Here is a 65,873-nt window from a genome sequence, read left to right on the forward strand (position 1 = left end):
ATTTCCTGCTATGGTTGCGTGAAATCCCCTCAGATCAGACCAATGTAAGTAGTTCCATCTGATTCCTCTGTGTTGCCGAGAAATGTTAAAGAGCCCATCTTATTTGACCATATTTTTAATTTTTTTTGGCCCATTGGCTTCAAGAGGTGAAGAGCGTTGAGAGACATTCAGCAAATATAACGAGGACAAAGCTATGTTTCACCGTTAAGCACCAACTCCATTTCTCATTTCCATGTGAGCTGAAGAGCGTGGAAAGGATTTCCAATGCAACACAGAGGAATCGCATGGCGCCACATTTCGCGAGCCAAGCTGCCAATTTACTGCGACTTTGTGAGAAAATTCATCATGTTTCAGAGACCGACGACAAGAGGTACAACATTGAGAACAAAAATATATATCTACACACCGTCCTACCAACGACACAGGAGGAAACCCAGGGCACTGGACTAGGCTGCTTGGCTATTTCCTTGTTTCAAATGAAGCCCATGATGTTGAAACTTTCCACTTAAGAGTTATTGCTTTGCTGGAGCTTACTGAAATCTGCACCAAAATCTACACTATAGCTTGAAATAGTTTTTGATGGTTTTGAATTCTTAAAGATACTGTTCTGTCAAGGGCTCAACATGTGAGGGAGTAAGCAGTTGTTTGGCAGGAGAGTCATCTGTATATAAGTGTGTTCATCTACTTGATTTGCTATTTACAATGTCAATACATACAGTACATCCACAAATCTCCATGGTTCAGTTGCGATCCCTGCCACACACGGAACAAGCGTGAAGGGGGAGGATGAAGGGGAAAGAAAACATGGGCATCGTGTGATTTTGAAGAGGATGCAACGGAAAGAAATGCTTGTAAGCAAGTTACAATTAAAGTTCAGTTTCTGATGAATAAATTGGATTATCAGTGATTTTTTTTGTGCTTCATTTCAGCAGCAATATAGATAAACTAGGCCTTTACAAATGGATGTTTCTACGAGTATGAAAGAAAGTTATGAGAGACAGTTTCTGCATGCAAATTTGTTGGGATCTTTGCACCTGGTCGTGTCCTCTTCAAAATCTTGCCCAAAAGTGTTACTAAGGGTTTGGAATATAGTGCCTACAGTGTTCCTTTAGCTTCAGACATTCTTGCCAGTTTCACTAATGACCACAAAAACTCACATCACATCACCCCATGCATACACCTAGAAAAGTCTCAGCTAATGACACACGAAAACAAATGATTAACACCCCAATCTTGAGTTTGAGCCCTGGTTCACAACATTAGCAGAGTTAGATGGTAGTTATTGCTATCACTGGATAAGAGTATTATCCACAGTGGGTGGAGGGATGACTGGGAGGACGAGATACAGAACAGCCCATTCTCCTTGTTCCTTGAACTGTAGTGACTGTCTGGAAAACAAATAGTTTCTATTACTGTACACTAATTTGACCTCACTTGTAACGTAAGGATTTTCTGTGTCCCAGCCAGTCAGTGGCCCTTTGATTCATTCTATTTTTGGTCCTCCTACCGTGCCCTCGTGAGGAGCTACGTCTGTAACCATGGATGGCAGCTATAACTGCTAATGCGCAGTAGGAAAAGGAAGTAATTTATTACATAGCTACTTGTGTACAAATAAGTGTGTTCTATTGCCAGGTGTCTGTTGATGCATTCATCGGTCAAGCACACCATGATGACCAGCTGCCTTTTATATGAGGTTATTATTGTCCAGCTCCGTACAAAACAAGCAGCAGAGCACTGTGCATTCGGACTCATATCTTTTAAAACAAGCAATAGTTGTAGTTCATTCTGTTAGTATAAGTGGTCATAATGTTGTGCCTGATAAGTACAGTATACAGTATCTCACCTACCAGCATAAGCAGCATCTAATCAACACAATTTTAGCTTGAATAATGTTTCTTTAAAGAGGGAAAAAACACAGAAAAGCCAACGCATCAGGTGCTAAACATTTGTACACACACGCACACGCTAACTCACGAAGCCGGAGAGGACAGGAGAAGAGAGACAACTAACTTTTCTCGACCAGACTGTTACACTTTTAGATTAGCGAAATTGATTTCCGACAACAAAAGGAAACACTTCAATAGAGCCTGACGAGAAAAAACAAAAAGAAGTAAACTTAAAAAAAAAATCACGAGTTTGAAATGCAACACTGCGGAGATACAATCTGAAAATGAAACACTCACAGATAAAACTACAGACAAAACCTTTTAAAAAACCCTGTTATATATATTTATATATAGCATATACTTTAATACAGTTATCCCCAGTATATACACCATTGGAATATCCATGTCAGAAATAAAACCTAATTTTTGATATTTCATTATTTGTGATGCTACTGCAGGCCTTCACTTGGACAGATGAAAAATATAAATAAAATAAATAAATAATAATAATAATAAAGATAATGAGAGGGGGAAATAATTATCTTTGAGACAGGGTTTTACAAGGTCCAGAATTCCTGAAAACCAGATGATCTCAGTTAGACGAGGGTTTGGGCTGTACCACTGCACGCTGCCTGAACCGAAGGACGTGAATCCGCTGGTGTCTGGGTGGACTTGTCTGCAAAACAACCACATTTAGACACTCACAGTTTGGTGACTGGAACTGTAAGATCAAAAAGCAAACAATAAGATTCGCATTTTTAGTACCGTATTTTCCGGACTATAAGTCACACTTATTTTCGTAGTTTGGCTGGGGGTGCCTTATACTCAGGTGCGATTTATATATCAAAATATAGAATTTCACATGTTTGTTATTTTCACAGCCACTAAAGGGCGCTCTAAGCTTGTGTACCAGTATCTGCTATTCCTGTACCGCTAAAGATAAAAAAAAAAAAAAAGAAAAGGTAATCGAGCCACAGAAAGAAAGTTTGGAGTGAGCGAGAAACTAGTGAGGTACTGGCGAAAAGTGGAGGTTACTCTTACTGCAATGAAGAAAACAAAAAAAGCTAATCGTGGGCTAAAAGCTATATGACTACAGCTCGAGGAGCGAGTTCGCAAATGGGAGCTTGAACAACGTGCTGCCGGGAGAGGCTCGTCAATGGTGCAGTTACACCTCCATATTCAGGTAGTTGCCAAGGCTGGTGCAACATATATCTTTTTTTCTTCTTCATTATGCATTTTTTTGCTGGTGCAACTTATAGTCCAGAAAAGACATTATATATTATATATTATACATTTTTTATATACAGTACCGGTCAAAAGTTTACTAACACTTCTTATGTATCGGCTTTTAAATTTTAACACTACTTACTTACTACATTGTTAGACTTTCATTGAAGAAATTTAACTATGAATGAACACATGAGATTATGTAGGAAACAAAAAAGGGTGAAATAACTCAAATTCTGTTTTGTATTTCAAAATATTCAAAATCGCCACCCTTTATGTCATGTTATGCCTTTATGGCATTTTCTCAAAGAGCTTTATAAGGTCATCATCTGACATGGTTTTCAACAGCCTGTGAGGTCAATAAACATTATTCAAAAAGAATAAACAAAACATGCAAAATAGAAAAATGTTCATATTGCTCATGATAAATGACTGCAATACATCTCCACACTTTTAACATACTGTATATTAAAATAATCCTTATTTATTATTGTAATGTACCTGATGAGCAGCAGCATTCACAGATGAACACGACCTCAGTCCTCTAGCGCCACCATGCCTTTCACTGGGTCTTTAACTCTCATCTGCACCAAACAAATAAAGATGTTCTAAATTTGACTCATTCACATAAACGTCTCCTTGCAGATCAGACAAACCTCGTCTAGCTCCTTGCGTGTGTCCTCCTCCATGCGCCGGATGTCCTCCATTGTCAACTCGATCCAGCTGTCGATCCAGCAGAACAGCTGACGGTGGAAGTTAGTGAACAAGCGCTTCTCTTGCTACATGGGAATAAAATGGAGAACATGTAAATCACTGAATCAAGAACTACATCAGGCCCAAAACAGAAGAAGTCCTAGAAATGATCCAATAGAACACAAAAAGTGGAGTCACAAATACTGTATCTCTTCCAATAGCTTTAACATAACTCACTCATGCATTATATTTGTGTCCACTAGAGGCTGGTGAAACCCAAATGGTTCAGAAGCACTTTCTCTGTTCATTGATCTAGTGCTCTTAAGGGCTTTATGTCTCCTGCCTTGACGTTTTGTTTTGATAAATAGTACAACCACGTGACAATTCAGCTGTTTACAAACCTTTTGAATAAAGTTTTCCACTTTATTTTGCAGGCCCCACCATTTAAATTTGACAGTGACCAGTTTGTAGGCACACATGTGTGGGCAGTCTTTCACGTTGGGAAGCTCCTTCTGCAATGAACATTGGGGGGAATAAAAACATAACATTTGTGCACCATTGTATGTTATTGATTGAAACTCCCTCTTTACCCTCCAGTTGGGGCCTAGAGGACCTCTTCCTGTCTTTGCTGATTTGAACCTGCAGGGATCTTCTTCTGGCTTGTAATCCTGGAGGAAGACGCATGGTATCATGTACATATTCAGAGTAAATCAACGAGTGAACATATTATAAATACCTTAGGCTCTACTTGGCTTCTGTCTGCAATATCAATATAGACTACGTCCACCTTTTTCCAGGTTTCAGGATCGAGCCCATGTACCTTAAGACAAAGAGGCAAAGGTATGTTATTAAATGTACAATACCTCATTGTTAACTAAGGACTGTCACCACTGCCATAACTATAAAGCATAATACAGATATTCTATCTAATGAATGACGAAAAGTTCTCAAAATGGCGCCCATAACAGGGAAAAGTTATTTTATTGAAACCCATCTGTTCAAGTAGCTATTGCTGAATCTTATTTTTAGCAGATTTCTATTATTTGAGACCATGCACTTACATTGTCTTGGCGCCCCAAGTCCGGTTTATGCCACGTCTCAATCTTGATCAGGAAGTTATCTTTCATATACTCATTCTGTTGGGAGAGGACAAAGCAGTGAGATAACACTTTCAATGATGCCGTTCAGGAAACATAACAACACTCAGTCACAGTGTGTTCGCAGGCTGGTCTGTCTTTGATGCTTCATTCAAATGCCAGATCAAATTTCGCTCTTGTTTGTTTGCCTGACTGTGACCAGTGAGTTTTATGGTGAACATTAGCATGTATTAAATTAGAGAGAGAACAGTAAACTTACAGTGATGACTGGAGAAAGATGTCGTTGCATGAAAAGAAGAGAGATAAGACACATTTTAAAATGACACTTTAAATTACATTTACAATTCCTAACAGCAGCCTACGACATCTTGAAGTGGCTGATTTAAATGAATTGTGATAAGTGGTCAATAGTGTGTGTTAGAGACGAGGTAATGTATTCTTTGTGTGTTAAATAAGTATTTGGCAGCTGATTCCGGGGTGAAGTCTCGAGTCATGCATGGCTCTTCTCCCTGGACTAAATTATTCAAACCTTCCTTCAAGGTGACAGTGAGAGAGAAAGAGAGGAAAGGAAAAGGAGGGAGAGAGAGTGAGTACATGATGGGGTCGGAGTGGAGCAAAGGCACTCCAGAGAGGAGAAACTTGTGATTAAACTTTATGCCTTGTTATAGTTTGTAATATAATACAGAATGATACTACATAATTTAGGTATGGGCAAACTATTTGATGCAAGGGCCACATTGTTTTTTTTAAACTTGCCAGGGGGGCATGGCCAGTCATGGTTTGTAGCATTTTGAAGAACAACTCTCAAAATGACGCACAAAAAGCAACATAATACCTGCAGTTTTGTATTACCTTTTGTTATGTGAGTGAAAATATCGGTTTGGTCATGTTTGCAGGCCAGGTGGAAGGGACCCTGGGCCTTAGTTTGCCCACTTCTGGTATAGTTAGTCAATAAATAAAAATATGATAAATGATTAACACTGTAGTATTATACATATTTCATAATAATTGCCACAGATAATGTACTGAAAGAGAAAACCAACATGACATTTTCAGCATAATCTCAATTTTGTGTCTACTAAAGGCAACGACTGAAATAATTGAATGTCTAGCTAATGTGTAAAAGCAAAACAGTGAATAATGGAGCTGCATTACCTGTGCGACAATAGGGATATGCGTTCCATGCTTTCTCGTGGATGTTGAGAGCCGAAGAGGGGGCCAACATTCGCACAAAAGACGGCACTTTACTGCACAAGAAAGAGGTATGCGCACATTAACTTTGTTCCTACTTCCTCAAATTTGATACAGATAAATGGTGTAATGTTTTGATTCCTATTGCTTTGGACAGTTTCCTCACAGTCACACTAAAAACACTCAAAAATAGGGCCGCACAATATGACAAAAAGAAATAGTTATATTCTATATCAACACAGTAAGTTCCATTAACAAAACTGGTAAGCAATTTGTTGATGTTGAGATGCAAACATATACTGGGGTAAACAGCACAAAAATGTGATAGAAAGGCACATACCTCTGCAAATGGTATATTTTGTGCGTGTACTGGCCCTTCTCTCCATCTTTCTCATAGGGTTCATTTTTCAACACCTCCACTCCTTCTCCTCCACCGGTCTCATTCTTACTGGCCTCAGCCACAGAGTACAGCTGGCCCACCTGATACTGCAACACAAAGTAGAAGCGATGAGGACAAATACTAAAAAAACCTGACCCCTGAAAAATTCTGACCAAGTGGCTACGTCAAAATGAGAAGACGTTTTAGTGCCATTGTTGGATTGTTGATTGTTTGGAAAGACGGACATAAAAGAAATTGATAACAACATTCATCCGCTATAAAATAAGATAAATCAAAATAAAAAAAATTGAATCAATGGGGGATGCGCTGAGTAGTGTCAAATGATCGGGTTCATTATGTAGAAATAATGTTACTTTTAAGATTTTTTAGATATGAAAATTGTTAAAACATTGTCTTTAGTCTACCCTTAGCTTTGAGAAGAAAAAAAACAACAGCAACTGCATCTGTATAGTGGTTACATTTACAGTGAATGTTGCTGGACAGTGCAGCAGAGACCATCCAAGTCACAGGGTTTAGACACAGGCCCTGAAAACATATGACATTTTGCCTTTTATCCTCAATTTAAAAGGTTATATATATATATCAACCCCTGCGGATGGTGTGAAATATAGCAACATGATAATGGAAGGGCAAACATAGCTTTTGAAGGATACTGCATGAGATAAAGCAAAGTGCAAATCTTTAAAAGTGTAATACAAAAATAAAAAAAACAAGGGCAAGAAAAGGTAAGAAAAGCTTGTCTTCTACAAACAGCAATATCTCCTTGGAGTTTTCTGTGTAAAAACCTGTTGCTTTGACCGACATGTTCTGAAATAAATGAGATTCTTATAAATTCGTATAAATTTAGCATATCATTACGGGTAGGCAGGTTTTCTTGGTGGCGGGACGGATATTCTTATGTATTTTTAACATCTTAAATGATGGAGGTCCACACTTTCCTTTGTTGGCACATATTCCAGCTGAGTTGTCTACAAACAGGCCTACAAGTGTTAATCATTGTAGAGATTCAACTGGGGGATCTGGGGCTCATCCTCAAGGACATTTTTAAAGGAATTTACTTCATTTTCTGTATTCTGGTTATATTCCCTACCAAAACATACGATCTTCTCTCTTCGTTAATGCTTAAAATACACACTGTGGACTGAATTAAGATTTTGAACAAACATAGAATACACAAATACAGTGGTCAGGGTTGTTGTAAATAAGTGGAGGTAATGCCCCTACCACAGCTTGGAAAACCTTCGTTCTTATACAATGCCAAGGCTCCATATATAGTTGTACTTCGTGAGCACAGAGACATCAGCTCTGGAGGGTCGTGATTTCAAGGGCAGAGGAGACTGTGTACTTTCACTGAGAGCCACCATTACTCAACTGTCTGCAGGCCTTTTCACTGGGTCACATCAGAGTCCATCTCCAGTGCTAATGTTTTACATCTTACAATGACATGGACTCCGGCTATCAACACTATATGACTACATTGAAACAAGCAACTACTAGTATACACGTTTTACCATGTAATTCCAGTGTATTCAAATGGGGAAAACGTGATTAGCTCGTGAAAGCATATACTTTTTAATGCATATATAACCACATGCCACAGTGTATGCAATGGTATTGATTCAAGTTTGATTTACCCATATATTAATTATATGAACTAAAAAGTGCAAACCAATAATTTGAACAGCATGACAGAAAATTACCACAACCAACAGAGGGAGGGAGTGAGGCAGTAAGGAGGTATTCCAGGTCATTATTTTGCGATGCTGTACAACAGTGCTTCCCAACCAGGGGTACGGGGACCCCTTGGGGTACGCGAGGAGTTAGTAGGGGGTACTTGGGACTATTTTAGATTTAAAAAGAAAGTGAAACTGCACAGTCATTTTGAAGGAAAAGCTACATTTTTTTGCAGTAAAATATATAGTTTTGGGAGGGTTTAGATTTATTTTGAACACAACAATGTCTTTTTACTTACAAATAGTCCCTTTAAGTGACTACTTTCTCAATGAGCTGCAACAGCTCTTGAGGGTGGGGGCCCACAGAGTACCACTAAAGGGTCCAAGGGATCCGTAAGACAGAAAAGGTCGGGAACCACTGCGGTACCACATTGCAAAAAAGCCATGTTTTTGGAAGAAGAATGAGGAAATGAGGAAAAGCATTTCCTGGATATGTCGAACCTCAGGGGGGAGCTAAGAATAGCCACCGACAAAGATGAAAAGATTACTGAAAGATGCGCAAGTGGCTTGAAACACAACTCCAGAGAACAACATTGTTACATGGTAAAAAGTTCTAATTAATTAAAAAAAACACAATAAAGCACATGTAACTTACCTCTTCCACAGAGATGGGAAGAATCACTCGACTGGAAGAGAATAAAAAAGCAAGTTACTCTACTACTAGTGATATAAATTAGAGGTAACACTTTACAATACAGCCTGGTAAGTCTGTGTAGTTACTGAAGTACATCCTAGACATCTACAGTGGTACATCTATGGTACCTATCGTGGTACTCCATAAAACTAACTGTGAAGTACCATTTTAGGTACCATGATAGCTACCATAGATGTGCCACTGTATATGTCGAGGATGTACTTCAGTAACTACATACACTTACCGGGCTGGATTGTAAAGTGATACCAAATTACAAAAAACATAAATTGCATGAGGCGCTTTCAAAAATTAAATTAGGCTTTTTCAGAATGGTTAAGAAACACTGCTTTTATCACATAAGGTATAATATTCTCACTCATAAACATCCTTTGTGCAGCACGATACTAACATTCACATAATCCTTCCCCTCCCACACACAGCTCTGATCTGAGCTCCTCTTCAGGCCAGGCAGGATATTGTATTGAAGTGCAGACTATAAATCTCAGTCAGAAACATACTGTATCCTAACAGGAGGGATTCATGTCTTTCAATTGCTTTGCTTCCTCACCTCTGCTTTGCTTCGCTGCTCTTTCATGTTAACCCTTTGTGGATTCCCTCACATCTATGGACACCTGTGTTCCCTAATACTCATCAAATGTCAACCCAGCACATGCACCCGCAGACAAGGAGTGATTCTAGGTCAACTGTTTGGATAAAGAGTGGGCTCATTCCTTTCTGTGTTTTATTCTACATTGTGCATTTTTTAAAATCTTGATTGTACTTTAATGTTATTGTAATATTGATTTGCATCTTGCTTGACTTCTAAAATGTGTTCTCTGCATTTGACCCATCCTTAATGCCGGAGCAGTGGGCAACAGCGTAGGCCGGCACTCGGAGATCCACCTCCAGATGTGAAGCCAGGCACAGGTCATAAACACCTGACTGGAGGGTAAACTTATTGTACATGTTTTTAGGCTTTGTAAAAGCAGTCACAGTTGTCACTGAATGGGTTCACAAATAGGGAAAAATAAGGACGCATATACTTTCTAAATTTGCACTTTTACGTTTTCATCACAGTTTTCTTTCTTGATTATTTGTACCCACACTTAAAGTGTAGGTCAGATGACCCATTTCACTCGCATACAGTAGTTAACAAATGCAATTACATTCAAGATTTTGCGGAGGATTTTACCCACTTTTCCCATTTTTGAGGTTGTGATCGCTGGTAGTCTACTTCCTTATTGGAAATGTTTACAGGATGAGACATAAAAAGAGGTAAACCTGTTTGTGTGCAGCCACTGTAAGGGCAGTTCTTAACTTGGAGATAATCTCAGTTCAGCTCATCCCCATGGACACAAGTTAGTCCAGTTTTTTTTTTTTTTTTCTTTTTCTTTTTTTTTGAACTTTACTTCAACTATGAAGTTCATGAGGTAAAACTGTGATGACTTAACACTGGAATAAATAATGACTAGAAAGATATGAAAACTTGTCATATCCTACTCATCAGTAGTATGAATATAAAGTATGGCACTTATCCTTTCAAATAGTGGGCACTTTCTGTTGTATGTAACCAAACATTAAATCATGGTTAGTGTAATTACTGCATGCAGACCGCTGCAGACTCATAATCACTCAGGTCTTTGGCCGTGCATTCACCCTGATCCTGGGCCATTTATTGATTAAATCACGTTGGGGGAATCCAGCTGATACATGCATTCAAGAGCAGAGGCTATTTTTAGATGCTGGTATTTATAGGCAAACTCAGAGAGCCAAAAAGGAAAGCTATGCTTTGATATTGTTAATGAAATACCTTTGTATAGTTGTCAACTTTACATCACAGTCACTGATTTATGACTGATTAATTGTCCAGCCTTAATTCAAACACATTTTAGTTTAGTTAGTGGTTTAGTCAGAAATGTATCAGTGTAATACACCCTGATGATGATTACATTAATGTAAATGGTTACAATCAACAGGCCTAAAAGGTTACATAGAAATTGAAATATAGACTAGACTTAATTATGATTATGAGTTTTGTAGATTTTAGAATTTGTTAGAATAAATATTAAAAATTACTTGGTGTGGTCCACTCATCGTTAAAGAACAGTGGGCCTAATCCCTCATACTCTACTATAAACTCTTCATCCTCCAGTAGCATCAGCTGATGTGGACTAGGCCACCTCACCAGGCCTGGAGCTAACTAACCCAACAGCTAGCTATCGAATAGTCAACCTACATTCAACATGCATTTAGGCTATCTGGTGATCACCGGGCATCACCAAATTATTCACTGAAACACCGATCCATTCAATGTGCCATTTTGCAGTTTTGGTGCCTGTTTTACATCCCCTTTAAAACGGACACCCTCCAATTCATTCATCTCAAGTGCGTCCGTCCACCTTGACCGCGTCCGTGGCTAAACCTAGCTCCATTCCTCCGGAGTTGGATGCCATGAGCGCACCACCAGTCATTTCACCTTCACCGCGCATCAATAACATGGACACAGAAGCCGCTATGGCCGCAACCAGATGGGCTGTGGCTTTAACACCTGCTATTTCCTCTGCATCGCACCACCATCTTTCAATTTGCATCCAGTGACATAACTTCTCCACATACCGCCTCTATTTGACTTCCTAGCGGTGTATTGTGTGAAGGGCACAGCCAGTCATGCTATCCGGCTGCTGCGGATGCAACTCGAGCCCGCCTCTCCTCACGGATGCGCGGGGATGAGCTGTCGTTGGAATAAAATAATGACGGGCGTGTATGCAGTGGATAAGACTCAGCACTGCCCCGGCGCTGTGGATAGCAACTCTTGTAATGCCATCACCAGATACTGGCCACAATGTCAGCGATAAACGGCTTCACGTCACTCTCACACACGCTCAGGCACACACACAGGGCTACTTACAATTCCTTTATGAGCATTTTTGGCGGTGTAGGATCCCGGTTAGATTGCCTATCGCCCAGGTGAGGGAACCGCCGATAGGTCCCCGAAGCAGACACTGTCCCCGGTTATCTCTTCTTCTCTCCGCTTGACGCTCTCCCACCTCTCCCCTCTATGTCATTCTACCTCCACACGGTCCCGTATTTTCTTCAAATTCACTTCCTGATCGGGGCCGCGGCGAGGCGTTGCTGTTGCGCACAGAGGGGAGCGAGCCCTGTGTGGAGGAAGCAAGGACGCACAGCTCATGCGACGTGCCCACTCCTCTTTCTATTGAAATGTCTTTTTGCAGCCTAATTCAATGCGATAAACATTTTGCAGCATACATAAATAATGATAAATAATAATTGGTGGCCTATCTAATCATTGCAAAAGTCTATTGTCACACACATGTATCCAATATGGAACAGGGTATAGGCACATGGATTGGAAAACATGTAACAAACATAAAAGATAGGCTACGTACGTGTAATAAGACCCTTGTCACCCTTGTGGGAATAGCTCAAGTCTGAGAGGTGGGTGCTTTTGCGTCATCCAAATCGCGATGACGAAGGAGCGCGTTATTCTCTGAGCATGGCAGTATCTATGGGAATGAAGCGGGGACCACCACTCGTGGCACAGACGCACTCTACGTCATCATCTCATTTAAGACCTTTCGCCTCTACCCCTCATCGCCTCTCGACAATCACAGGAAGTCGATGATGCCTCCAAAAAACGAGAGCTATTACGCGCGCTCGCTTCATTGTGATGAACAATGACCAAAGCATCGGTAAAATAACGACACGCTCCCCGGAATCTGAGACGCACGTGATGTGATGACGAGTTGAGTATCTAGGTCCTAATCCAACCTCAGCAGCATCCCGGAGATTGGGAATAGACCGTGCACGCGGTGCGTGATCCTGTCTGGAATTATGTAATGGCGCGCTGTTGCTGTATTTTTAGAGCATCTGTATCTGCCTGCCAGCTTTTGCTTATCCTATCCCCATGTCACACAGTGTGCGTCTTCTTTGCCCCACATACATTTAGTCGTTTATTGATTTGTTATTGAGATGAACACAAAAAAAAAGCAAGCTATAGTTATTTTGTGATGTTTCATTTATCTGACAGAGAAGACTGATGTGTCAATTCTCTATATCAGGGGTTTAACTAGATATTTTATTTAAAACAGTAGACCCATGTTAGTGAAAGTAAGCCAAATATCAAAATACAGTATCCAAAGTAAAGCAGTTTTAAATGTTGCGCACCTGAATGTATAGTCATCATGTTTTACAGTGGGGGGTGGTGAGTTTTAAGTCTTCGCCTGAAAAGTTTAGGAACTCCTACTCTCTATCATAAGAGAGATCATCCATCCATCCATCCATCCATCCTCCTGATTTCGGTCTCTAGTGGCTGGTGTCTCGGCACACGCACCGATGATCCCCCACCATTGTGCTGCAGGTTCTTTGGACCTGGTAGCCGAGCCGTTCAGTACAAGGCCCATTATCCACTGCGCACCGAACCCTCTCTTTTTCTTCGTCGTCTCTCTGGTGACGAGTGGCAGAGTGTCAAGTGATAGCCATCTGTGAGAGTCAAGTATCAGATACACGAGCAGACTGTTTAACCAAATGTGGGGAGGGAAGAAGACTCACATAAATGAAGTGATGGTTAACATACATAGCCTATTTGATGTTTGTCATCTTCAGAGAAATAGTAAGGATTTGAGAATAACCACTTATCTGGTCTCCTCAATAGGGACCACATGTTTATGCACACCAGTTTGTAAAAACATAATTTAACATTTAAGCATGGAGCAGCGTTTATATGGTTGCATTTTATATTAGGGTACATACATACATCTAATTGTGAATGAGGCAAACATTTTCAGTTTTTAGCGACCTCTGCTGACAATACTGGGTAAAGCTTAGATTTTTGATCTGTGATTAATTGAATTGCTTTCTCCATGTAATACACTGTAGGTTGTATTAAATCAATTAAACACATTTTTCTAACACTGTAGGTCAATGCATTTACAACAAGTCAGTATGAAAAACATGACGGACGTATTTTTATTTAGCACCATATCACAAACAGTTAAAAGGTAAAAACTAGCAATAGCATATTCAAATTCAGTAAATTATCATTTGTTTGGCTAATGTTTGAAATGTGTGTAAAGTGCATTATCTCTGGTTGAAACTGCAGGTGGAGTCAAATGAATTGTCTAAATCTATATGGCTTACAGTATCTTATGAATAAAAGGCCCATTTGGCACAACTTTCAGCGTAGTATGTAATGAAGAGTGTATTATAACGTATGGGGTAATAAATACTATAAACTAAATAAATCACACATTAACATTTGTATGTTCTGCATCAATATAACAGTGTTTGTTCCCCCAGGTGCACCATGTAAATAAATGGCACATGTTCTCAAATGTTAAAGATAAATTATTTAATAAAAAACAGTTAAGGCACTACAGCTGAAGAAATGAGGCGTGAGAGGTTTTGGGGGGATACAGAGGTCATACCTCCACCTTTCACAGTCTTTTCTCCCACTGCCTCTTCTCTTGCTCTTCCTCCTTCTCTGTCATGGTCCAACAGATTAGATGTGTAGATGAGCACCCATCATTTATATAATATAATGTATCTTTTAGATCTCCTAAAAGTGTCCTTTGGGTGTGTGATTGTTTTGCTTGTGCTGTTGACGTCTTCACCGCTCCCTAAACAAAGGCCTCAGGGATGTCAGAGCCATTGATTTTGATGTAGACCTTGGCGTTTTCCTCTCTTTCCATTTGTGCCTTGTTGAGCTGTCGTCGGTAGTAAATCAGGTAGAGTGGCAGCAGGAATCCCAGCATACTAACGGCCAGCAGTCCGATGTTGACCTGCAGGATGAAGCCAAATGTAATCCTGCTGTACAGACATAAGAGTTGATATCTGTGTGATTCTAAACCTACCCAGAATGGATCTCCCTGTAGTGGTCCCATCATCGCCAAAAACAGAGGCTGCTGCAGTAGAGAAAACACTGCACTGACCAGAGACTGCATTCCAGTCAGACTGCCGAACTGGGACGAGGGGTATCTGTACAACACCGGGCACTGACATAAGTATGTGTTCATGATTACAAGTTCGTGCTTACAGCAGGGTCTGTATGGACTCTTATGACCTCACAATTTTAAAGCCCCACTGTGCAACGGTTCCCCCTGTAAATTGAATTTGTGTTTTGAGTTTGTCTGACGTAACAGCATGCAGCGTGACCTGAAGTGTTCTGCAGTGTGGCTTTAAGCGTAATTCATGAAAAGAGGAAGATTGTCAAAACAGAAGCTTGCTTTTGGATATTTCAGTATTATTCCATTATGCAAAAAATAAATAACCCCCCAATTATGTTTAATACTAATATACTAATAAAATGGGCTTTTATGATTGTACTTACACAGCAGCGTAGAGGCCTCCCACAGCAGAGTGAATGAACCCTCTGACCACAGTGTGTAAAACAAATGAGACGATCTGCACAAACCCGAGAACAAAGGTTAATGCTTCAGATACGAACAGTTCAGACCTGACTGTATACACTGTGTCGTAGTGACGCTGTTGATTCTGTCTAAATGTTCCTGCTGTAAAAGGGAATCAGTAACTAACGACTCCACTGGACCACTTACCTGCAGATGCAAATTAGGGATAATGCATGTAATTCCAAATCCCACCAGCAGGAGGTTTGTGAGCATAAAGGCCCTCAAGGCGTTGGTCACTTTCTGTGTCTTCTTGTCCCTGCGTTTTTTCTTTTCTCCTCTGTAGAGCAACACATAACAATGGGATGAAGTTAGACATATATTTAGAGATAAAGTGTTAAAAACAATTAAAGACTCACGTGCTGGTGAGCTGTGTCTCCGCTTCTCCATCGTCACACTCCTTCAACTTCCAGTCCATGATCTGACCAATCACTGGAGTCGTCATCAGACAGAGCAGCTGCAGCACGCCAAAGATGGACGTATACAGACCCACTGTATTAAAACAGAAATTGGATGTTAAGCATTATGTGTAAAGACTAGCATTTGGTTAATAACTACAATGCCAGTTAATGATTAGCTGGTGTCTTACAGGGAGACGGCATGGATCAAGAGGTGGCTGTTTGCTCGAAGGTCATAGGGACAACATAATTACAGTTTGCTCCAAGCGGGGTTATTGCACTCATGAGATTCTCTCAAGTAAAATGACTGCACCCCAAAATACTGTTTCATTACGATTGCTCAAATTCGAAGAAAATGTGCTGAGAAATAAATTGATTATAAAAAAATATACAACTACTTCTACTTTTCATGACCTGCGGGAACACGTGCTATACAGGACTATCTTTGGTGGAGTATTCATTTACTGTTATTTACTATCGTACGGACCTAAAAGGCTACTCCCGAGTGAAATGAGTGTTGGTTAATAAGTAGAGAAATGTTAATGATGTGGACTATGCCTAAATGGAGCTGTGATGACTTCAGTGCCAAAGGTTATAAGTGAAAGTAATCTACAGATAATCTTACCGACTTCCATTCTCTCAACTGAAAAGTCAATAACATTAAGTTCAGCAATTTTGTTGAAAAAAAATAATCAAATGTATTGATTAGAGGTCATTGAAAACAGAAATAGTGAATGAACATTGAAAGAGAAGATTAAAATGGTTTGTTGGGGGTAGTTACAGACCTGTGTTGAGGTCTCCATCAGTGAGTGACTCCAGCACACTGTTCATGGCACCCATGTAGAAGAGGAGCCGCAGCTGAGTGACCGACATGGTGACCAGACTGAGCAAGAGGATGGGGGTCATGAGGCTCTTCAGGAAAGACTGAGCTGCACAAGACAAACACTGTATTACAAAGCTATACAGATAATACAGGATCGCAGCATAATGAGCAATTTAGAGATGCAATTTAGAGACAGAGAGTCCGGGAGGAATGAGAGCTTGTATGTGTTGCTCTTGAAACTGCATGCTCTGTACCATCTGCCTGATGGTAGAATTTCATATTCACCATTCAGAAAATGTGACGGATTCTCAAGGATTTTCTGAGATTGGATGGGGACAGAGCTTTCAAAAATATCTTTCATGGATATATAAACAACAGCTTTCCATTGGCTTTATTCCCAGTATTTTGTCACTTTGTTAGCTAATTTCATACCACTCTTTTAGCTTACTTTGATGACTTGTGAGCTTAATGACATACATAGAAAGAGTCATCAAACTCAGAGACTTACTTTCTTCCTGGGCCTTCGAGTCCATCTCCAGGTCCATGGTGGACAGACAGAGCTTGCTCTCTTTGGTGGGCAGATCGTCTGTCTTCAGGCTGGTGCCCACACTAAGACGTCGCCCTACTGTGGTCACTTGGCGATAAAACTGCTTCCCAGTGATTTTGTGGTCAAAGCCCATCCAGCTGAACTTAATCTTCACACTGGAAGATTGGGACAAACAGACATAACCAGGACGTCTAAACAACACATTTATTAGGTAATATCTTTAATACTCTATTTATAATGAAAACAATCTTCAAGTGGGAAGTTGGAGCGGCTTTTCTTCATCAATGAGCTATGTCCAATGCCTTTTCTAAAACAAGCTCAACTTTGCTTTTGAACTATAGAGACTGTTTTCTAGTCGAATACTTTTACACATATGTAGTACTCACGAGTAGTCCATGTCCTCTGGTCCAGGGAAAGGCTCAAGGGGCCAATTGAGGAAACAGTTCAGGAACACCAGAGCAGCGCAGGCCGCCCATACAACCAAGATGCTGATGAAAGATATGTCAAAATCGTAGATCACCTGCGGGAAAAACAATTGTCATGAAATATGTATTTATCAATGTATTTAATTAAAAGGGACTATGTACACTCAGGATTCAATATGAATGTACCAGAATGAGCAAATAGGCTGTTTCATTCACTGTCCCTGGAAACTAAATTCATGTGCATTAATTACACAATGAACAAATACAATAAAATCAAGATAAAGAGGATGCATGTTGGCAGGTTTGATTTGTTTAAGGGTCAATTTGTTTAGTGTGTTTTAAGTGTATTAGTGGCCAAGTCCCTTAGATACAGATACTACGTCCTCCTCAAACTGCAAATGATGATTGTCCAAAGGTGGTTCTTCTTAGTGGTGCAACACAGTCGTCCCTTGTGTTGTGAATAGCAGCAGATCTTACATTTACAATTGTTCCAGTGGACGGAGGACAACCCAAGCCAACATAAAAACCTATGTTTTTGTAGGATCGCACAGAGCCGGTAACGCAGTGGCCTTTTTTTCCAGAACCATTAGTAATAGTTGTACTAGTTAATTGTTAATACCTTGACTCCAGGGAAGGTGACAGCTGAGGAGGCATATGAACCAATCATGAGGGCGATGAATGTGGACCGAAGATCCCCAAACATGTTAGGCAACTGGAAGAAAATGATTTATAGTTTAAATTACAACAATCAAATACAAGAAATGATGCTGAGATGATGAGAACAGGTATGACGGAAATGCAGCATAAAAATGAAAAATAAGAACAAGGACTGTGGGCTTAATATTGATTCAAAGTGGTAAAATATAACAAAATATATACATTTCCTTTCAAATTCAACTGTTTTCAGTGCACTTGTTTGGAGACGAGCTTTTAGGGTCCCCTTGCAAAAGTTAGTAGCATATACGTAAGATTCTCATGAAGGACATTACATTAATAGGGAGCCATGGTGAGCTGAGATTTCATTTATAACCTTGGCTGAAAGTAAATGGCCTGAAGAAAGTCACGCTGAAGGAGACTGGCCTGGCTAATGATTAACACAAGCACCAAGATGCTGGTCCAGAGGCAAGGAGGAAAACATGTTTATATATAGACACTTAGTGGACCCCTTGAGTTAAAACTTCCATTAAATCAGGACAGACTCACTAAAGCTGCGGGGGCTGGTGGCGATTAAGGGTAGGAATAACTCAATGATTTGGGTAACATCAAGCTAGAAGTGGTTTAGAAGAAAGACATTTTATTGGAAGATTGAAGTCTCTGGGCCCTTTCTAGGAATGGCATTGCCATGGAGCAGCGCTGGACTCCTATTAAAAAGCTTTCTGTAAACTTTACGGCTGATTCCAGAGTGATATTGTTTGGAGGGACCATAGCAGACATAGCAGCACAGCAGAGAATGAAATAGTATAGACCATTCTCAGTCATATGACTTTTGGTTGGCAAACAGCTGTTTTGAACATTGCCTATTTAAATAAAAATTCAAATGGGACCTCAAATGAACCTAAATGAATGAGCAGGAGTCTCCACTACTTTCCATGTGGGACTCCAAGGGCTTTCCACATTTCTAACTAAGCTTGATGAGTCAACTTCTACTACTGTTTTGGAAAATAAATAATATATGCATTTTCTGCATCGAACAATGAACACATTCTGGTCAAGTAAAGTACAACATGAAAAGTAAATATAGATATTTTTGTGTTAAAAGATCACCTTGGCTAATGACTGTCCAGGGTTTATTAGACCTAAGTCCCATAGTTATGTAACTATCCACAAGTAGCTTTCAACCACTTCTAATTCATAAAAGTACCCCCCCGCCCACCCGTATTTTACATGCAAACTTATGATGTTTACCATATTCAGTTTTGTTGCTGATATTTGGGTCTCGGCGTACTAATTGAGGACAATACAAACTCTGCTTCAATGCATTACAGTTAATACGCTTCCTATCTGGCCCCTTTCTGAGAGATACACAGCGCTTTGTGTTGTCAAAGCAAAACACAAGCCAAGAGACAGTCAGGAATGCCCAACCAAAAGGGGGAAGGGGGCACCCGGGCTATTGCACACAAACTATAATGAATCAACAGGGCCACTCTTGTGATAATGGGAAGCTTACATCTGGACAAACAAACTTACTGTGAGAGAGGTGAAGGTCATACACATGCCCCCAAAGCCGTTGAATGTGAGGGCGATGAAGATGAGGACAGAGAGTTCTGCGCAGGACACAAAGAAAGTTTAGACAAAACAAAACTACATGTTTTTAAACAAAAAGGGAAAATACAGAAAAGATAGAGGGCAGAGTTGAGATTGGTCACAGGGAAGAACTGTGTGGACTTACCATTTGGATTATACGCTCCATATGCAATCATAAGACAGGACAGTCCAAAGCAGGTGCTGCAACAAGATATGGTTGGAAACATGTTGAACATGTATGTATATTCTTAATGTTTAATTATACATTTGTTCATTCTAATTTCCTTTTCAGTGAATAGCAAATATGCTGTCATTTGCATGCTGCTGTGCCAGATGCTCTGGGATCGGCACAAAAACTATTTGTTTTTTGTTTTGTGGCTAGATTGTTTTAACTATAAATCTGTCAAGTCAGCCAGTATAGATTTTGTGTTCGTTTTTTTGTCATTACCTTCCTAGAAGTCGGAGATTGCGTGGCCCATATTTGTCCATGACAATTCCCAGCGGCAGTGTGATGGCTGAGAGCAGGAAGGAGCCCACAGTGAAGGCCAGGTTGAGCATCTCATCCTGCTCTTTACAGATGAGCCAGCCGTTCATCCTCAGAGGTCCGTCATGGGGTATCAGAGGCTTCATTTCCACTCCGTCCCCCAACCCTACCACCCCCAACTCACTCTCATAGTAGTCTGCGTACTCATCGGAAGAGGGAGTTGGCAGCGACAGGTTAGTGCTGCTGTTGTAGTTACCTGTGTTTCCCATCAAAAACAACAACAGTAATTATTACAATACATTGTAGTAAGATAAGGTAAGACATTGTGTGCTGTAAGTATAGTTTGAGTGACTTTTCTTTTTGCTTTTTGACTACACTTGGCACCAGTAATAGTTGTGAAGCATTGTTTTTTTTCTTTCATCTATATTTTTGTTGTCAAGCTTATCAGATCACTTTGTCCTTTTGTATTAGACACAAATGCATGTGTGTGAAATTTCATTTCATTTTGTTCTGTATGACTGACCACAAGCTGCTGAGATTATTCAGCACAAACTGCTGCTCTAAGCATTATGGGAAAACATGCAACACGGAAACCTTGTTGACTATGACAAATTTCTGCTGAGTTCACACAGAAGTTTCTCTTTGACTTCATTGTTACTTGTCTGTTTTCTAGTTTTGCTGTCACTTACTATCACTTCCTATCAATCCAGTGGACTTTCAACATCCTTAACAGCAGTAATAAAGCAGCTGTCGATGCTTGTGCCTCATGTCACATGCAGAAAGCTGAGCTGGTGCTTCCACAATCTTATGTATATCATCAACCAGATAAGATTGACTCAGAAGGGGAAAGGTGCTTCACTTAACCGGTAGTTTGATTTGTGCAAACGATCCCAATGTTTCTGATACAAAGAAAAAATCTTCTTGTTGCCATGTTCTTTGAGATGTGTCTTATTTATTGCTGTATTGTGAATTGCAAACACAATGTGCAATAATGTTTCATGCATCAAAATTATATTCTGCATTATTTCGGAGTTAGGGAAAGAAAAGAACAATAGAAAAAAAGAAGTTGAAAAAAGAATTTCAACATATACAGAGATACCTTATTGTGTGTTAACGCAAAAAACAATATTATACATGTTCATTCAATTAATTCATGTGATCTTCCAGTAATTCACAGGTTATAAGAATAACTAAATGTAGAATGTTAACATTTAGTAGAAGCCACTTACCCTCTTCACTGCAGAGATACGAATAAAAGCCTTCAGACTTGAGCATGATGAGCAGGGAGCCCCATCCCAGCAGCACCGCAGAGAAGAACAGATTTTCAATGATAGCACTCACAGCCATCCACCAGCGCCTGGCGAACGCTGTGGTCAAAGTGGGAGCCATGGTGTAACCCCCAGAACGGTCAGAAACACTGTCAAAGAAGAGGCTTGGGTGTTGCCACAGAGCAAGCCTCCCCTGGTGACGCTGGTGTGGTCACTTCTGCAAAGAGAAAGGAACAAGAGCCATCAGTGGTTTTATAGCTACACCTAACATCCAAGTCACATGACCTGAGGAAGTTTCAGCCCTGTGGTAAACATGATTAACTTTGAACCTAAGATAACCAGAAACCCAATTGCATATCTGTAAAGGATAAACAAACCACCAAACATGTTGCTCAGCCTGGACCAGAATTCACAATCCAATTTTGGCAGTGAAGACATTACATAATCATGAGGCAAATGGTGATGTAAGTGTTTGTTTGATGCATAAATCAAACTGGTCTAAACTGGACTCTGAAAATGGGGCTTTCTCACATGGGTGACCCTCTGTGTGCACTGTCTATGCCCCAAACCCAATCCCAACAGAATCATCCAAGCGCAACTCATCACTTCATCACAGCAACAAAACAAAACAAACACAATGCACCAATCAACAGCAAAGGTTTTATACTGAAATATAGTATTATTAATATTGAACATAAAACACCAGCACTATGGTTATTGCACTTAATGAAAGATTAAAAAATAAAATGAATAAATAAAACCCAAGCAAATGTGTGAAGAGTGCACATCCTACCTCTCAGACCGCACGCGCCTGAAGTAAATTGACACTTTTCGTCCAAGGGAACGTTCTTATGCCACTGTAAAGGTAGAAGAAAGTGCGCCCTCTGCTGACCACTTCCATCATTTCACATTACATTGATAAAAAAAGAGTTCTGTATTAGATTTAATAGTTATAGGAAGATTTGTTCTATGTTAATTATGATGATCAAACACAAAAGAGTCTACATACACGTCATGAAGATACTGATTCTCTCGTGCTTTCTGTTAGGCATTTAATCAGAAGTGATAGGCCTATAGAAGGTTCAAATAAATAGCCAAATAGCCACTTTTATCATCTGTTTTATGGTTGAATAATAAATCTTATGTCACAACATTAAAAAAAGTGATTTCCCTCATTTTTAAACAGCATTGATTGTTTACAATTTAAGCACCGGTTGACCTAAATTAACCAGTTTGTCAATATAAAGTGTATTCTCGTCAGACGCACTGAGGATTCTCTGCAGTAATTCCATTGATCAATAAGCAGATCAATCAGATTGCCATTATGGGGATGTGCTTATGCCGCGATCAATGAACCAAACATAGTCTGTCATTCAAATGCATTGTTTCCCCAGCTGATGGCCGCCATTGATCATTTGGTTTTCGAGCTGATAGTGAAGCGGGATTATAAAATAAACTCAGAATATACTCTATGTTCCGTTTCAAAATTTATTGATGACTGCGCATTACATCAGAAAGCAGCACAATGAAGCTACAGTGAATGAAGAAATAATTCTGGTCACCTGCTCCGTTCCCATGGTAGGGGCAAACCTCTTTGGAGAAATGCAAATTACAGTACAATGGTTCAAGATACAGTAATCACTACACAGCAAGGATTTATGATTTCACATTTGGCAAGATGATGTTTGGTAAAAGGTTTCTTACAATCATATAACCCTGTGCAAATAAAATAGAGATTTCTCAGACATAAAAACACATTTTCTTGTCACATACAAAATCAACAAACTGGAGAAGCTTTACAGTATTCACATCGAATAAATAAAAGCAACATTTCTCCCTTTGACTCCTTAGGCCTACGCTAATAGTGGTTTTCCCTCATTTAGTAAAGTCCGACTGAAAACTGAAGTCCCAGGATAAGCAGTAGTGTAATCACAGATACGCCCAAACGGCATCCTGCTCCGGAAAACACACATGAGAGAAAAAGTCAATGAAGATAACAAGGAGTGATGTCCAAACAACATGAACCACATTAACACCTACACCTACAACCATTTAACGTGCCTATTTTTGGAACACTTACCAGGATCCATAGATATTGTTTGAAAAGAAGGATGTAAATGTCTCATTATTTTGGAAAACAAAAGTTACCGTGTGCGGAGACCTGTGCAGCTGAAAAAAGAAATACAATAAAATAAATATTATGCAAAACTGATCAAAAACATCTTGGTATTGCGGACATAGAGATGAGCAGTACCTTGAATGGTGTAGGTGGTCTCCATGCCCGCGTGTATGTGGTCGCTTACATGGCAGTGCAGTAGCCATGTGCCTGGGCTTTGAGAAACCATCTCCACAGTCTGGAAAGTCCCGGGGAAGAGGTCGAACACATCGGCACGATGCACACGGTCCGTCTGAACAAAATCAAGTCAAGTCCATGTTAAACCTTGAGAATGTCCAATCTCATGTGATCACAGATGCTAAACAAGATTGGGCTTGGTTTAGCAGCAGGATGGGAGGCTATGTGCGTACTTGAGGTGTTTTGAGCAGATTTCTGGGCGGGTTTGAGACCTGGCAACATTGGTATAGTGTGTAGTGTGGGACAACAGATGCAGAAGTAGCCCATTGCAGCGACAATCTGGTGTAAACATGCGTGTATTCCTTTGGTCTTAGTTTTGTCCTGTGTAGATTTGGTTACCTCCTAACAAATTTTGTACCTGCTTTCATCAAGGTTTGGACGTTTTTAGTTTAATGCATTTCAGTCCAGTATTATTTCAGTATTGTCTCTAAAGTTATAACCGTTCTGAAAAAAGCTTAACCTGCTTGTTTACCTTGTATGTGAAAGTCTGAGCGTGGAAGTGAACCGTGTGCATGTCCACCTCGTTACCCATTCCCAGCAGATACCAGTTCACTCTCTGGCCCTCTGTCATCACCAGGCCTTGGAGGTTCCCGTACACCTGACCATTAATCCCTTTAAAACACACACATTGGTACAATAAAATGCAAATGTATCAGTCATAAAAGCACCATTTTATTTCCTTTATGCATTTATGTATTACTTAATGTAACTGTGATAGATATTTTGATTTTTTCTTCTTACTATGCTGCCCTCTGTACTGCCTGAGTAAAACAAGGCTTGGAAAAAAGTAGTTACTGTTACTAGTACAAGTGTGAGAGGGAAGAATCCATAACCATTACTGTCTAATTCATGCACCAAAATGGCCTCTGTATGTTGCAAAATAAGAAATTGTGTAAACAGCAAGTCTGGCCAAAAATGTGAGTCAACTTTCCCTTGGTAATAGTGTGTTTCCGCGTTGTTGATGTTTCTGAAGTCGACTTAACGATCAGCTAAAGTGCTTTTTCGTCCACTGTAAATCTTACATTCCTGTGTACGTCAGAAGTGTTAACCCCAACCGTGCCTCTCTCCTCTGAGTTCTTACCGTGCATCATGTTGCTCTCCTCAAAATCTCCATCTTTGGCAAAGTCGTCAGGGTCAACTCCCAGGAATGTCCTGATGTTGTCATCCAAATACCACGATTGGTTTTCGTCATGAACCATAAAGAGAAGAGCGAATTCTTTGTCCACATTAACCATCTTTCTGTCAGGTGTTAGTGTCCCAGGACGACAGACCACCAATGGTCCAAGGAGGCCACTGTACATGTCCTGAAGAGAAACACAACTGATGTAAGACAATGTTCACCTTCACTTACTTTTGAAACACAGCTATACAGTAGAAATAGTTGATCAATGTTATTATTTTCCAAGAAATGTAATGCCAGTTTGAAACCAGTATCAGTAGTGATAAGCTACTGTAGCCAGGGCTGCAACGGTAGTACTGGAGGAAACATGGCCGCCAATCTGGGTTCAACATCGTCTCCAACCACCACTTATCACTCACACCACATTAGTACAGTCAAAGGGGAAGAACTGTTTTTCCAAGGAACACAGAAGCAAAATTAATTGGTAGGAATTGGGATCGAATCACCAAAGATTTTCAGTAACAAATTACTACTACATAGTAATGTGTGATACAGTCTTATTATCCTGCAACCACCACGAGATCATAAACAACTTTGACTGATTGTAATTTAAATGTGAAAACTGGTAATATGTTGCACAATTCTTCTCAAAACAGCAGCGTACTTTACTCCACACACAAGCACTTGTTACCTTAATAAAATCCACCGTTGAATAGTAAGCATAGGTGATACAGTCGGGATCTGAGGCCCCTGGTCCGGAACTTGGAGGAATGTCCCAGGTCATCTCAAGTACGTACCCTGAGAGACAAACACGCACAGACTTTTGATAAGATAGAATATTATAGTGTCAGCCATTTCAGTCTTACTCCGTACTTTGTAATATGCATGTCAGAATGTGGTTTGTATTTTGAGCTCTACCTGGTTGCACATGGATGTGTGACCCGCTTGATCTTATCCCCTGTGCCGTTAATGAATACGGCCTTGTGGCTTTGTTCTTGAATACAACATTAATCGTCTCTCCAACCTCAGCTTTTATCATGGGACCTAATAGAAAGGCAGAAAAAAACATGCAAAAAGTAGGCTGATGAAATAATACTTATCTCAAATGAATAGGTCTCACCCAATAGTTCCAGGTGCTTCTGGCTCGGTGACCTCCTTTTCCTGAATCTAAAAGTCTCATCTGTGTACTCTCTGTAAACCACCTTCTTGTATCGGGAGCCAATTCTGTTCGGTCCTTGCTCCACAAATATACTTCCAGGACTGGACAAAACCATAAGCAATAAGTAATGCTTCCACAATTTCGAATAAATTACAAAATGCACATCAGGGGTGGGTTAAATTAAGTTGATCAGAGGGAGTTCTTTTAAAGATGAACTGTCTGTGTAATATGTTTTTGAGAAACTTATATATTCCTTGAGTCATATTCATCGAAGCTACTCCCATTTCTATACCTAACCAGTAAAAAAAATAAAAAGGCGGTTTCTTATGTCTTCATACATTTCATACATTCGGTTGATGCCATTTTCCTTGAAACTTACAGTGTTTATGTTGAGTCAAAGTTGCTGCTTGTTATGGTAATATAATAGTAATATAATCAGGTGTTATGGTAATTTGTCCTCTGCATTTGACCCATCCACTGATGCCGCAGGGTCAACCGCAAGGAGCAGGGGTCAGAATTACCTGGCTGGAGGATTAGCCTATTGTGCATGTTTTTGGTTGATCACAACACCATGAAATAAATTAGGCATGTGTCATATTTCCATTAAATGACCATAATTACTATTACCTTATAATCACCATGTTAGGCTATTACTGTGTTGTAAAGTAAAGCTCTACAGAATTACTCTTTAGTTTATTCCTGCCTTTCTATGACCCCATACGCCACCCTATAGCTGCCCACTTCAATTATTACTACTTTTGTCGTGTACCTGTCTTTTAACGTGCCGTGATGTTTCTCCAGCTCCCACTCTCTCTTTGGAGAGTAATCCCACTCGATTTCTTCAGCACTTACAAAATATTGCACTGTTTTCTTTGGTTTCTCTTCAATTGAATTGAGGGAGTTTCCACTGCACTGCTTGACTTCATACTGCTGCCTCATCCCGGCCGAGTAGTGGTCTGTTACTCTGCAGCTCACTTCGAATACACCTGCAGTTTCAAAAGCAGGAAGCAAAAAGAAATCAATGTCACTCCACCAAACCAAATAGCAATAAAGCATTTTGCTGTAAGTATCTGGTATTTTCCTTCATTGAAAATACAGTATTTGCACTTTGGCCAGTATAAGCTCTTAATAGTTTAACTTTGAGAAAGATCTATGGGAATTCTCAATGGAAAATCTGGTACCCAGAAGTGGTTTTGAGGTGGGTGTTGAGCTCCTTTGTTGTTATGGAAAGAATAATTGTCCAGCTATTGAAAGATTAGTTTGCTCATTCAATATCGATTAATAACTTATTAACTTTCCTTATCAAACCTACATGTAGAAATAAACTGCATGTTACCTTTTGTACTGAAGCTGTGAGACTCCCTATTGCTAAACCTCTACATACCCTCTTAAAAGCTAATCATAAATCTTACAATAGAGTTACTGTAAATATGGCTATGGCCTTCACAATTGAGTATGTTTCCTGTTGTGTTCCACCGAGGGTCATCTGAGTATGGTTGTAGAGCTTCTTTCAAACATATTCTGAGTTATGTTTGGCCAGCGATTGTGCGGGGGCATGACTTAACATAACAGCACTCACCAGGGGTGGTTGGCTGCATGTCGACGGTCGCAGTGGTGTGAGGAAAGAGGCTGAGCGTGTCCCGAGTGGTGCTCTGCCTCTCGAATGTGTTCCCTTCAAAATAAACTCCATGGAGGTCCACTTCAGTGCCCAGACCTAAGGTGTACCATCTGACCCGGCTCCCTGCGCACATCTCCAGCCCAGGAAGGTTCCCATACATCAGTCCATTTACAGCTGAGAGAAGATGAGATTCAAAATATTGAGTAATAAAAGATGTTCTGCTGATATCTTTAAATGATGACAAAATTATCCAAATCCAAACATCAGTAATAAGTAAACTATATATTTTTGTTTAGGCAATTATTAAGACAATTCAGTCTGTTTGAGGGAGTGTCATGACCGTATGGATAACCATTTTGTTTCTTGCAGTCTGACTGAACATTGTTTTTGCTGATTTCATAACATTCTGTAAATTCTAAAAATGGTGCAACCCAAACATTACCGTGCATTTTATTGCTTTCAACAAAGTCCTCATCATCAGGATCTGTCATAATGTTGCCAAATCGGTTGATATTTTCATCCAAATACCAGCTCAAGTTCTCATCCATGACAGAAAAGAGAAAAAAAAACTCTTTGTCCACGTCCGTCTGTCAAGATAGACCCAAAGCTTAATAACAGATCATAATAATATACTACAATAATAATACAAATATAAACTAATAAACATCTCGACTACTACAAGTCTTGTCATTGAACTACTAGCACTGATATTAATTCTACTACTACCACTACAACTGCTTTACTGTATAGGTAAAAGTAGTACCTGGGATCCATTTGCTGTTAGGGATCCTTTTTTGCAAACCAACAGAGGCCCCACTAATCCAGAACTGGTGTCTTTGGGAGAATCAGTTGCAGAGAAGTAAAGGTAAGGGATACATGAAGGATCTGATGCAGACGGGCCTTCGAACACCTGCCACGTGTAGGTGAAACTCTCGCCTGGACCAACATGAGAGCCAGGCTTGTCCACTCCTACAGTAGAGAATTGTACTTTAATTACATCATTATTTTGTTAAACACAGTGCAACTTTTGACATACTACAAATAATTTTCACTTGTGTACATGGTACTGGACATCTTTAATTGTTATGTAAGCAAACTATAAAAAATTCAGTCCTAAAACTGTGGTTTTTGACCTGTGGCATGTGACATTATCCGCTTTTTTATCAGTAGTTCATGTTTCATGTCACCCAATTACAGTCACCCAATTACACCAGAGCAATCTCAATATCTCTGGAAGTCTAACTTTCTGAACTACTGGCTAAGACAATTGGTCAGCAGAACTGCCCGTTTTATACAACAGATATTCCTATTCCTTACTGAACCGTTTTAGGATTAGGTCTTCGACTTCCTCGAAATGACTTTATTGTTTGTCATGTGTTTTATCTTACCATCTTTGTAGCCGGCACCCTCAGAGCTTTTCCCATAGTGAAGTCCATGAGGCAGGATGCTGTAGTTTCTATCAGCCAAATTCTTGAATATGATTTTGAGGGTGTCTCCTTCCTCTGCTCTCAGAACAGGACCTGAACACAGCAGGAAAAATAGCAAAGGTTTTTTTTTTTTTTTTAACACACAGTAAACCCACAATACACAGTAAACATGCAGACACAGTTCTTACCCAGGATTCCCAGATGTCTGTTTTCAGCAGATTGGGCTTTTTTAGTGGAGAAGGTGTCATCTGTGTACTCTCTGTACACCACTTTAACATACTGACCGCCAATTCTACCATTTTCTTTGCCAAAGAATGCCTCTGAAGCACTGAAAAACAAGACGATTGGAAAAGCTTTACTGTAACAATGTGTGCAGGAAGTTTACTTCAATTTTATCCAAACAAAACTGCAAAACAATTGAGTCATCTCAGCGTTTATTTTCACCACCAAAAACTCAGCTTCACCACAAACCAATGACTTTGTCCAGACACAGAACACTGAGCACAAACTACACAAACACACAGTGAAGCCACTTTCACAGTCAATGCTCCACGTAATTAAGCTCTACATATATTATACTATGTAAAATGACTTTGGGGAAACCAAAAACAGATGTTCCACAGGGAACTGGTGTCTCGTGCCTTTACCAGTAACTGTGGAACTTAGGTGGAGTCCTCAGTCCAGTTCACAGCCTCCACTATTCGTTATTTGACAAATTTTCCTAAATCATTACATGTGAGGATACTAAACCCTACTTGAATAACAGCTCCCACTGGTACAGACTCTTGTTGTGTCATTGCAAAAGTATGATCTTAAAGTTACTTAAATGAAGAATATTTGACCTTACTTGCCTGCCAGTGGAGTACGTTTGTCAAGCTTAATGCATGGCATTACTATCTAATTTATTTTTTATTATTATTGTATACTGTACATAATGGCTTCAGCATTTCAAGTTTGAAAAGAATATAGACGTTGCTGTTTCCGGTCAACTGCTTTCCACTGGATGAAGTGCTCAGCAAGTCAATACCAAGTTATTGATTTTTGGGGAAGTCACTTTTTGGTGTTTGGGGAACAAAAAAAGAGAAAAACTAAAAACAAGGCACTCCTCCCACATCATAATACTCTATTTACATTTTCTAAAATTGTGCTGGGCTTGTATATATCAAAATCTCTTAAAACATATCGCTGCTTTCTTCCATGCGTATACTGGCTCCAGCAAGACTTTGTCAAGAAGTGAGGACCTCTTTTATAGAGGAGTGAAATCAGGACATCTGGTGACCTGAGGGAGTGAGGACAATCCGTCCTAACACCTGAGTGCCCAATTCCTCCGATATAAAAGGAGACAAGTTTCTGGTCCTCATTTCTTGACAAAGGCTTGTTGGAGCCGATGCAAGTGGAAGAAACAAGCCCAGTATAATAAAGGCTTTTTAGAAAATGTTAACAGAGAACTATGATGTGGGAAGAGTGCCTTGGTTTTTGTTTTCCACTGTATATTTGATTCTTCAATCACAATAATATGCTGTTACCTATTGTCAGTCAATGAAACATTAGTGATCAGATCTCTGCCTGAGGGGCCGTAATCCCAGAGCACCTTCTCGGCAGCCAGGTAGTGCGTCCGAACCAACCCGGAGAGAGAAGTGGGGCTGACATCACTGCCACATGACTTCACCTCATAAACGCCCTGCATCCCCGCTAAAACAGAGAGATATCGTACATGGGATTGCAATCAATGGTCAGGCTGTACTCTAGGAATTATGAAAGATAGAAAAGTCTAAGGGTCAGTTTTAATGGGACAATAAAACATGTATCTTGTTCAGAGTAGTTAGAGTAGTAGTTTAGTTTAGTCCATGTTTTTCGAATGTTGGCATTTTTAGCATTAGTGAGTGTGAGCATAAAGATAAATGGAGAAGTCAGAGTTAAGTTTAAGAAAATCAGCACAATTTACAGAGGAAGTGAGTCCAGAATGAACTTTGAACACGTCACGAGTTGTGACGTGTTCAGGGAGCTGTGGGAAACCTCATCATTGCATTGTTTGATTGACAGCTTCACCAAAATGCCTACATTTCTTTCAACAACTCAGCACAACAGCTTTTAATCTCAGAACAAAGACTAAACACAAATGCAGAGATCAGAGGTCACGCTCAGGTCAAAGGTGACGTGCCCTACCCTGCAAGTGGTCATTAACCTGGCAAGCCAGAAGCCACTTTCCCCTCGCCTTTGGGACCATCTCAGCTGCTGTAAAAGTGGCAGGAAAAAGACTTAAGACATCAGTCCGGTGTCCACGATCCAGTACTGTGTTCCCGTAGAAGAAGACAGAGTGGATGTCCTGCTCGTTGCCCATGCCAAAAAGATGCCACGCCACTGTCCGGTGTTGGCACAACTGGAGACCGGGCAAGTTGCCAAACATGTAACCATTAATGGCTGCCAAGAGAGAAAGATGATTAAGAAAGATGTATTACATTATTTATATTAGCATTGGAAAGAATTTCAGATATGGAAATGATATTGTGAAAGGATAAGTCAGTCTAAATATTTGACTTGAAAAGGTTTCAAAACATCCTCATGTCACCAGCCCAGTTAATGGAATTTGAAAATCTTAATTCCTGAATCACTGAAAGCTAAAACAAACACACAAATGACTTTTTTATTCCCTTGAATTATTATATTATTATTAAAGTTCTTTCTCACATAAAATGAAAACTTCACAGTTTTTGTACCAATCCCCTTCAATTTTAGACGTTGGTCTATTAGCTAATAATGCAGGTGATGTGTGCAAAAGACTTGGACTGGGCAACTTCCAACGTTTGACTATAATTACATCTGTTAAACCAACAAGTTCCAGCACATCCTCACCATGCATTAGGTTTGACTCAATGAAGTCTTCATCTTGGACATCTGGTGGCTCAGTCAGATTCTGCATGTTGTTCCTCAGGTACCAGCTGTTATTTTCATCCACAATGTGGAACATCAGAATGACGTCCTGATCCACATCATTACGAGACAAATCATCGTTTAGGACTCCTATGAAGATGAGATAGTTACACTGTTATTAGGGCTGCTCGATTTTTGGAAACAAAAATCTAATTGATATTTTCTTTCTGACAAGTGTTCAATTGCAATTAAATATGCGATTTTAGATTTGTGATGTTTTGTTTGTTCAGAAAAACAAGATTCAGTTCATTGTGTACATTTTAAACATATCCAGACACATTAACATTTGATCTGAATTTGATCAAACATTTGAAGATCTGAAATATGGACCAATTCAAGAATCACATGCATTGTATATAGTGCTTGTATGTAAGGATATTGAAAAAAAACTGCAATCTTTGCAAGCTAACTGAAAGCATTAAAATTGCAATTTGGATTTGATGGTGATTATTTATGTAGCCATAAGACATTTTTTTGTAGACTACTAGTGATAATGTGTCAATGCATCATACCTTCCTTGCAGGTGAGGAGAGCTCCAATCAGCCCTGAGTTTATTTCTTTGGGAGCATCTATGTGAGAATGGTATACCCAAGTCAGGCAGTTGGCATCATCATCTGTCGGAGCAAACTCAGGTCTGACCTCCCAGCGATACGTGTAGCTTCCTCCAGGGGGCACAGAGTCATCTGCCTTTAACTTCCCAGAGGTACCATCTGGATAAAGCGCACCTAAAGATTGTAGTTGTAGGAGTCAGAGTTAATACTACAACCAAAAGATCAAACTGCATTATATGAATTAACAAAAAACTAATTTCCGGACCAGTAAAGGGTGACATTGTGCAGCTCTGTTGTGCTACATTGTACTTTCCTTTAACTGAGGAGAATATTTTGCAACACATTTCATAGAGTATGCCAGAATCCTCATGCTCTACTGTCAGTAAAAGTGAAAACAAACATTTCTTTTGTTTCCCTGTTATCTGAACTACACATGCCTTTTCCCCCTCAGTGACACAGTTTCCTCTTGATAAAACCAGATTTTGAAATTCGGGAATATCCATTACAAAATCTTGAAAAGTCACAGAAATTGGGCAATAGAGGATTTCTTTTTGCAAGATTAAAGAGAATCTTAAACCTTTCCAATTTACTTTGTTGAACAAAAGTGCAGCCTTGTTGACACTATCTATCAGAGAAATGTGAAGAATGCTATTTGCGCTCCACTGTTGCCTTGTGTAGTCGAGAAAAGCACATACCTTCTGCATCTTTCTCATAGAAGACTCCATGCGGATGGATTGAGTAGCTCCTTGTTGCAAAGTTTTTCAGATGCACCACCATTACATCACCCACTTCAGCCCTCAGTACAGGACCCAGATAACCCAGCCACTGTGGACGAGCAGTGAGCTGTTTGTATGTGCCATCAGTGAATTCCCGGTACATGGCCTTCTTGTACATTTTTCCGATGCGATCAGGAGCATCCTTCAGAAACACAGACGCTTCCCTAGAACAAAAGAAGAGTATATTAAAGTCAGTAAGTTTAAATGTTTTACAGTTTTACAAATGTGATGAATTGCGCATAATTGATTGTCTAGGCCTGCAGTTTGAAGTTATATTAAATATTTTTTTTCTAAACTAATCAGAATCCCCTCACTTTGACCAATGAGACAAGCTTTTCCTGTGAGCCGGCCTGTCAGGTCCAATCAGGACTGAAGGTGGACAGAGCTTGATCGTTTAGTTCTGGAAGTTCTTGCTCTCCTCATTTGGTGAACTTGCAAAGTGGCTTTCTGGTCCAATCAGGAGGAGAGGAACTTAATTGCAAACTTACAGACTATCACTTTAAAACAAACTTATTGTACATGTCATGAATGTAGCTGAAATAATGTATCTATTTAATAAGATTCTAAATTTGACATTTCATTCTCTTTAATTTTTTTTCAAGCTGCACATGATCTCAGTGTCTGTATTCATCTACACTCACAACAGTTTAGAATTGGTTGCACTGTCTGTAATGACATAGTATTTATGGTGTACAACAAATTGCATCACGTTACAGCTGTGTATCAATTAGACACCAGATTATAGGCTGTGGTCACTAACAACCTGCCACTGAAGCAATTGTGCTGAACCATCAGTGAGTGGACGAGGCAACACACTTCATTCAGTGCAGACAGTGTTGACAATTCGGTATGATCAGAGTACTTGTAATGGAGTTCAGTTTACAACACAAATGACTCATTCACTGCTATGCTTACACAAATCTCGCAGCACATGTAAGACAAGTTATCAGCAACTACTGTGAACTTGTTGCAAAAAAAAAGAAGAGAACTTTTTGTCCAGTAAGCCTAATTGAGATTTGTTCAAGGTAAAAAAATAATAATAAAAAAAACTCTGTCAGAAGCAGGAATATCTGGTCAGAGGTCCCCGCTGACCAGATATTCCTGCTATTAAACTTCTTTGAAATGTGCACTTTTCAGACATCAAGAATACAGTGCTAGTGTGTGGGTATAATAGCCAGGCAAATAATACAGTGTTATTATATTTAATTCAATGAAGAAAAAAACTGTAAACAAGATTACTCATCACTGTCGATGTCTTGGCCATTGAGCAGGTTTTTTCCACTCGGCGCGTAATCCCACAAGTCCTCCACGATCCCCACATAGTACACCCTCTCCCTGCTGCTCTGTCCCGCCGCTGCGCACACGAGCTGAAAAAGCAAACACGTCCATAAGACCCTGACTGTCCCAGCCATGTTATTTTTTTTTTTTAGAGGAATGCTCCCTGAGATGAGCACATTCAAGAAGACGATGAAATCATGACAACTCCGGGTAACTTCTTCATGCGTCACGGCAAACCAGCAGCAGCCCACGACACTTATGAAACTCAAAGCACAACAGTTGGCCCATTCAGAGGGACGACCGCCTCCTGTGGGATCAGACAAGAAGGGATAATAACTGCTCAATCTTCTCGTACTATTTGTTAGAGGACATGTTTCCGAACCCCCCCCGGGAAATTAAAGTAATCGCTGTACTTATCCGAAATGCAGACAGCAGCACCTTCAATTGTTGCTCCTTATTCTCAGGAGACAAGAGCGCGGCTGATCGGCTCACATCACTGCCGGTTTTAATCAATGAGAAAGAGAATGAGACCCTGAAATTCAGCCTTTTAAGATAAACAGACAGGATGGTTTCTAGTTGAATTCACTTTTATAGACCTGTGTATGAATTGAAACCAAACGAGTAAGACATACGGGGTTACACTGACATCTACTGTCAAACGTCAGCAACTAAGTCACTTTACGCGTGAAACGTGTGTGAAATTCAGTGCATCATAAAGCACATCGTCTTGTCAAAGTGCACATGAACACGAGAAGTCGGGTGGGTCTTAAAAATCTGTTAGTTCGTTTGTGCTGTACAAAAAAATAAAGAAAAACAAATGTTTGTGCTGTTACCGTTTTTGAGATAATTATTGTTTTATGGTCAGATCTGAGGTCACCCTGTCCACTATAAAGCTCCAAAACAGTGTCAACTGTTTAGTCTACGTCTGTTCTCGTTTGTGCTGTAAAAAAAAAAAAAAAAACTTTTGAGCTGGTTCCGCTTTTAAACTATTACAAGCTTTAGAGCCACGCACGTCCTCCTCTGAAGCGCGCGCTTGTCATTGGCATGCAAAAAAAATGATCTTCAATATCTCAAACACGTTAACAGCACAAGCACATTTTTACGGCACAAAAGAGCACACACATTCTAGTTTTTAATAGGAATTGTGTTTTTGTGTCCGGTTCACGATGGTGATGAACCCAAAGTCCAGTAGCCTACTTAAAGGTGCCTTATGCAACTTTTTATGTGGAAAAATAGTTGATGTTTGTGCAAATTTGACCTTGTCGTGACCCAGCGGCTTTAAGAGTGGTCAGCATGGCGTCTTTACTTTCGATCACGGTGGTCTTTGCAAGGCTCCAGGATAAATTGTTTTGTAGGTTTTCTGGTGAGAGGGTCCATCAGTGGTGAAAACCTTCCAAACAGTTAATCCTGGAGCGTCCTAGAGGCCACTGTGATGGAAAGCAGTGGTTCTCAACCTTTTGGAGCCGCGACCCCCATTATAACAGGTAAAGGGGTTTGTGAACCCCCACCCGGGCTATTGTTAAATAGTGGAGATAAGTTCTCATAATGTTGTTTATAGGACCGCATTTTATTTTATTTATTTATTTCGTTTTTATTTTTTTTTATTTTTTTTCATTATTACTCTAATTTTTTTAATTTTATTTTTTTATGTCTTTTCATTTTTTATTTTTTGTTTGTTTGTTTTTTTAAACATTAAGCCCCGGTTAATGTTTTTGTTGTTGTTTTTTGTTGGGGAGGAGGGGAAAAAAAAATCCTTTGTTGTAACTTGTTGTTCTGACTTGTCAATAAACAAAAAGTAAAAAAACAACAACAACAAAAACAAAGAAAAAAAACAAATGGCTGAAATAAAATTCATGAAACTACGAACAAATAATGACACTCTGGTACAATAGCAAACACATTCTACAATTAAACATTAGATTATATGCTAATATTATATGTATATTTTATCTAAATGATCTGGCGACCCCCCAAATTTGTCTCGCGACCCCTATGGGGGTCCCGACCCCCAAGTTGAGAACCACTGATGTAAAGTAAAGGCGCTATATGCTGACCATTCATGCTGCCGCTGGCCTACTACAAGGTCAAATTTGCACAAATACCAACTTTTTTTTCTTCACATAAAAAGTTGCATAATGCTACTGGACTTTAGCATAATGCTAAAGGCTACTGGACTTTGGGTTCAGCACCATCGTGAACCTGACCACCCATCAGACATCATTTTTTTGCGTGCTGTAAAACATTTCGTCTATGCTTTTATCGTTTTTGAGATAATGATCCTTTTTATTGGTCAGAGAGGTCACACTGCCCCGTATTTAAATATTACAAACTTTAGAGCCTTGGGGTTCTGCTCTGCCTTGATATCTATGGCTGTGTCTCTCTCTCCTTCTCTGAGGCTGGCGCGCGCTAACACACACTGCATGAGAGAAGAAGAATAAATAATCATCATCTCAAAAACGATAACAGCGCAAACTATTATTACTATTTTTTTGCGTAGCACAAACGATACATTGTCTTAATATAAATTTGAGTTTGATTGAGGGCCAGCTTCACTCAGGTCCAATCCACCTCTCCTCCAGCACGTGGACGCGCATGAAGGCGCGCGCCCTGCTCCTCGCAGTCACCCCACAGTCATGGCTGCCCTCAGTAAGATTCCGCACAACTGCTACGAAATTGGCCACACTTGGGACCCTTCATGTGTGCGCTCCGCGTTGGATGTGACTGCAGGGGCGTTGGAGGTCTCCTTTAAAATTTACGCCCCTCTCTACTTGGTAAGTTTTGCATTTAGAAGCTTACACGCTGAAGCTAAGCTATGGTTAGCAACAAGAGCTAAATAACAGTAGGCAGGACAGCCACATCAACAAGCCTTGTAATGTTAAAGATTAGCAGACAAGTCGATAACCTGCGGGCCCGGACACAGATTAAAGTTCACACATGCTGCTGATGTCAATACTACTTCATGCAACGATGTTATTACAGGAAATACTCACAAACATGGACTTATGTTCCCATAACATGGACAGTTGGGCTCGTGGATTGAACTGCACTGAAATTGAGCAGTTTACATTCTTATTCTTTCCCCAAAATTCCCAATTTTACAGTTATGGAAGTTCAAAAGGAGTAGAGTGAAGCTAGAAAGCTTATCTATGCCCCTACCCCGTTTTCAATGCAATATTTAAGGAATCAAACAGTTCTAACTTTACTTTGTAGCTCCTTTATTTTTTAAAAATTCGGTTATTTTATGCTGCTCACCTAACCCTGGTTTGTCCTGACAAAACGAAATAAAACAAACAAACGATGGGCACACATTTACACCATTTTCATTCATTACTCCTTAAAGGTTGGTCCATAAAATTGGCATAAGAAGCCACTTTTTCCTGAAAGTGCACTAGGGATCCCTTCTTGTGGACCAAATGTAAGGGCGCCTTGACAGCTAGTTGCCTATGCATTGCAGATAGCAGCGGTGCTGAGGAGAAGGAAAAAGGATTACTATTTAAAAAGACTAATCCCAGAGATACTTCAGTCTACCTCTTTCCTCACTGCCAATGGAGGTCTGTACATAGTCTTCTTCTGCATTCTCAGGTAAGACAACATGTACAATAACTTTTACAATGATTTTACAGTGTTTAAACGGTTCACTTCAAAAATACTCCTTGCTGATAGTAGGGCTGAAACAACTAATTGATTACTAAAATAGTTGTGACATGACAGTTATGTATATTGGATGAAAACCTAGTTTGTTTTTTAAGTTAAGGTCTGCAGTGTTTTGTACATTGTAAATTTAATAAATATCTGTCTTTGCCTCGTCCAATCAGAAAGCAGAATTAGCACAAAGAGCCTCCTACAAATGTTTAAGTTTACTCCATCAACATGTCCTCAAGCGGCGCCACTTTAGCTTTATGTGGTCAAAAAAATGTAATTAATACAATTTCCATGCACCTTTCACAGCCAAGCGATTCATCGATTCATCGTAAAAATTATCGGTAGATTAATCGATTACCAAAATAATCGTTAGTTACAGCCCTAGCTGATAGACATCTAAATGTTTGCAGAAAATACAGTTTCACCAGCAACTAAGGACCATGTCATGATAAGATTAGATTGTTGTTGTTTTTTGATGCAATGAATGGATGACAGGCTGAAGGGATGCTGTGCTTTTAATATTTTACAGTGAGAGCTTGTGTTAGTGAGAGGGAGGTTGCTGTTGAGTAGGGCTGCATAATATATCGCCAAAAATATTGTATCACAATATGAGGTGATTCATATCGCAAGATGACACTAAAGTCATCCATCTGACTGAAATCAACACATTTCTAAAACAAAAAACAAAAACAGTTCAGTTTCAGTTCTAATTTTCCTAATGTAGTTGCATTTTAGCCTTGTTTTGACTGTTTTGAATTTGCTGAGAAACATGACAAGTGTTCAACTTGAAAGGACATACAATCTTGAAACGGTTTAGTAAAAATATTGCAATAATATACTTCAATATTTCACACCTATATTGCATGTTTAAATATTTAAATATCATGCTGCCCTGCACTGCATGCACTGTTGAGAGGAGTGGAACCACTGTGCAGGTTCCGAAGAAAAGTGATGTGCTTGAGGAGTGGTGCGTTGTGCTTGCCTTACTCCCAAGCCTATGTTGGACTTAATCATTTATTGTTGGAATATAATGTGTATTTTGTTTTCACAAGCACATCATCTGGATGTCATTGTCTAGATACCCGTGTATCTAACTATATTTCAAGATTTAAAGAACCTACTGTACCTGTACTTTTAGGAAACTTTTGGGTGGTTTTTACTCATGGTCTGCTGGGTTTGGCTCAGCGCTACCTGCCTCATACATTGCCATTCTCCTGGAGCGCAAGAGCAGGTGATATTTTTGTTTATACATCTGTAGTAATCATGTGTTATGATTTTTCACCAACATGTTTATTTTGGTGTCTTTCAGGAGAGGCCTTCTGACTATATACATGGCAAATCTGGTAAGTGCTGCACTTTCTGTTTCTGTTTGATACAATGTGTCTGCAGTGTGTAACAATGTTTTTTATTGTCAGGCCACTGAGGCACTGTTTCGTATGGCAGTGACAAGAGGCATCGTCCAGCCACTCAAACACGGAGAAGTAAGTACAAAGGTCACACTTGACCTGACTGTGTCATCACTAACTGTTATATTAACATCAAACCCTAACCGCCAATTGATGTTTTTTTTCTTCTCTGTTTAGGTTCTTTTGTTCTGCATAACAGCATCATTGTATATGTTCTTCTTCAGGTCAGAAAAACAGAAAAAGTGTGAATCTCAATTTGAAATAACATACAAATAACTGAAATGTGATACTTTGGTTCTAGGAGGAAAGATGGTCTTAAAGGTTTTGCTTTTTCAGCCTTGAAGTAAGTCAGTAGATTTTTTTTAAACATTTATGTCTAAGATCATCATTGCTGCTTTATTTCTAGTGCTGTCAAAAAAAAAATCATCAGATTAATCACACTTTGATTTGATTCATTGTGATTAATCACAGTTAATTTTAATGTGATTATTATATGAATTATTAATAAATGAATTTAAGCATTTGGGCACAATTTATCAACGAACTTTGCCAAATAACTGACAAATAAGCCATAAGTGAAATGCCAATTGAGAACATTTTAATTCAAGCCAAGGAAATTAGTTTTTAGTACCGGAAAGGAATGTGGACACATGCTTTGGGTAAATGTGCCAGAGCAGTTTGCTTGGGGCCAGCTTTAGCCTGTAGCTGCTGTTGAAACTAGTTCTGCAGCTGCAGAACAACATAAACAGCCAACAGTGCTTTTTGTAAAGTAGTTTGGTGAAAGGTTTTGCCAAACTCTTTTTCAGGGCGCGCTTGCTATCATTGTCTTGTGCGCTATACAACGGCTATGAAGAGCAATTTCTTCTCTGCTCCGGCTTACAAACATCCGCTGTCCATTTGTGCAGGGATGACAGCATTTATACACAAAGCTGGTGGTGTGAAATTAGCTGACCAGCTGAACTGGGCTGTGATGACCTGTCTGGTTTTCAGGAAGCCGGAATATGGAAGCGTCTGAGGTCAAACACATGATGTGATTAGTTTGCGTTAAAGTCATGATTAATGCCTTATTGGTTTTGGATCAATCGCACAAGTAAACGCGATACATTTGACAGCCCTACTTATTTCCTATATTCAAAAAAAATAATAAGGAAAAAAAACTTGATCTTTGTTTCCCCATTTTTCTTTCAAAAGTCTCAATGTATTTTCATGGACTAGATTCCAACTGATCTTTTATGTAATCGCACATGAATGCAGATTCATCGTTGGGAAAGAGGAGATCCCATCACATCCAGCCATTGGCGACCACAGTCACTCGGGAGACCAGGAGAGGCCCGCTGCCTTAGAGACAGTGGATCCACAGCCATCAGCACAAAGATCTGTCCCCAGGAAAAAAACTCTAATCACCTACACCAGGGAACTGCTACAATTAATGTAAGTTAACACACCTTACTTAAAACAGCGTAATTATCCAGAGTCCCATGCTAGAAATGTATTTCCTCTTACAGATGCAAACAAGGGCCAAGACACAGATGTTGCAAGCATTACCATGACAACTGTATCTCCTACTGTGTCAAAGTATGGCTACAATAATCTTGTAATTGAAATGTTTTTTCTTCTGTATTCTGCAGTATTACTGTGTGTTTTCCTCCTCAGGGTTTCATCAGGATGTTTAGTATTGGATATCTGATTCAGTGTTGTTTAAAAGTGCCCTCAGCCTTCAGACACTTGTTCTCCAAACCGTCACGTCTGCCATCTCTTTTCTACAACAAGGAAAATTTCCAGCTTGGAGCTTTTCTGGGCTCTTTCGTCAGTATTTACAAGGTATGTGGTAGATGAGTCTTACAGGTGTTATATCAATAGTTTGTGTACTATTGTATAAAAGTATTACCTCATCACTTACATTTTAGGGAACAAGCTGCCTGTTACGCTGGCTGCGCAATATTGATGATGAGCTTCACGCTCTAATTGCCGGTAATGCCCACTAAAGTATGTATACAAAATATATAAATATATATATAATTTATTTTTATTTTTATTGCCCTTTAGGATTTTTGGCAGGAACATCAATGTTCTTCTACAAGAGCACATCAATATCTATGTACCTCTTCTCAAAGCTGGTTGAGGTAAAGGAACATTTGGGGTCATCTGTCAAGACGGGTTCGAAATGAAGAGTGCAAACAAACTGGACAATTGCATATAGTCATTGGGGCATGTTGCACCATATTTACAATTTCAATTGTGTTACTACATTAGTGCCCTCAATCTGATTTGTAAATGAGAGAACGCTGCATTTGTTAATAATGCATAAATTACTGCTGCTTTTCATATTCAAAATGATCCAATCATTTTGAATTACCCATAACCACAGGCGGTAGTACTGTGTATATATATATATATATGTGTGTGTGTGTGTATGTGTATGTGTATGTGTATGTGTATGTGTATGTGTATGTATGTGTATGTATGTATACATACACATAATGTGTGTAATGTAGGATGTCTCATGCACCCCTCCAAAAAGATTCCTTTCACTATTGGGTCATAAATTAGACTTTTACGCACAGTTACTCAGTACTCACTCAAGAAACAATATTTTTGATTTGATTCTCTTACTTCTACTTGAGTAAATCAAAGTGACAATACTCTTCTTTTTTGCCACCAGACGATGTACTTCAAGGGCATTGAGGCAGGCCGGTTCCCCTACTTTCCTCACGCAGATGCAATCTTATACGCCATCTCTACGGCTATCTGCTTCCAGGCTGTAAGAAACTCTAATATAATTAGTCATAGCCAACATCTTTGATTAAATACATTTTACTACATTCATATCTCTCCTTCAACAGGCTGTTATGGAGGTACAGAACCTCAGGCCATCATACTGGAAGTTCCTGCTTCGTTTGACTAAAGGAAGGTACGGGTGTCTTCTTTGTATTCAACATTCACATTTGGCATTTGTTATATTCTAATTTTATTTGGATATTTGTGATCACTCCCTAGGTTTGCTCTGATGAATCGTATGGTGTTGGATGTGTTTGGAACCCAAGCTTCCAGAGATTTTAAAGGCTTTATTCCCAAATTGGACCCAAGATACACCGGAGTTGTCAGCCAAATACTCCCCCCATGAGAGGAACCCAGGCTGGGATGACCTAAGACCAGCATTTTCAAGTGTTCTTAAAGTTGCTTCAAAACCCGACGGATTGATGGTGTGGTTCACGTGACACCAGGTGATTGTAACAGACTAGTTACACTAAGATCATGGTAAAACCCATGGTTGGCTAAAAGCAAGAAATGCAGCATTAGACAATATGCAGTTAACTGAAATCTTTGGGGAGGATTAGCTCTTGAGATAATGTAGCATTTTTGCGAAAGCGCTAACATTACTTTGGGAGTGTGTTGTTTGAATTGCCTTTAGGACTATAGAGACTATAACAAAACCTCAGAAACATATATCTACTTAAAACGAATTATTTGATCAATATTGCCCTTGTGCACATCATGTGGTCATGATGTGTGTGTGTAAACCATGAAAACTTGTAAACATTTTTATTTCTGAGCAACTTGAAATCAAAAATGTAAGGATTACTTTTAAGTTTTTTGTGTTTTTTGTTTTATTGACTAATGCATTTTTTTTTATCTCCATTTGTTCTTATTCTAATATTAATTTCAGTACATATAAATGCAAACCCAACATATGATTACAGACATAAAATGAAGGAGATCAGTTTCAGCAAAAAAAATCACAATAGTTAGTTTTTCTAGTATCTGAAGTTGAACACTCAACAAGTTTGCTGCTAAATTATTAATATGTTCTGAGGTCCACTGTCTACGTTGATGCCGTCAAGAATAGAGCACAGTACAGTTCTGTCATCTCTCATTTCATTATGTGTGTTCATTGTCATTTTGCTTTTAAGATAGTTTCTGTCTTAATTATGCGTAAAGATGTAACTAAATAGATGTAAATACAGAACCGTAGTTTTGAATAAACTAATCCAGGTTTATAGCTTCAAATAGTTCATATTTCACATTATTGTACTCACGACCGTCTTCGATTACCAGATGTTTTTGCACACAGTTCACCTGAATCATTCATATGAATATTGAATAATTTGTTTACAAAAAAATATATTTTCAGCTTTAGACACACATTACCTCCGCACCAGAAGCCATTATGATATAAAAAACTAAACAAAAAAAATATGCAGTGTGTATTTAAAGATCACAACACCATCAAATGTGACGTCAACTGAAATGTCTATTAAAAAAATGTATCAAGAGAGTTGTGATTACTACTTGATTTTGTTTGCATTTCAAAGTAAAAGCTTTTCAAAACTATACAGCATTGCAGCACGTAATTTGTATTTTATTTCCTCTCTTAATTTTTAAGATGACACTATAGCTAATACGAGGAACAGTGTTGGTAGACGTCTTTTGAAACCGATAACTTAAAAACATTTTTTATTTTATTTTATTTACTACATTGAAAGATATTGGCAGGAACCAGGAAGTGGTTTGACACGACTATCGGTGCCGATGTTTACAGGCGACAAACTCTTGTGTCATCTGTTTTTGTAACATTCACAGTAAAACAGTCAGTACATGATCAGTCTTTGAAATGGGGGGTAAGAATAAACAACGAACTAAAGGAAATGTCCGGGTAAGTGTCATTGTTATGGCATTATTAAGCTTGAGTGAGTTTGCTAGCACGCTATGTTGTTGTTGCTAAACGCGTGCTTGTAGCGAGGCTCTCCTTAAATTGTTTCAACTGTTACACGTCTATAAATTATATTTCTGTTCCACAGTGTACAGGGTTTTCATTGCATGTTAACTTTCCCACTATTAGCCGTCTAGCAGTGGCCGAGCAGCTGAGGTACTTGCCCGTGAAGGTGGCCTCATTCCTGGGTTTGTGGGTTTCGACACCACGGTCACTTCAGAGCTCAGTTATGTCCCGGCGGTGCACGGGGCCGAGGAGATCGACAATCTGGTAGATGCTGACTTTCGTCTGGTGCTTCGAAAACTCTCTAAAAGAGATAATGTTACAAGATTGAAGGTAAAGTTTGACTATCCATGTTTCTATCGTTCATACAAATGATGACTGGGATGGATCTTGCCTCAGGCGGTCCAGGACTTTGGGGCCATGTGTCAGGAACGAGATGCTGAGGATGTTAAAGGGGTCCTGCCGTATTGGCCTAGAATTTACTGTAAAATATCAATGGTAAGATGCCACAATTTTGTTTAGAATAATTAATATTTGTGTATAAACAGTAACACCATGTGTAAAAGCAAGTAATGTAACACAAAATGATCTATTTCCTCAACAGGATTATGATCGACGCATAAGAGAAGCAACACAAATTGCCTTTGAGCAACTTGTGCTTAAAGTGAGGCGCAACCTGGCTCCTTTTTTGAAGAGTTTGATGGGACACTGGATTCTGTCTCAGTGTGACACCTACACACCTGCAGCATCAGCAGCTTGTCGGGCTTTTCAAGCCGCTTTCACCCCTCCCAAACAACCTGAGGCTATTAGCTTTTGCAAGGATGAGATCCTCACTGTAAGAATATCTATGTCTTAATTTCACTGAAGTCAGTCCGATAAATACCAAAGCACTTCCACCTTTTACTATTTCAGGTACTTCAAGACATTTTGTTGAAAGAGACAGCTAACACTCTAAGTGACCCACAGTAAGTTACCACTGGGCTTCCTCTCCTGAGTTGATCTACTTGAAGTAGAGTTTCAAAAGAATAATACAACATTGTTTCTGCTTTTCAGAAATGTTACGGAGGAAGAAAGAGAAGCTAAATATGTGCGCATGCTTACAAGTTCTCTTCTTGGTGTGAAGAGACTTCTCTCTCTATTACCTCAAGATGACAGGACAGCTCTTGAAACAAAACTAGCTGTTCTTCTTAGTTCTGGGAAATTTTGGAAGTGCAGCAAACACAAAGCACCACAGGTGATGCTGCAGGAGATCGCAAGATTAATCAAAGTTAAAATATATTGAAGTTGACATTTGTATATTATTCACAGGTTCGAGGAGCCTTATTTGAATTGGTTTGTGCGCTCTGTGAGTTAACCCCAGCCCTGGCCCAGGCTGAAGCTGCACGTCTCTGCCCTGCTGTTCTCTTGAATATTGATGATGCTGATCCTTTGGTGCTGGCTCCTGTGTGGGAGGCGGTTCTCCATGTGGTTTCTACTATTCCTGTGAGGAAGAGACAAACAAACACAAGTTGTATAGATTAAGGACTGTATATGAGAATATATTTGCATTTTCTGTGCTTTCTGTTTGTATTCCAGGACTGTTGGACACATGTAAATGCAAAGAAGGGCTTCTTACCCAAACTCTGGGCCTTGTTAAAGGATGGTGGCAAAGGCCTGGCTAAAGCGCTTCATCCTAATCTTATGCCACTTCTTAGTAAACTACCTGAACACATTACTGATCCAAAAATTGACTTTTTAATCACATTTTTCACATCACTCATTAATGGGTAAATCGAGTTTGATTGTAAACACGTATGTTAAATGTATTTATTTTCTTGGATATTATCTTACATCCAGTTTTCTTGTGCTAGTCTTTCCAGTGAGCGTGCATCATCAAGTCCCTCAGAAAGTTCTGTAATCGTCTCCTCTGCGGTGGAGTGTTTGAGATACTGCATTGTGCACAATGCACTAGGAGACGATAAACAGAAACAAATTCGGACCATGCTTTTATCACAGCAGGTCAGAGTGGGAACTTGTTAAACTCACACTACAATAAATGGTAAAAAGCTAAATATATTGTTTTTATGCATTTTGCAGCTTCTACCGTTGCTGGAGACTGCTATCCAAAGCCCATACCTTCAGAGTGGTCCGCTTTTCCTTTTAGTGACTGAAATGCTTGTCTCTTGGGAAAAGCGAGCAGGACTACAGAGCACTTTTGAATCTGACGACAATAGTGATGCCTTTAAAGAACTTGTTTCTGAGTTCTGGGAGGGACTGGCCTTGCTTTTGGTGCGCTATGTCGACAGTGAGGAAAAAGACCCAAGGGCTTTAGAAGGAACGGCCACTTTGTTGCAAGTTAGTACAGTTCTCAGCAAATCATTGACGCTGATGTAACTTCCAGCTAAAGTTAACTGTTTTCCCCTCACCAGGTGATGCGGTGTCCTGAAAAAAGAGACAGGAAGCATGCACCAAAGAAGAAATCTGTCAGGATTTGTTTCTCCAGTTCAGAAGATAATAAAACTGTGGAAGGAGAAGATTCTGAAGGCTGTGTGAAGACTGAGCCAGCACACGTCACTGAGAAGGCGTTTGAATCCCTGCAGACACAGTATTTTGAGGATGTGGTGTGCCAGCTGGCTCAACTCTGTCTGGTACATGTGATTGAGAAAAACTCAGAGAGACATCTTGTTTTTCTTTCACGTCTCTTGCAGTCCTTTCACACACCCAGAGTCTTCACGGTGAGTTTTTACTTGTTTGACACAACATTACGGCATTATACAGCAATTTTATTGGCAGAAAGGCACAATACTTTACACCTTTTTAATGCATTTATATTTATAGACATTGGTTGAATTAGACAAGAACGAAGCAGAAGATCATGATCGGGCTATGAACTTGATTAATATGAAAAACCCAGCCATGCATTTCTTGTTGGAGCGGGTGGTGGTCTGGCTGGACGCGAAGATTCAGAAAGACACGGAACCCCTTGTAGAGATGGTTTTCAGTTCAGTGAAGTGCTGCAGTCAGCAGGAGACCACCCGCATCCTCAACCACATCACCATGGTAAAGACCTGTCCCCTCAGCCTCTTGTGAGAATAATGTTTTTATCACTCACACTTTATTTATGTCCTTAGATGAATTTACCATGGGGGACGACTCTTCAATTAATCCAAAGGGTATGTTTTGTCTATATGAGATTGCTTTCACATATTTGTTTGTACTACATTTGATCTCAAACCTATTTATTATTAGATTTACATGCAATGAAATTATGCACTGTCCCCAGAAGTCAGAAGTTTTCTCAAATTTGGGGTTACCCAGTCCATCTCAGGCTCATTTTGGGGGCCTTGACCTGAAAAATGTTGCAGATCCTCCCTCTTCTATTGTACATGTATAACATTCATTGTTAAGTTACTTTTTCATGTAAAACATCTTCCCTTTTCCTGTGCAGGCTTGTTCAGATTCTGAAACTCTTACAAGCTGTAATGAATGGCTCAAAGGTTCAGTGCTGGGTGAGACTCTCTTAGGGTTGATGGAAGAACTGTGCAAAGTCCAACCCTCGCCATCAAGCTCATCCTCAACTGACGGCCACAGCTGGACACTCATCAGCCTGGTCCTTTCCCAGCATCACAATAATGGTAACGTGAGACACATTTTTCTCCAATATCATTGTGCTTTTCCTTGACGTGAAGCACACTTGTCCTTTTGTCTGCAGTTCCCCTGATTGGAGAGGTGTACATGGAGAAGATTCTTGAGAGGTTGCACAGTACTCTGTCTGAAACTAAAAGTCTTTCAGATGCGGGCAACATGGAGCCTCTTATTTCGTTTGTTTGTGACGTTGCCTCGACTTTCTTCTCTTCTGTACGAGACTGTCTCCTGCTCGAATCAGCTGAAGAGCTGCTGCTCACGGTCTTCAAGCTCACTGCCCAAGATCAAACTCGTACTCAACTCCCTGGTGCGGCTTCTTTGAGCAAGGGCCTTCAAAATTTACATTATACAGTAATTTAAATTACTAATTGTGTATGTTTTGCTTTGAAAGATTCTCTTGTAGCGAAACTCCAAAAGGTGTGTGTCGCTGGCGTTCAGTCCCTGGTTCAGTACTCCAAACTTGAGATCAGAGAAGATGGCTTCTTCCATAGTGCTGCACTCTGGGTGAAGGATCAATTACTCACAGTCAACTTGGACAATAAAAGGTTAGATAGAAATTACACTGGTAAAGATGATTTTTTTTTAAGTTTCTTTTTTGAAAGTTTGCTTTATCTCTCCAGTTTGCAGGTTCTCATTACAGCTATTCAGAGCCTGGCTGACGCAATAGTTTTAGTTTCCCCTGACGCACCTCTTCTTATTCAAATCTTCAATCTACTGACTCCCAGTGAGAATGAATGGACAAAAATACGCCAAGCCTTGCCTCCTCAGGTAACACGGCACATAAAGGATAAAAGTGTAATTAAGAAAAATACATGGCAACCTCATCACCTCAACCCCTCAAGCCATTTTACTCTCATTGTGTAAAAAAACAATTTAACTCATTTACAGATGAGTGGGAAGAAAACTATTTAATATATTGCTAAGGACTCCTTTGTATCTCCAGAAGAGGCCCACGCACCACTTGTCATACCTTTTAGCACAGTTAAGAAGCACAAAGTTTTCAATTCTAATGTGTTTCTTGTTTGTACAGTGGGTGAAGTCACCATTGTTAGCCCGTCGTCTCAGAGCCGTTTGTGAAAAGCCCTCAGTGGACCTCTGGAAGTTCAGAGTGTTGACCAGACTACCAGCTCACCTTTGTTTCTGTGCCTTGTTGGGGAAAGTGGCCAAAATGTTTAAACAAAGTGGACAAGAGCACAATCCTTCTCTTCTAAATCTTCAGCACACAGGTAGTGTTTCCTTGATCATTATATACTTTAATATTTCTTGCTAAAACACATGTGTTTTTATTGTATTTTTTTGTAGCTGCCGAGTTGCTGTATGCCCTTCAGTGGTGTAAAGAGGTAGAGTACAATCCTGCAATGGTGGCTGCCTATCACAGTTTATTGGTCGACTATGAGTTGTCAGAAGGACTTAATAGAATGATCCCACGTAAGAAAATGCTACAGACACTATACGCCAGGTAAGGTGCATTTAAAGGTTAAAAGAGGTGGACTGTTTGACCATTTTGCATGCTAGACTTTTTAAACAAGTGTTATGTTTTGTAGATCAATAGAAGAAGGAGGACTATGGTCTTTGGCTTTAGGAAATTACATCCAAACCCAAGATATTACTACAAAGCAAAGTGCAACCCTAAAAACGCTTTACAACACTGCAGAATGGTGAGCTATTTGCAGGATACAATCCCCTGCAATAAAGTGTCTTGTCTTATTTAATTTCTCTTTTGTAGTTTATTCCCTCTATCTGGAGCCAAACTAAACACTCTCCAAGCGGTTTGCCAATACATGACCGTAGAAGACCAAGATACTCTGGTAGCTCTTGCCACTGCAGGAATCATCAGCTGGGAAGAGAACACAAGTGGGTACAAACAGAATAACTTAAAAATGAGACTTAAGAGCCAGTAGTAAATCAGACATTACAGCTTCAGATGTGTCGGGTTGTATGGCCGTGCTGCTGTCCTGTCTTGAAGCGCAGACTCCAATAGAGGACGACGTTGTCCTAAATGTGCTGGACATTTTAATGCAGTGGAGGAACAGTAAAGAGGACTGGTTCCTCTTTCACAGGTAAAATGTTGACATTTTATTTGATGGTGGCATTCTGTGAAAATACAATCTTAATTAAAAGTAAATAAATTCTGTCCCAGTGAATTTTCTCAAGTGACTTCAGAAGAATTAAACGTCACAGTGGAGATGATGCGTTTCATTTCGTGGGTTGTCTCGCACTTGCCCTCTGTTCTCAAGGGCAGTCAGTGGGACTTTATCCTGTGCTCAATGTTATCTTGGTTAGAGGTGAGGCATTATATACCTTACTTAGAAAACTGAAGTGTTAATGACTTAAAATGATGATCTTGATCTCAGGCTGCCAGCGATAATGTGAGTCATCTGTGGAACCCCTGGGTGCAGTTGTTTGTCTGTGAGAATGCTGCGCTCATAGTTAAGCTTGACCAGTTCTTCACCTCACCTCCACCGGACATTCTGGAGGAGCTGCCCAAAGAGCTTACAAACGAGTGGTCGGACTTCTTTGTCCAGGGATTATACAGTTTGCTGTTGCCACTGCCCACAAAAATCACAGGTATGGAAATGTGATCACCAGCCATGTTTACAATAAACTCTTGTTGAAAATGGCTGCATCGGAATGGCACAAATACTAAAGGCTAATAGTAGCACTGCATTAAGGATTTATACTTCTATTATCTACCTATCGCTTACCTTATTGTCTTTTTTTACAGATGCTTTTCCTGAGCCCGACGATGCTGTGTTCCCACTGCAGGTTTTACAGTCTATAGGGGTGGCTCTGACATATGTGCCATTAAAACAGCTCACTGATAATTCTCTACCAGCTCGATTCATCGCTGACCAAAAGACAAACCTGCCTGAAAACCTTCAAACTCTTCTTAACACTCTATGTCCTTTACTGCTGTTCAAAGCGAGGCCATTGCAGATCACGGTCTATTGCTTGTTAGATAAGTATGTATTGCTCTGTAATGTTAAATCTGCATTTTTTTTTAAACGTATTTGAGATATTAAGTAGTAGTAATAAAAAGAGTTGATGTCCCATCAGGATTATGCCAAAATTGCCAGAATGTGACGGAGAAGGAGACAACAGCAAAGCCGATGAAGATAAAGATGAGCAGAGTCTGTAAGTACAATAAATGACATGTTGTTTCCACCAATTGGTTCAGAATGGTTACCCTCTGTTTTTTTGTTATATTTAGGTCTCCCCCTGCCTCTTTGATGGCCATTCTTTCAGCCTGTGAGGACCTGTGTGAAAACATCTTGACAGGAGTTCAAGTGGGAGAGTTTGCAGTGGTTCAGCCTCTGAGTGTGGAGTACTCTTGTATTCTCGGTTACCTGCTGGCCTGGAAGCTACTTTTGAATTTTTTCAGATCTGCACCTTCCCATGTAAGTATGAAGCTGAAGCAAATGTTTGATCTGAAGATGTGGTGATGGCTAAATATGTAGAAACTGAAAATAACCTGTTTCTTTTCAGCTGCGTGCACATTATGCCCAATTTCTGAAACAAAGCTCCTCATTGAACAAGCTTCTCCGGCACCTTTTCAAGCTGATGCCTGAAACCCCTGTTGTCCCGGGGGGGTCAGGGGCTGAAACAAAAGAGGCGAAAACCTTCTTCACAGAGAGCATCTCTTTGGCTGTTGACAGTGAGTACAGTGAACACACACAGAGCATATGCCCCTACAGTCCAGTGTAAACACATTGGTGTTTTGTTGGCAGAGAGCCACAGTGCTGAGTGGGAGCTCCCCCATCTGGCTTGCTGTGTATACTACAGCACACTGCAGGACTTGCCCGCGATGGTGCGACTATGGTGGAACAGCCAGGAGAAGAGAGTTAGTGCCGCAGTGGAAAAGTTCACCATCAAACACGTCAGTCCTGTTCTGTCAGCTCAGGAGATCTCATCTGTCCATTCCAGCACTCAGATGTTTGACAACATGACAGTAAGTATGCAACTATACATTTATTACCACCAGAGCTGTTGCACAATGCAATTCAGCGTTGTCCACAATTTTTGTCCAAATTGCTTTTTAATATCAACATTTCCCCACATTCCTCTGTTTGATGGAATGTTTGAAAACCTTAAGAAATTGTGGCATTAAAATTTAGGATTTGGGCATTAAAAATGGCATTAAAAAGCATTACATTTGACTGTCTGCTGTCTGTAGAAACCCTGCCAAGTTACACACTGTGCAATGGCGCACTTTTGACACCAGAGGTCACTACAACACAACAAACTTGGATCCTAGATATAAATGGCATTCTCTTTCGGGATTTCTTTGTCTATATGTGTAACACTTTAAAAAACATTGAGCGGTTGTCTGCCAATTGTTTTGTGGCTCCAGGTCAAAGCTCGCTCGGCTGCGAGGGAGGTGATTGCTACCTATTCTGTGGATGATATCTGCATCGAGCTGGTGATTCAGCTCCCACAGAACTACCCTCTGGGCTCCATCACTGTGGAGAGTGGAAAGCGTGTGGGTGTATCTGTGCAGCAGTGGAGGAACTGGATGCTGCAACTTAGCACATACCTTACACACCAGGTAAACAACACCAACACAGAGCTGCTTATTATATACAATATTAAACTTGTTGGCTGAGGTGCTGAGAGAAGCCTTGTCTGTCTATGCTAAATCTATATTATCGAGCCTTCTCCGTGGCGGCAGACTCGAGGGTTGAAACAACAGATTTGAATGTTAGAGAGGAGAGTACAAACTTGGCTTCAGGGATCGAAATGGAAAAGTCAGTCTTCAGCAGTTTAGTCAAGTGTAAATGTGTCTTTCAGAATGGCAGTATAATGGAGGGGCTAGCACTGTGGAAGAATAATGTGGATAAACGCTTTGAAGGAATAGAAGATTGCATGATCTGCTTCTCTGTCATCCACGGCTCCAACTACTCCCTGCCCAAAAAGGCCTGTCGCACATGCAAAAAGAAGTTCCACTCGGCCTGTCTGGTGAGATGAATATTAATACCAACAGCTTGACACAGTGATACAATGGCTCCAAAGCAAGTAATGTTGAACTCATTTTCTCCTCTGCCCACAGTACAAGTGGTTCACATCAAGCAACAAGTCTACATGCCCTCTGTGTAGAGAAACCTTCTTCTAAACTCAATCGAAAGATGGGCCTGCAACCTCACGAACCTTTTTTATTATTATTATTATCTTGAATCATTTTCTTTGTCCGCAGGCATTATCAATTGTTTTAATTTTTTGTGGAGTTTTATGTTATTTTACGGTCACATGTTTGTAAACCAACAGTGCATTCAAGACATTTTACCTATGAATTAATTGTTGCAAATCTATTCAAAAAATGTTCCTAATATTTAGGAGTTTAAATATGACACACTTGTCTTATTTATGACATGCCAAATACTATAATGCTTAAAGAGTGATTGCATTTTCGTCTGGAAATTCCAGTACTGTCTTATCATAAATACATATGTACAAGAAGGGCTTCATGACTTTTGTCTGTGAACAGCTGGAAACATTGCAAGGAACAATAAAAACAGACTATAATGGTATTAAAAGCTTATCTTTACTCTAACTGCATTATGAGAAGTTCCATTAGTCAATTACACCATTTTTGGGTTTCATAAACACAGTATGATTAATTGAATTTAAACAAAAATCTTTAGCAATTGGCTTTTTAAAATAATAAAATGGAAAATTTAAGTAAGTTGCGGCTTCTTGCACTATGTATTGTGTCACGTATATTATATGACGTTATTTTAGTGATGTGTTTTTGTGCATCCTTAATACCTACTATATTATTAGTGTGGCCCATCAAAGGCTTTATATGAAATCACATTAATAATATAAGCTTAGTCATTTGAGCTTCTGTCTTAAACACTTATTACCATTATTGATCCACGTGAGATTCAAAGTTCTTGTATTCATTGAGATGCTCCTGTGGCTATTTTAGTTAATTGAAAAGTTAATTGAAATAACAGCACAACAGTGTTATCTGAAAAATGTTTTCCTGCAGTTGTCTTGGGATAAATTATTCCTGGTAAGCGGACAAAGACTCAGCATAATGTATCGCTAAATATCGGTATCGTAATATCGAGTGTTGCAAGAAGAAGCAAGAAGCTGAAAGTCTTAAACTAAACTCATGAAAAGACATGTAGTTCTGTTTCAGCCTTATTTTGGCCCAGATTATTTTTTTGTCTTGCTTTGACACAAAAGGATGAAGAAAGTAAGTTCTTAATATTTTTATTTTCATTTAATGGAGCTTACTGTGTTGAAAGTGGTTTATTTAAATATTACAGTAACATTATTGTAAATTAAAGACAATAATCAAATAAAGACAATAGCTGAGTCCTTAACCTCAACCTGCAATTACACTCCTATTGTATATCCATATAGCAATGATTGAAAATTAACCTTTGGCAGTTTCCAAGAAAAGACTGTAATTAGCTGTAAGTCTGCTGGTACCAGTCTCCCGTGTTCATTTATCTTGGGTCCAGCCATTCGTCATGCTGAATCATTTATGTGTGGAACGCAGGCTTGCACTTCACGTCCAGCCCCTATGGAATTAATTATGACAGATTAAGCCTGATCAATGAATGACTCCTCAGCATTAGCTGTCTACTGTCTGTCTTTGTGCGCGTGTTTGTTAGTGCGTTTGTAATTCATTTCTGTTTTATCGATACACACAGACAACATCCATCATCATCCGCCCTTGACCTTTCTAATGGCCATTGATTGGTTTGCCGGGCATAAATATTTACCCAGAATTCCCTTTGCTTATGAGTTCACACTATAATAATGAACAGCCTTGGGTTTTATTGCTCATTATCTGCTTGATTAAACAGTAGTGCAAACGTTATGAACTACACAGTGTGTGCAGTTTACCTGTAATAACAACACGGCCATTATTACCACTAGATGGCAACGTTGCCCAATAACAAAACTGGAATGGTTACTACATATATATATATATATATATATATATATATATATATATATATATATATATATATATATATATATATATATATATATATATATATTATTATATATATATCATTCAACTAAAATTTCTGTGCATACAAAACCCCAGGACCTACAAGGGTCAGATGCAAGTTAAGTATATATATATATATATATATATATATATATATATATATATATATATATATATATATATATATATATATATTTATATATATATGTCGGAAAAAAAAAAAAAGTTTTTTTTATTTTTTTTATATATATATATATATATATATATATATATATATAAAAAAACTCTTCCTCACCCTCCGCGGGCGGTCTCTTTCTCCTCCTGCTCGGGTCCTCTACCAGAGGCCTGGGAGCTTGAGGGTTCTGCGCAGTATCTTTGCTGTTCCTAGAACTGCACTTTTCTGGACCGAGATGTCTGATGTATTTCCTGGGATCTGCTGGAGCCACTCCTCCAGTTTGGGGGTCACTGCCCCGAGTGCCCCAACGACCACGGGCACCACTGATGCCTTCACCCTATATATATATATATATATATAGACCTATATATATTTAACTTGCCATAGAAGAATTAGATCATCTTAAACACTTTCTATTGGCTCAGTTTCCACGAGTATACAGTCCACACACGCTATGATCAGTGTTGTAAATATCCTCTGTTTGCACATTATGATGGCAATAAACAACGGGCCTGATTATTGACCCCTAATCTGCAGGCTCCCAGACATGCATTTGTATTAGTCATTATAGAGCTGCTCTGCCACAGTCTAAATCTAGTGTTATTACTCTGTCATCACATCCACTCCCTTTATGGCTCTCTATTACCACTACCCTGGTAAACTTGGAGCTGGAGGACACCCAAGACAAGGGGCTGACGCTGCACTTTCCAAACAGCTGCTCTGAGTGCTTTATAAACTGTGTAGGATTAACTTTAATTTTTAAATCAAATACTACTATAAATAAATACTAACTTTTGGTCACTACTTTTGCAGCCAGGCCTCAATTAGTCACTGGTCTGATGAATATTACACTTATTTTACCCGGTTAACCCTGTTCATATTCCTGATGAAGATGTTCTATCACAAGAGACAATTACCAAATCATTTCAGCTCTGTCCTTATCCAAGAAAACCCTCATGCTTGCAATATTGCTCCACGGCAACAATGTGGAGCCTACAGTACATGCAACTAGCAACATAAATGATGCACTAAAGATTTTAGCATCTAGGACAAACCCATTGTGCTTCCTGACTGAATATTTGAGCCTGTACAGTATGTGTTCACAGCTGCACAAAAGCTAAATCTAGAACAGAAACAGGGACAGTAGCACTTCCGACTGTTAGCGACTGTGCTTGGGCCCACTGTAAGCAAGTAACTACAGGTATATGGTTCACTTCAGGTACACAGCCTGCACTTTCGAGCAACAGAGTTCTTTTTCATTTCACACTTTCTATTTTCAGTAAGGTTTTGTAAGTGTCCATTTGTTTTGTCATATTAGATGTGAATGGAGATATAGTGTGTCTTATGACAGTTCGAAAAGGGGCAAAGCTATAAAGGTCATCCACACTAATGTACACAAGATTTGCTTTTATTTAGCAGACAGCCCTGTGTAGTATTTCTTCCAGACATTTCCACTTCAAATTGATCCCACTGTGCTGTGGTGTGGTTCTAGCCGTCTCCATCAATCATCTGAGGCTGCACTGATAAACAACACAGTGTTTGACCTCACACACTCACAAAGAAAGCATCTGATCTAAGACGCTTTACACAATTAGGTAAATCCTAATTGGCAATTACTTTGATTTGTAATCCCAAAGCTTTTTAATGAGCTCATTTAATGGGGCCATGGAGCATGGTAAAGCATGGTAATGGGTTTGAAAAGCCTAAAACGAAAGGTGTTTGTAGGTTTACTCTGTGGTATATATCGTCAATAGTATTAATAACTAGAATTTATCTTCCAGTCTATCATAGGACTATGCAAAGCAAAACACTGGGCTGAATTAGGTTTAATCTTGGTAGTTCTAAACAATCTCTCCTGAAAGAACAAAAGAAGATGACATTGTGTCTAAATGAAAGGCAGGGGAGCTCTGTACCACAGTTTGAGAAACATGAATGAATGAATGAATATTTATTCTTTACCTTATACCTTTTGCACATTTTAGATAAGATGTCCGAAAAGGAGAGGGGGGAAGTAAACACTTATTTAGTCCCACCCCTTTTAAGTACTCTCAATATCTTGTTCTATGTACTTATTAGGCTTCCTTATAACAATCATTTGAGCACTGTGATCTAAATCATAGTGCTAAGTTGTCAGGGATACATTGTGAATACCTACCAATCAACATCTGGTTTACAACACAACAGCTGAACATGAAAAGTCATATATTTTCTTCAGATACATACCTAGAGAATATCCATTCTTTGTATTGATACTTAAACTGTGTGATATTTGAGGTCTACATGTAGTTTATTCCATATTTTACACGAGTCATGAGTTTGAATTCCGGCTTCAACCACTGCATGAAAGTTCCTGCTGTTCAGTCGTTCTTGACTGGTTCGTCAAAAGTGGTTACAAGCAGGACTTAAATCACAATTGAGAACATTTTTGAGAGTCTCCTGTATGAACAATGTTTGATTCTCTGATTTTCTGGAACCCCCAGTTGAGTGTTGGCTTATAAAGGACAAACCTGAGGCTAAAAAGTGTCGCAACTTTTGAGTGTTTTCCTGCAGTTTTGCACGTGGATGTCTCTCTCTCTCTCTCTCTCTCTCTCTCTCTCTCTCTCTCTCTCTCTCTCTCTCTCTCTCTCTCTCTCTCTCTCTCTCTCTCTCTCTCTCTCTCTCTGAGTTACTAACAAGGTCGGTGCTGTCGGGGAAGAGTGAGACCAGGGAGCTGTACTGCACCGAGTCTTGAAGCGGTCGTCATCGCTCACATGCTCAGCAGACACACGGCCGAGAGTTAGAGGCAGGAACTCAGTGGGTTGAGGTATTGAGAGATGGAGCTTCAGCCTCAGGTTAACCTTGGTCTTTGGGCCACACATACATGACCCATTTTTTGTCCATTATGAACTGTAGCTGTAAGGGGGAAATGCACCTGTTTTACCTTACACATCTCTGTTGTTTGTTTGTTTGTTTGTTTGTTTTGTGCCTGTTGTGATAATGATTTACTCCAAACAAATGAAGCAAATAAATGCAGCACTAACAAATAACAGTGTGATGCTGTCAAAAACAAACAAAAACCAACCACAGGCTGTTTATTAGACACGCTGCTATTTGTTGTAGTGTAGTTTTTTGGAGTGTGTGTGTGTGTGTGTGTGTGTGTGTGTGTGTGTGTGTGTGTGTGTGTGTGTGTGTGTGCTGCACTGTTGTCAGTATACTTCCTATTGTAGCCACAGCTGCCGTGGGATAGACTGACTGGCAGGCTGTCAATCACACACGCACACATACATATGTCTATACACGTTTGTAGACATCACTCTTACTGTAATTTGGAAAGGTTCAACGGCAGATCTTTTTTTCTTTTGTGAGTGATGCTCACACATCTCCTTCTTCTAAATAAAGTCCCTCTTCAGAGCTAAGATGCGTCTGTGCCATACTTACATTTTGTGGACAAAGGGCGGGACTGATTGGATGATGCGTGTCATAATTTATTCCCCTCTGCTGCGTTTATCTGTGTGACATTGCAGTGTCACTCTGACGCTCTCATGCCCCGCTTATCATTTTGGTGCGGGATGGAACGTATTCAACTAATGGCTAATAAATAAAGCTAATTATGCTGGCGATAATGGGATGATAATTTGACAACAATTACTCACTCAGTACAGAGGACACTTTCAGAGAGAGGGCTGAGAGAGAGTGGAGAGAGATACCTGGAATCTGCCTTTGGGCTAATACACACATTATGTCTATATTATCTCACTGCACACTGAATAGAGCCATATCAAGGCTAGCAAAATAACAAGGTAATCAATTAAGTTAACCAGGCAATTAACTTAATTAATTGCTTGTATGCCCAGGAGTTTCCTGGGACTTGTGCTGCAGACCACATTATAACACTGGCCAGTGATTAGATTACAGACTTGGTAATGCCACCAGAGGCTGCAGGGTGAGAACGGAGAGTGGTCCTGCTGGCTGCTCTGAGCGACTACCACCAAATGAACTTCGAATGTCTCACTGTGTGGATCAGTGACATTAATATAGGAGGTAATATTAGATGAAAATAAACTTTGGTGTAGTTAATGGTGTTGGCAATTTCCTACTTTACAAAGTTTAACAAAAGCAATGGTGTTGGCAATTTCCTACTTTACAAAGTTTAACAAAAGCATTTCAACCCCCTTCACCCTTCACCCTCTATCATACAGTTAATGCGTTAGATATTGTATGACAAAGCCCAAACATTTCTTGCTTCCGAAATCCAAACTTACATTTATGCTGATTGCAACTAAAAAAATCATTGCTTTAACTTTTATATTTTATCCCCTTTGCACCAAAGTTGTAAAAAATGTACTAAAAGTAGCAGCACTAAAGATACTGATTGTGAACACTGACTATTCATAAGGGACTGGGAGTTGGTATTTTATCTATTGCATTTAGATAACTTTGTAATTATTTTTTGTTTTTGTTTTTAACTTGGTGTTCTAATTAGTGCCTCTGACAGAAAGTAATTAACTCTAGACCAGAGCAACTAACACTTTCCAAACTTTAAGGACAAAAAGAGCTACATGTCATGGCTACATTCACACCTGTCTTTCTTTTGTTTCTCGTGTGAGTAATAAAGAGGTATAATAGAGTTTGGTCCTTCGTTTTACTAAATTCTGTGTTTTTATACTACACAAAGCAGAATTACACGGCTGGTGAAGCGAACAAGCAACAAAACAAAAACAAAAGTTGGGACATTGCATAACATTAAAACAAAATGTATTTTTCAGAAATCTACTCACCTATCAGATCTGAGACGCTAAGCAGAGGTGGTTTGTACCTGGATGGGAGACCGCGAGCACAGGCCTGGTTAATGGTGGTCAGAGGGTGTGTTGGTACAAATGTGCCAAGTCTACCCCAAAGGCAGCTGTGGCTACACACACATAACTTACCACCAGTGAGTATGGAGGAAATGCTCTTTGGGCGACTTGTGTCATGTGAGCCCCCTCTTTGTTTGTTGCTGTGAGTTCATGTTTATGAGCCACAGGGTTTTACACACACGATTATGTATTTTCAGACAAACAAAACAAGGACTGCAGGTACTTTTATTTATTTATTCATTTACTTGGTCGGGACAGAGCATGTTAATGAACATACATGGGACACATGTATGTAAACACGCCAGATTGTAGACATCCTGGCCCGTTGTACATGTTTTTAGTGGTAGGGGAAACCTGGAGTACCTGGAGGAAATGCAGACAAAGGGAGCACATGCAAACTCCACACAGAAAGGTCCCGCCCGGGGATCAAACCTGGGACCTTCTTGCCGTGAACCACGAGTGCTAGCTGCAGGTTGCCCTTATTAGTTTGGCCCAATGCACACCACTACACTCCAAATATCACATATCACACCAGTTATGTCCAAAGATAACACATGAATGAATGGACTTGTGTTTTTTAATCTGGTCCTTGTTTGAGTGCCAGTAAAAGGCTGTAGTGTTTTTGTCTGCCATACTGAAGATAAGGGCCTGTCATTACAGTAAATGTGTTTGCTCTGGGCAGCGTGTCACCGCTGCAGACATGTTGGGAAGGTTTTACCAGAGCAGGAAGCGCCTCTGTCCCTCTGTCCCGCGCGCTCTTGTATTTTAATGAACATGCTGACAGTCGAATTAGCATGGTGTCACTGTGCTAGCATGCTTGTGGCACATGGTTGCACAGCTGTCCCATACTGATAGCACAGTCTTATGAGGCCACTGCATACAACAGAATACACTTTATTTACACTGGATTATGTCTATAATGTCATGTCTGTGGGAATTATGAATGGCACCAAATGGAGTAAGATGAGCTCTGTCAATTTAGAGGTTCCTGGCTGTCAAAACCACAAGCATCAACAGGTGGAAGAAATGCACAGGTTTAAGAGCAGATATATTGTGCATATGAGGTGCATCGTAAAACTAGGCCTGTTAATAAAACACACAAGAACAAACCAGGCTCTAGTGTAGCTATTAAAACATACTGTATATTACTGTTATGCAGGAGCCCACATGCATGGCTAATACTGATCTTCGAACTACTGCTACTTCTAAGGGCACTTGCAATACTTAAAGTAGTACTAAGCAACTTGTTTAGCATTAATATTTCCTTTTTGTAGTCCCTCTGGGGGTAATACAAGTGTTAATAGGATGATTGATGGGTCTTTCATCTCCCCCTGGTGTCTCTGGCCAGAAAACCACAATTGCAGCTTTTCTGCACCAGGTCGGAGGCCCCAATACACACGAATGGAAACACAAAGAAGAAGCTAACAGGCTAATGGGCAAAGCTAACTGCATGCTAGCGCCACTTAAACTGTATTTACAGAGTTTGAGTGAAAAAAATATCTCCATTGTGTAATTGGATGTACAATATCCCTCTCTCCCTTTGTCTTTTCTGTCAGCGTCGTATTTACTCTCATGGACAATTTTAACGGTAAAAAACTGTAACATGCTACCTCACCGGCAGTGGCGCTTATGGCCTCTAGGGGCATGAGTTACTTAACACTGCTTTAAAAATGGTTCTGGTTAAGAATCTTTATGAATATATAGTACAACCTAAAGCAGTGCATGCATAACTGTCCATTTTATATAACTTCTGCACAACTCCAGAATCATTGTGCATCTAAAAACACAACTCATAATACAAATTAACAATTATAGGCCCTTAAAATGTGCATGAAAGAACATCTCAGAGTACTGTTCCAGTACCACCAATACCTCTTTGCTCTACCCTGTTTGTGCTACATACATACAGACAGATTATTAATTAATTTATCACTTCTCTGCTACAAGTCCTCTTTTTCTCTAAAATGTTCTTTCATCAATTTCCTCCATATTCCAAGTGCAGGTGAATAGGTAGCAAAAAAGAAAGAAAAAAGAGTCTTATTTTAATTGAGATCCCCTGAGTGCATAGTGCATGTTCAACCATCACTCTAATGCACACTGTATACAGGCTGCTATTTTTACATGCACATGCAATGCTAGATAGGACTGCTCTTTAATAGGTTCCCTTGGGTTATGATGTTATTGTTGATTTTTATGCAGCTGACAAAAGGATGCGCATAATCAAATTCCCATTGCTACATCGTATAAAGACACACAACATATGGATTAATCTATAGTATTAGCCACAACCCATTCCCCACAACAGCCTTAGCACATAATAAGTCATAAACACTATTTGGAATTGCAACTGTGTAAATCGTCAGTTGCAGTGAAATTGGTTTAACTCAAGCAATCATCATTTTAAGCATTTTATCTTGTCCGGTCAGCTTACACTTAATGAGGCAATAAAAAGAGTGTTTGTTTTGGGTCTTCTTTCCTCCTCGTTTGATTTATAGAAGTGATATTTGTTTTACAGTGGAGGAACACATCTGTGTGGTTGAAAGTTATACGAGGACAGTGTATTTTCTCTGATTTGTTGGAGCATTAAGTGAAAGGATAAAATGAGTCAAGGTGTTGGTGACCATCTTGGTTTATGTCCAACATCTGTGTCATTGCAGGGCCTATTCACGTTACAGAAACCTGCCACAAAGTTCAACATGTTCTCCAGCACAAGTGAGATAAGAACCCATTATTTTCTCACATTGGTCTCCAAACGTGGTGACAGTATTGTGAAGCATGTGCTTGACGTTGGTCAGTTGAGATTAGTATCGCAGATTTGTGTATCTAATCACTGCCAAATAATGTTTAGATCAACATTTGAAGATTTTCTATGGGGAGATTATTTCCAAAAACTGCTTCACCCAAATAGAGTTATATCGGTCTCTCCATCATCAGATTCGAGAATGTCGTGCATGCAACCAGCAGTCTTCAGACTCACCTTCAGAAACAAAACACAGTTAAGACCATGAAAACACATTTTCTTCATTATAGCTGCCTGTCACGCTCCACGATAAGGACACACAAAAAACAACCTGAATAACAAATATGTTGCCTATTAGAGAAACTTTGGACATTGTTGATTCTTGCATTCGACTTTCAGCACTCTGCATAACTCTGCATTCTTCACTACTCAACTAAAAACATGACAATATATCTTCAGTTGTGGTGTCGTCCTTGCTGAAACGTCTTCTGGATCAATATTTAATTACTCCATTAGCTTACCTGAATTTGAAGTGTTTTGTCTGTTGTGGAGGTCTTAAACATAGATCTTAATATAATATGTCTGAATGTAGCTTCAGGAGATGAGCTTGTTGTGTATAGTATTTTCTTTCCCCACAAACTTTAGTTCCAGTGTTTGTATGGCATGCAGAAAATGCATAATTAACACTTCAAGAGTTACCTTACATTATCTTTCTTCCTCATGTTTTGTAAGTAACACATTTTTACAAATACTTGACTCAAGAGCTCCTTTATTATGTTATGGCCGGATCATATTTGTTCAAGGCAAACACTTGAAACACACTGTAGAACTCCAGTCACCAAAGCTGTATTTCTTGAAACTGACCATTACAAATCAAGAGTTGCAGTTTTCTTTTACCACACTTCAAAGTGGATTCCTGCATGTTGTTATTCACTGTCCTGACCGGATTACTATGCCGACAATATATTACTTTGAATGTGAACTCTTTCCCTTTGCCAAGATGCACCTTCTTTTCTTTAGATATTATTTTTGAAACATATGAGAGATGTGGAACTACATGGGCTTTTCCCTGTTTCTTATGTGTGTAATGTTTGGACCTTTGACTGTGAACCAAAGACGTCGAGTGATAATACAGCAATTCTTACGGCTGCTTTGTAGGATCATTGTTTTAATTGTACCATTTAACACAGCACATTTGAACAAAAATGCTTTATGTTAAGGTGCGCTCGTTAAGTATTAATAAGGTATTACTAAGAATTAAAGGAGCTAGATGGAAGTTGACATTTTTACACTCACTACTGCCACCTCAGGTCATATGTGTAGCTGCAGGTTCTATATTAAGCTCGTGCATGGCGGTACTTCGGACCCAAATTAACACCTTTTTGAGTGACAGTGCAGGATTTTAAAAGCAGTTGTGGCGAATAGATCTGGGCTCATTGCACAGGACATTGCTGGAGCATGTAGGGGGAGGAAAATACATAATTTTAACATTTTTAAACTCCATCTAGTCTCTTTGAGGTTAGGGTTAAGATTAGTATTACCATATTATTCATTTTATTCATGGCTTATATGTTAATGTTTAATAAGCAGCTTCTTAATATCTATACACACTTAATAAGGACACCTTAATATAAAATATTACTATTGTATAACGTATCATTTTAGCTGCACATATAATCAGTGCTGTTTCTCTTCTGGATGTGAATGTTTGCATGGAGCAGATGCCTCTGTCCATGGTCCTGAAACTGAAAGTACATGAAGCTATCAACAACAACTTGTCTTCAATGCAATAAACTATGTTTTTCATAACATTAGATAAGCAGTAGCTTTTCTTGAATCCTTGTACTTAATATGGTCTGTCATCTGTCTGCTTTATATCTTTGCTTAACAAATCACCCTTTCTTATCTCTGTGGTCTTGACTAATGCACAATTTCCTTCACTTCGTTAGTGGGTAATATTTTTCAGCGTCTCCCTTGACCTTGTCCAATTTGCATATCCCTCAGCCTGACGGACACCTTAGTTACTGTTACACACATCTGGGGGGCTATAAACTCTTCTCGATCCGCCTACAGCCATGTCATTAGGATTCATCCTCCTCAAAGACTCAACTTTTGGCTCAGTGACAAAAAGCATGACTTTTTAAAGAACCCAACGGCAAGGTTTCACACCTGCTTCAGCCTCTGAATGTGTTTTTGAAGGAACTCTATAATTGCCAATTCGTCACTGGATTCATTAACATAATTACAATATACAACTGTCCTGAAAGAAGGCCAAAAAAAAGTCAAGACATGAACAAGAATGCATAATATTACTGGTACCAAAAACAATAAACAAACCAAAATGTGAAAATAAGCTAAAAAAAAAATACAAGGAACCAAAACCACTGGACTAGAAATTACCTACAACAGTGTAAAAGAAGAGGGGTGTTACCATGCAATTATTTTCTGCTTCTGGTTGTAGTTTTGTTCTTTTCCCCCCTATAATGCTCCATCTGCTCTGTGAATAATTTCCCATATTGACAAGTGGGCTCAAAAATAAATAAATAAAGATGTTCCAGGCTTTTTGACATGTGGTTTGGCCTCCAGAATCACAGGCCTGACCCTCTCAACCTCATTGTCAGTGTTACTTGAGATAAAGCAGAGTTGTATCTTTTTAATATTCAAGCCAGTCCCATTGTGTGCACATATCAAACCTCCCAAATATACATGCAGGGTATAATCTGCTAAGATCAAGGAAGTTGCAAAAGCACTGTGAAAACCGCAGGCCTTTAGTAACTTATTTAAATTAGGCCAGTGAAGCCTCAAAGGTAGATTTAGTGTGATGTAGCTGCCAAATCAAAGCGTTGGGCCTGAAGGGCTATGCAAAAAATGCAAAGAGAAACATCAACATATCCAGGGATGTACGTACAGTATATGAAAAGAGGGCAGTAAGTTAAATTAACTAATTTAAAATGTAATCAGACGCTTTCTGAAATGTCTGCGTCTCATTAACAGTAGCTACACTCCCACTCTCTTTGACCTTTCACCACTTCTACAGCTGAATGATATCAATATTTTTTATCCCATCGTCAACAAAATGTTT

The 65,873-nt window shown here is 39.5% G+C and overlaps 5 protein-coding genes across 6 annotated transcripts; 2 read left to right on the forward strand and 3 right to left on the reverse strand.

Annotated features, from left to right (window-relative positions):
• Nucleotides 1–2,046: 2,046 nt before the first annotated feature.
• pitpnab (phosphatidylinositol transfer protein, alpha b) lies at nucleotides 2,047–12,492 on the reverse strand. Its single transcript, XM_079566269.1, has 12 exons — nucleotides 12,269–12,492; nucleotides 11,770–12,019; nucleotides 8,823–8,853; nucleotides 6,435–6,580; nucleotides 6,036–6,150; nucleotides 4,868–4,942; nucleotides 4,543–4,626; nucleotides 4,397–4,474; nucleotides 4,208–4,318; nucleotides 3,770–3,892; nucleotides 3,615–3,697; nucleotides 2,047–2,562 (listed from the first exon to the last, which is right to left on the reverse strand). The coding sequence occupies exons 2-11, from the start codon at nucleotides 11,784–11,786 to the stop codon at nucleotides 3,650–3,652; spliced, it is 828 nt and encodes a 275-aa protein (XP_079422395.1). The 5' UTR covers nucleotides 11,787–12,019; nucleotides 12,269–12,492; the 3' UTR covers nucleotides 2,047–2,562; nucleotides 3,615–3,649.
• Nucleotides 12,493–13,842: 1,350 nt separating this feature from the next.
• On the reverse strand, nucleotides 13,843–21,804 carry slc43a2b (solute carrier family 43 member 2b). Of its 2 annotated transcripts, XM_079566065.1 has the most exons (14): nucleotides 21,434–21,804; nucleotides 20,169–20,460; nucleotides 19,866–19,921; nucleotides 19,664–19,740; nucleotides 18,096–18,188; nucleotides 17,438–17,571; nucleotides 17,013–17,206; nucleotides 16,467–16,610; nucleotides 16,307–16,324; nucleotides 15,643–15,775; nucleotides 15,434–15,563; nucleotides 15,208–15,281; nucleotides 14,732–14,855; nucleotides 13,843–14,659 (listed from the first exon to the last, which is right to left on the reverse strand). In XM_079566065.1, exons 1-14 carry the CDS (start codon nucleotides 21,591–21,593, stop codon nucleotides 14,498–14,500), a joined length of 1,791 nt encoding a protein of 596 aa, XP_079422191.1. In that variant the 5' UTR covers nucleotides 21,594–21,804; the 3' UTR covers nucleotides 13,843–14,497. The 2 variants fall into 2 exon arrangements, with proteins under 2 accessions (XP_079422191.1, XP_079422190.1); XM_079566064.1 differs by lacking the exons at nucleotides 16,307–16,324; nucleotides 21,434–21,804 and having other exon boundaries at nucleotides 20,169–20,465.
• A 1,113-nt stretch (nucleotides 21,805–22,917) lies between these two features.
• hephl1b (hephaestin-like 1b) lies at nucleotides 22,918–35,012 on the reverse strand. The gene is made up of 20 exons (XM_079566642.1): nucleotides 34,647–35,012; nucleotides 33,327–33,571; nucleotides 32,593–32,805; nucleotides 32,003–32,170; nucleotides 31,316–31,570; nucleotides 30,676–30,841; nucleotides 29,338–29,477; nucleotides 29,111–29,242; nucleotides 28,486–28,691; nucleotides 28,165–28,309; nucleotides 27,684–27,896; nucleotides 26,874–27,090; nucleotides 26,066–26,205; nucleotides 25,864–25,989; nucleotides 25,637–25,743; nucleotides 24,907–25,129; nucleotides 24,298–24,437; nucleotides 23,727–23,880; nucleotides 23,621–23,641; nucleotides 22,918–23,425 (listed from the first exon to the last, which is right to left on the reverse strand). The coding sequence occupies exons 1-20, from the start codon at nucleotides 34,817–34,819 to the stop codon at nucleotides 23,352–23,354; spliced, it is 3,258 nt and encodes a 1,085-aa protein (XP_079422768.1). The 5' UTR covers nucleotides 34,820–35,012; the 3' UTR covers nucleotides 22,918–23,351.
• Nucleotides 35,013–37,286: 2,274 nt separating this feature from the next.
• On the forward strand, nucleotides 37,287–43,171 carry tmem135 (transmembrane protein 135). Its single transcript, XM_079566206.1, has 15 exons — nucleotides 37,287–37,456; nucleotides 38,140–38,267; nucleotides 39,466–39,558; nucleotides 39,637–39,670; nucleotides 39,743–39,808; nucleotides 39,911–39,957; nucleotides 40,035–40,076; nucleotides 40,988–41,164; nucleotides 41,239–41,308; nucleotides 41,387–41,554; nucleotides 41,641–41,704; nucleotides 41,780–41,856; nucleotides 42,396–42,494; nucleotides 42,577–42,644; nucleotides 42,731–43,171. Exons 1-15 carry the CDS (start codon nucleotides 37,319–37,321, stop codon nucleotides 42,855–42,857), a joined length of 1,398 nt encoding a protein of 465 aa, XP_079422332.1. The 5' UTR covers nucleotides 37,287–37,318; the 3' UTR covers nucleotides 42,858–43,171.
• Nucleotides 43,172–44,239: 1,068 nt separating this feature from the next.
• ltn1 (listerin E3 ubiquitin protein ligase 1) lies at nucleotides 44,240–53,615 on the forward strand. The gene is made up of 32 exons (XM_079565542.1): nucleotides 44,240–44,387; nucleotides 44,574–44,780; nucleotides 44,847–44,945; nucleotides 45,052–45,282; nucleotides 45,360–45,412; nucleotides 45,501–45,681; nucleotides 45,756–45,929; nucleotides 46,023–46,213; nucleotides 46,298–46,445; nucleotides 46,524–46,781; nucleotides 46,856–47,161; nucleotides 47,265–47,486; nucleotides 47,558–47,599; nucleotides 47,875–48,061; nucleotides 48,139–48,378; nucleotides 48,463–48,616; nucleotides 48,692–48,839; nucleotides 49,102–49,297; nucleotides 49,374–49,530; nucleotides 49,616–49,729; nucleotides 49,798–49,925; nucleotides 49,990–50,131; nucleotides 50,212–50,356; nucleotides 50,426–50,639; nucleotides 50,797–51,034; nucleotides 51,129–51,206; nucleotides 51,283–51,469; nucleotides 51,558–51,726; nucleotides 51,800–52,020; nucleotides 52,423–52,617; nucleotides 52,860–53,027; nucleotides 53,119–53,615. The coding sequence occupies exons 1-32, from the start codon at nucleotides 44,346–44,348 to the stop codon at nucleotides 53,179–53,181; spliced, it is 5,298 nt and encodes a 1,765-aa protein (XP_079421668.1). The 5' UTR covers nucleotides 44,240–44,345; the 3' UTR covers nucleotides 53,182–53,615.
• Nucleotides 53,616–65,873: the final 12,258 nt, after the last annotated feature.

This window comes from Gobius niger, assembly GCF_951799975.1.
Source record: "Gobius niger genome assembly, chromosome: 11".
Lineage (NCBI taxonomy): Eukaryota > Metazoa > Chordata > Actinopteri > Gobiiformes > Gobiidae > Gobius > Gobius niger.

Coding starts and splice junctions, on each gene's coding strand:
- pitpnab (XM_079566269.1), bottom strand. Junction 6,151..6,434: donor AAAATATACCATTTGCAGAG/GTATGTGCCTTT, acceptor TTTCTTGTGCAG/TAAAGTGCCGTCTTTTGTGC. Junction 3,893..4,207: donor TGGAAAACTTTATTCAAAAG/GTTTGTAAACAG, acceptor ATTCCCATGTAG/CAAGAGAAGCGCTTGTTCAC.
- slc43a2b (XM_079566065.1), bottom strand. CDS start 21,593: ATGGCTCCCACTTTGACCACAGCGTTCGCCAGGCGCTGGTGGATGGCT. Junction 17,572..18,095: donor TCACCTTCCCTGGAGTCAAG/GTATTAACAATT, acceptor TTTTTCCCGCAG/GTGATCTACGATTTTGACAT. Junction 15,564..15,642: donor GAGACACAGCTCACCAGCAC/GTGAGTCTTTAA, acceptor GTTGCTCTACAG/AGGAGAAAAGAAAAAACGCA.
- hephl1b (XM_079566642.1), bottom strand. CDS start 34,819: ATGGCTGGGACAGTCAGGGTCTTATGGACGTGTTTGCTTTTTCAGCTC. Junction 25,990..26,065: donor GAAGCACCTGGAACTATTGG/GTGAGACCTATT, acceptor CCTTTCTATTAG/GTCCCATGATAAAAGCTGAG. Junction 25,744..25,863: donor ACACATCCATGTGCAACCAG/GTAGAGCTCAAA, acceptor TTTGTCTCTCAG/GGTACGTACTTGAGATGACC.
- tmem135 (XM_079566206.1), top strand. CDS start 37,319: ATGGCTGCCCTCAGTAAGATTCCGCACAACTGCTACGAAATTGGCCAC. Junction 39,559..39,636: donor CTCCTGGAGCGCAAGAGCAG/GTGATATTTTTG, acceptor GGTGTCTTTCAG/GAGAGGCCTTCTGACTATAT. Junction 39,671..39,742: donor CTATATACATGGCAAATCTG/GTAAGTGCTGCA, acceptor TTTTATTGTCAG/GCCACTGAGGCACTGTTTCG.
- ltn1 (XM_079565542.1), top strand. CDS start 44,346: ATGGGGGGTAAGAATAAACAACGAACTAAAGGAAATGTCCGG. Junction 45,413..45,500: donor AACACTCTAAGTGACCCACA/GTAAGTTACCAC, acceptor TCTGCTTTTCAG/AAATGTTACGGAGGAAGAAA. Junction 48,062..48,138: donor TTCCCAGCATCACAATAATG/GTAACGTGAGAC, acceptor TTTTGTCTGCAG/TTCCCCTGATTGGAGAGGTG.